This window comes from Carassius carassius, chromosome 18 (assembly GCF_963082965.1).
Source record: "Carassius carassius chromosome 18, fCarCar2.1, whole genome shotgun sequence".
NCBI lineage: Eukaryota > Metazoa > Chordata > Actinopteri > Cypriniformes > Cyprinidae > Carassius > Carassius carassius.
In genome coordinates, this window is record NC_081772.1 from 22,731,478 (window position 1) to 22,803,566 (window position 72,089).

Genomic DNA, 72,089 nt, shown 5'->3' on the forward strand with positions numbered 1-72,089 from the left:
CACAGAAACACAAGATTAAACCCAAGACAAGGAAACATAAAAACCAATAAACTAAGTAAAGCAACAAAATAAGAAACTATTACCAATTTAATCAACTTAGAATAAACAAAACCAAGAATCAGGACTAAAAAAACTAAGTGAAGTATTACAAATAAGAGCAAAAAGCAAGAACAAACAAATTACTAAAACAAGGAGCAAGACAAGAACATGGAACTATGAGGACTGAACAAAACAAGGGCAGGCAGGCATGGACACATTTTCAGCCACAAGACAAAGACCATGACCAAGGGGGTGAAAATGACCGCAAACCAGCAAACACAAACGGGTAAGGGGCACTACAAAAAGGGAGGAACACACATGAGGAACAGGTGAGCACAATTAGACAAACAAGGCTAACAAGAGGATGTGGTAAAGAGGAAACAAGGAGGAGGGGCTAAGGGAGCACATGGCCGAGAAAACAATTAACAAGGCCATGTGCTGGCACATGAAACAAAACAGTGCAAAACCCTGACAGAAATCTAATAAAAAATTTTATTAAAAGAAGTATTCATTTCTAAAAACAGATAAATAAAATAAAAAACCTAACCCCAAACTTTAGTTTTCCTTTTCTTTTGGAAAATGCATAAGCAATTGCAATTTACCAGTTTAATGCATATAGCAAAAAAAAAAAAAGAAAAAGAAAAAAAAAGATACTGTATCAGTATTGGGCATATTATCAAAATCCTTTTTTTTTGGAAGTAATTTTTATTAACAACAAAACAAATGAGAAACTTTTATCCTTCCATTTTAAAATGTTACTGTATTGGTGACCTGTTTATTGGGTCACTTCCTCCAACAACAGCTCTAGAGTCCACATTTGAGGACTCATTATTTATAGCTAAAACTAAAGAAAAAAACTAAAGTTGTATTCTGTTGTTTTCCATTTATTCTGATCAAGGCCCACATCAACATGTGCTTATAGTTGATCCCTATATTACCAATAAAGTCAGGATTTAAAAGCAATGAACAGAATGAGACAGAGCGGAGGGTCAATATCAATTTTAATGAAAAACAGGAGGCTCATAAAAGAGGAACAGCTCTGTTCACACTAAAGCTAAACATGAACAGTCCAGTTCTGATATATATGCACGCATAATGCAGACGTTTCCCTCGGACCACGCGCTTGGTAAAGATCTCACTCTTCAGTTTATTGGCACATTCAAGGGTGAGGTAAGGAGAAATGTTAAGTGCTTTTCTCTTGTCATCGATAAAGGCATGGGGGTGTCATTTGTCAGAATTATTGTAAACTAATCATACAAAATTAATACAGAAAACATGGACGTAACACAAAAACAATGGTTCTTTTAAAATGGCAATGTTTTTGTGACTATATGGCTCATTAGTGCTATAATCCATTAGAAAACAACATGACGAGTAACATGTTTGATATGCCGACTGCAGAGAATGCCACGTGTGAAACATGTTGTGTGTTTCAACTTGGACAGAACTATGAGGAGATCCAGTTGTAGGGAGTTTTTCTAACAGCCTCAGTGGAAAACGTTCATATTTTGTCTTTCATGCATGTTAAAACAAAACCTCTAATTCGGAGTTCAGTGTCTATCATGCGAGTGCAGAGGAGAAACTAATGCCTCAAATGTATCAGAAAGAAAAGAAGAAGAAGAAAAAAAAACTCCTCCCTGATGTTCCAAACCATTAGAACTTTCTCTGTTTCATGGAAGAACTTCTGAAGAATGTTCTAGTCGATCTCTCCAGTTACAATAAATGGAAACTGAGGCTTTCAAGGTGCAAAACAGATCATGAAAGTGGTCCATACAACTATGTAACAAGTCTTCTGAAGCTAGAAAATATTTCCAGGAACAGACTGAAAGGTCAGTGATAACCTTCTCCTAAAACACTGTGATCGGATCAAAGATTCAGAGAGTTGAGCTCAGTATCAGTCTAATGCCTGAACGAATCATTCAGAAAACATCTGACTCGGTTAAAGATTCATTCATGAATCAGGCATTTCTGCTTCTCTCGATGGCAGATGAAAACATTTTTAGAGAATAATGACATAAATTTCAATCTTCTTTACATTAAATTCAGATGACTTGAAATATTGTTGCTTTTATGAAACTTTATGATGTTTTGTGTCATTTATTAAGCTTAAAAGCTTCAGTTTCCAACATGGCTATTATTGTTAATAAAAAAATAATAATAATAAATACAATAAATAAAAATGTTACTTAAAATAATCAATAACTGAAATAAAATATAAAAAGTAAACATTTTATTAGGCAACAATTAACTAAAAAGGAAATAAATAAATTAAATTAATAAAAACTGTATAAACAAAACACACCCACAAACACAATTAAATAAAACTTGAAATAAAATTCAAATGAAAATAATAAAAACATAAAAATGAACTCAAAATATTAATATAAACTATAATAGCATATAAATTAAACTAAAATAATACTGATATTGACATGGAAAAAAAACTAGTACAGTTCTTCAAAATATCTCCTTTTGACGAAAGAAAAATCACAGGAATTTGGAACAACATAAGGTTGTATAAATAATAACAGAATTGATATTTTCGCCTGAATCACATTTACTAATGGTTATTCTCTTCGAATTAACTACTCAATATTTGGCCACTTTCAGAAGTGATACAGATTGTTTTATCATCTAAATAATATAAACCTATAATATTTATGCTACATTTATAAAATTCTTCAAAACTATTATTTTTAGGCAAGAAAACACAGCTAATGTACTTCTCAAAAAAACCCTTCTGAAGACGAACCTCCAATTCAGCAGATCTCTGTCAGTCATACAACCACAACAATGTCAATACACACCAGTCGATATGAAGCGACCGCCGCTTGGGGAATCATCAAAGCTGCAACAAGCAGGATCATAACCATCTATCTCATCGAGGTTAAGAACAGGCTTAATCAGAGGATGAAGTGGAGAGAGTAAGTCTCTTCCATGGATGTGCTTCTAAATGGAGGGAAAACAAGGCAAGGACAGGATCTCTGATGCACAGTGAACAAGGTCTGCTAAACTATATTAAGGGAGAGATCAAAGGTGATGGTGTGTCAGAGTTCACATGTGTTAGTTATGATTCAGGGTTGTCCTCTGGCAGGTCATTGGCTTCGTTTGGCCTGTACATGAATGTTAGCAGAAACAGAGCCACATCGTGGGAGCACCAATAGGCTGTGTGTGACGTCACCGCTGACCAGTAGCGGCTCTCCACCAGACCCTCCCTCAGCTCAAAGTCGATGCGTTTCTCAAGCTCCACTGCAAAACAGTAAAGGGAACAATGTCATTGGCACGGGTTTTGGAGGACTGGAGGTTTGATTTTCACAAATCATTGAAGCCATTTCCCACTCAGAATAAAAATGCATCTCCAAACTGTGTTTCTTGTGTTATCTAACAATTTGACTTCATACCACACAAAGTAACTTTACACATTCCGAATTACATATTCATCACTCCCAATTGTGAATATGTATTTCAATGTGACTTTAATAACTCACAACTGCTTTTCGTAGTTGCGACTTTATGTCCCATACTTTATAGAGACTTTATATTTTCAAATTGTGAATTTATAACTTAAAATGCGTTGTACTTTTATATCTCACACTTGTGACTTTCTTTCTGATAATTGTGATTTATTTTTGACAGAGCAATTTTATATCTGCGACATGAATTCACATCTTGCACTTAAAATTTTGCAACTGTAACTTCGTTTTTCTTTATCTTTAAATAGTGGCCTTCTTTCTTTAAATTGCAAAATTATTTCTGGGAATTGAGATTTTATATGTTCAAATAATTCATTTAAAATGTGACCGTACCCCCAGACTGTGACTTTATATTGTTTCTGATAATTATCAATTTATACCCACAACATAATTTTACATCTCACGATTGAAACTCTTTTTCATAATTGCTAAATTATATCTCAAACTGTTTCTTCATATCTAGAAATTGCAACTTTGTTTTCTCTAATTTATTTAATCTAAATCAATAATTTTCTCAAATAAATTTCTTGGAATTCTGACTTTATATCTTCAAAAATATATCTTAGGACATTTTCATATGTCTAAAATGCGACTTTAAACTTACGATTTTGCATCTTACAATGATATTTTATATCTTGCGATTCAACTTTATGTTATCTTACAATTACCTTTTTATTTTCTACTCAGATGTGAAAACAGGTTTCCATTATAATGAAGGATATAGTTATAAAAAACACCAAATGAAAAAACTGCAAAAACGGACTGTTTCCAAACAGGTTTCCTAAACCAAAATACTGTACTAAGGACTGAGAAAATGACCAGAGTGAACAATGACTTCTGTGTGCAGATGATGCTTACAGGACGAGTTATCCATAATGGTAGAGGCTGATTGTGACATGCTGGTGTCTCCTGTCTTGTCCTCAGTGTTCTCCTCTGTCTTCTCCTCCAGTATATCGTCTAACTCCACAGGCCGACACTCTTCCCCTTTCTCACAAGCCCCGCCTTCAGAGTCTGATGGCTCCTCCTCCACACTACCCACCTGTCCACTAGAGCGGGAAAACCTGGAGAACAGGATACCGCCAATGCCTTTACCTATACTTGCCGCTCCTGTGGAAAAAACAAGTATGTACAGTTACAGTTAGAAACTAGGATTGCTTTTGCATACACATGTATATATTTTGATATTTATATCTGTTTATATCTGATATTTTAGTTTTGGCCTATAATATATATTATTGCTAAGGGCTTTTCCAAATCTCCAGTTGTTTCTGTGACACTTCCTAATTGCTTTCAATTGATCCAATGCTTTGCTAAGCTGTTTCTATTTATCGCTTTGCACACTAAAATCAAGAGCTATAAACTGCAGATACGCAGTAACTGTAGGCAGGCTGCCATTATGTCAGTATTTGGGAAGTGTAATCCTACTCCACCGCTCACTCTACATCCTGCTTGCCCTCCGAGTGTTTTATTATACAGACGGCTTTAATGATCTCTCTCTCCATCTCACCCATAATGCTGGCCTTGCCCAGGCTGGTGAAAGACTCGCCGTAGTGTCTGCGGGGCTGTGGAGGGGAGGTGCAGGGGCTCGGGAGGCTCTCCGTATCGGACACAGAAGCACTTTCCTTTGACGGATTCAGTAGAGTGGGACGGATCTGGTCATACGGTGTGGGGCTGTTGGTGTTGTACCTAAAAAAAAAAAAAAAAAGCAATGGTTAAATGAATGTAAAAAAATATATGCATTGTACGTTATAGAAACAGACATTTATTTGCTTACAATATTTTGCTTTGCATCTAATAATAATAATAATAAAAATCAATTTAACTCTTGGATTTCATTTTTCAATTTATTGAGCGAAGGCATTATTGTACTCACCAGTGAATTTGGACAGGTGATATATTGCTATAATGCTTCAGGATGAGAGGCTCCAACCTGTATGCCTAAAAGGAAGCCATTTGTCTTTATTTAGATTGTTATTTATGTTTCCTGACTGATATTCAGATATTCTATCTTTGATTACAATACTTTGACGAGTGGGGCGGGAGGGTTTTGTGTTTATTTTGATCATTAAAATGTCATTTGATTGTCCGCCGGTTCCCGCCTCCTTCTTTCCGATGATTATGGAGTTTTATCGTTACAGTGGTGCCGAAGCCCGGAAGAAGGAGGGACGCGCTGCTGAAGATCCCTCGCCGCTGTGGTGAATCTGCAGTGCCATCGAGCAGGCGAGGGAGTGTGCCGCCATGGACGCTCGAGGCGGTGGAGGCTGGAGTGAGTTGCCGGGGACGGGCGAGCTCGCTGCCGGCCGCCCGTGATGTGGAGGGGCGGCTGCCGTCCGTGAGGGAGCGAAGGAGTCGGCGCCGTTCACCAGGGGGCCGGAGCCTGCTTCCTCCGTGAAGGAAACCGGAGGAGCAGGGAACGGGGGACTCCTCCGGCTGCCCAAAACCGGAGGAGCCGTCGCCGTCCACCGGGGCGGCGGAGGAGTGTCGTGCCGTCCGCCGAGGGCCATCCAGTGCCACCACCAGGAACCGCGGAGGAGATCACCCAGCTGGTGGAGGGCCGAGCAGCAGTGCGTCTGGGAACCGGAATTTTTTTTTTTTTTTTTTTCTCCCCTCTGTTGCTCCCCCTTCCATCTCCTTTTCTCTCGCCTCGTCTGTCCTACGCCCAGGTTCCCGCAGGTCCCCGTGAGCGGTCCCACCCGGAGGGAGGGGGGGGGGGGGATGAGCGCAGTCTTGAGGGTATCCCCCGGCCTGCGAGGGGCAATGGGGGTATGTGACAAGTGGGGCGGGGCTGAGAGACGTGGAAACAGGAGCAAGGCCGGTGGAGGGATTGGGAATGAGCGACACCTGCTCGACCCACCGGTCTCGAGTCCCACGGAGGAGATGGAGGGATATAAAACCGGAGCGACGACAGTGATGGACGAGAGAGGACCAGGCCTGGGTTTTAGTTTGTGTTTTGATATTTATTTGTGCGCGTCAGTCGTCCGTGAGGGGCTGACGCACTGTTTTGTGTTTATTTTGATCATTAAAATATCATTTGATTGTCCGCCGGTTCCCGCCTCCTTCTTCCCGCCTCCTTCTTCCCGATGATTATGAAGGTTGTTATCGTTACAAATACTAACTATACTGGACTATACTGCAAAAAAAATTTCACAATTAATTGCAAAGAAATAATAAGCAACACATTAAATGTGACATTTTGACGTAGATTGACTGAAATAAGGGTGGGACAATGGAAGAACCTTTTTTTGGGTTCCTTAAAAAACCTTTAAGTAAAGAGTTGTTCAAAGAACAATTTTTTCTTAGCGTGAAGTAAATTGTTATAATCTAAAGTACCTTTTCCCACTATAAAAAAGCTTTTGTGGAATAAATGTGGCAATAATAAAATAATAATAATAATTTTTAAGAGAGCATTTTAATTATTTAGAATTTAGGGACCAACAGATTAGATCAAATTATTAATTTGATTACATATATTTTAATGCTATAATTCATTTATAATACAATTATTTTATTGCAAGATTAGGTTTTGTTTCCCACTTGGCTCATATATGGACCAGTAACAAAAGAAATCAGATCATGGGCTATATTTACATTGCAATCTAAATCACACTCACTACAGGATCCGTGGGATGAAAGATGTTGAAAAGCCTCTGGCAGATGGATTTGGGGAGGAAGTGGTCCTGCGTTCTGTTGCTTCCAGGACGGACCCCTCGCAAAGCCAAAAACACAGCCAGAGGAGATCCCATGCAGAAGAAGTTCTCCACCTACGCATCACACGGTTTATTGAATAAGACTAACACAAACAGGAGGGCAAGTGGAGAGAGGAAGGGTAAAGTTATACTAACGTACCTTGAATTTCAGAGCTGGAAACGGTCTTGAGGATGAGGTTTGTAAATGCCGAAGCGTATCTTCCAAATCCCTCATTCTGCAAACGAAATATTAAATTACATTTTTGGAGAAGAACACCACACAAACCAGATTTACAGAGGGATGGTCTTTGTGGACTAGAGTGCAGACAAAACTAAAAAAATTTTAATAATTAATGACTTTAAATGCACCGGAATCAACAAGAGAGCACTAAAGCAGCTGACAAACTAACAATTGGATTAAATATAAAGAAATCACAGAAAAGGGTTGTAAAAGTTGTTGTTCCTATTTTTAAGAGTATCAGACAACAGAAATCACAGGTTAAATAAAACAACAACTAGTTTTTACATTTTCTTTTGAAAACAAGAGTGGTGCTAGCCACGTAAAACTGATGACCACAATTCTGGGGAATTGGATGCTTGCCTGTGCGTTGTTATTCAGCTGCTCAGATGTTCTGAATGGCTGTTAACAAGTTTCTGTTTGGTTTCTACCGTGCTCTGAGTGGATGTTAGCATGTCGCTGGTGGTGTTAGTGTGTTGTTTGAGTGTTGTTAGCATGCTGTTATGCAGTTTCTAGCGTTCTGAATGTTAATATGTTACTAGAGTGTTCTGGTTATTGTTAGCGTGTCGCTCTGCGATTGCTGGACTGTTGTGAGTGGTTGTTAGTGTCTTGCTAGTGTGTGGATGTTAGCGTGTTGCTACACTGTTCTGAGTGGTTGTTAGTTTCTTGCTAGTGTGTGGATGTTAGCGTGTTGCTACACTGTTGTGAGCGGTTGTTAGTGTCTTGCTAGTGTGTGGATGTTAGCGTGTTGCTACACTGTTCTGAGTGGTTGTTAGTGTCTTGCTAGTGTGTGGATGTTAGCGTGTTGCTACATTGTTCTGAGTGGTTGTTAGTGTCTTGCTAGTGTGTGGATGTTAGCGTGTTGCTACACTGTTCTGAGTGGTTGTTAGTGTCTTGCTAGTGTGTGGATGTTAGCGTGTTGCTACATTGTTCTGAGTGGTTGTTAGTGTCTTGCTAGTGTGTGGATGTTAGCGTGTTGCTACACTGTTCTGAGTGGTTGTTAGTGTCTTGCTAGTCTGTGGATGTTAGCGTGTTGCTACACTGTTCTGAGTGGTTGTTAGTGTCTTGCTAGTCTGTGGATGTTAGCGTGTTGCTACACTGTTCTGAGTGGTTGTTAGTGTCTTGCTAGTGGGTGGATGTTAGCGTGTTGCTACACTGTTCTGAGTGGTTGTTAGTGTCTTGCTAGTGGGTGGATGTTAGCGTGTTGCTACACTGTTCTGAGTGGTTGTTAGTGTCTTGCTAGTGGGTGGATGTTAGCGTGTTGCTACACTGTTCTGAGTGGTTGTTAGTGTCTTGCTAGTGTGTGGATGTTAGCGTGTTGCTACACTGTTCTGAGTGGTTGTTAGTGTCTTGCTAGTGTGTGGATGTTAGCGTGTTGCTACACTGTTCTGAGTGGTTGTTAGTGTCTTGCTAGTGTGTGGATGTTAGCGTGTTGCTACACTGTTCTGAGTGGTTGTTAGTGTCTTGCTAGTGGGTGGATGTTAGCGTGTTGCTACACTGTTCTGAGTGGTTGTTAGTGTCTTGCTAGTGGGTGGATGTTAGCGTGTTGCTACACTGTTCTGAGTGGTTGTTAGTGTCTTGCTAGTGGGTGGATGTTAGCGTGTTGCTACACTGTTCTGAGTGGTTGTTAGTGTCTTGCTAGTGGGTGGATGTTAGCGTGTTGCTACACTGTTCTGAGTGGTTGTTAGTGTCTTGCTAGTGTGTGGATGTTAGCGTGTTGCTACACTGTTCTGAGTGGTTGTTAGTGTCTTGCTAGTGTGTGGATGTCAGCGTGTTGCTACACTGTTCTGAGTGGTTGTTAGTGTCTTGCTAGTGTGTGGATGTCAGCGTGTTGCTACACTGTTCTGAGTGGTTGTTAGTGTCTTGCTAGTGTGTGGATGTTAGCGTGTTGCTACACTGTTCTGAGTGGTTGTTAGTGTCTTGCTAGTGTGTGGATGTTAGCGTGTTGCTACACTGTTCTGAGTGGTTGTTAGTGTCTTGCTAGTGTGTGGATGTTAGCGTGTTGCTACACTGTTCTGAGTGGTTGTTAGTGTCTTGCTAGTGTGTGGATGTTAGCGTGTTGCTACATTGTTCTGAGAGGTTGTTAGTGTCTTGCTAGTGTGTGGATGTATAGTGTTGCTACATTGTTCTGAGTGGTTGTTAGTGTCTTGCTAGTGTGTGGATGTATAGTGTTGCTACATTGTTCTGAGTGGTTGTTAGTGTCTTGCTAGTGTGTGGATGTTAGCGTGTTGCTACATTGTTCTGAGTGGTTGTTAGTGTCTTGCTAGTCTGTGGATGTTAACGTGTTGCTACACTGTTCTGAGTGGTTGTTAGTGTCTTGCTAGTGTGTGGATGTATAGTGTTGCTACATTGTTCTGAGTGGTTGTTAGTGTCTTGCTAGTGTGTGGATGTTAGCGTGTTGCTACATTGTTCTGAGTGGTTATTAGTGTCTTGCTAGTGTGTGGATGTTAGCGTGTTGCTACATTGTTCTGAGTGGTTGTTAGTGTCTTGCTAGTGTGTGGATGTTAGCGTGTTGCTACACTGTTCTGAGTGGTTATTAGTGTCTTGCTAGTGTGTGGATGTTAGCGTGTTGCTACATTGTTCTGAGTGGTTGTTAGTGTCTTGCTAGTGTGTGGATGTTAGCGTGATGCTACATTGTTCTCAGAGGTTGTTAGTGTCTTGCTAGTGTGTGGATGTTAGCCTGTTGCTACATTGTTCTGAGAGGTTGTTAGTGTCTTGCTAGTGTGTGGATGTTAGCGTGTTGCTACATTGTTCTGAGAGGTTGTTAGTGTCTTGCTAGTGTGTGGATGTTAGCGTGATGCTACATTGTTCTCAGAGGTTGTTAGTGTCTTGCTAGTGTGTGGATGTTAGCGTGTTGCTACACTGTTCTGAGTGGTTATTAGTGTCTTGCTAGTGTGTGGATGTTAGCGTGTTGCTACATTGTTCTGAGTGGTTGTTAGTGTCTTGCTAGTGTGTGGATGTTAGCGTGATGCTACATTGTTCTCAGAGGTTGTTAGTGTCTTGCTAGTGTGTGGATGTTAGCCTGTTGCTACATTGTTCTGAGAGGTTGTTAGTGTCTTGCTAGTGTGTGGATGTTAGCGTGTTGCTACATTGTTCTGAGAGGTTGTTAGTGTCTTGCTAGTGTGTGGATGTTAGCGTGATGCTACATTGTTCTCAGAGGTTGTTAGTGTCTTGCTAGTGTGTGGATGTTAGCGTGATGCTACATTGTTCTCAGCGGTTGTTAGTGTCTTGCTAGTGTGTGGATGTTAGCGTGATGCTACATTGTTCTCAGAGGTTGTTAGTGTCTTGCTAGTGTGTGGATGTTAGCCTGTTGCTACATTGTTCTGAGAGGTTGTTAGTGTCTTGCTAGTGTGTGGATGTTAGCGTGTTGCTACATTGTTCTGAGAGGTTGTTAGTGTCTTGCTAGTGTGTGGATGTTAGCGTGATGCTACATTGTTCTCAGAGGTTGTTAGTGTCTTGCTAGTGTGTGGATGTTAACGTGTTGCTAAATTGTTCCGAGTGGTTGTTAGTGTCTTGCTAGTGTGTGGATGTTAACGTGTTGCTACATTGTTCTGAGAGGTTGTTAGTATCTTGCTAGTGTGTGGATGTTAGCGTGTTGCTACATTGTTCTGAGTGGTTGTTAGTGTCTTGCTAGCGTGTTCTAGGTGATTGTTAACATGTTGCTAGTATGTTTTGAGTGGTTATTGTTAGCATGTTGTTCTGCAATTTCTGGACTGTTCTGAGAAGTTGTGTCTTATGGATGTTAGCGTATTGCTTTGCGATTACTAGATGAATCTGATTGGTTGTTAGTATGTTGCTATGCAGTTGCTACAGTTAAGGTGGCCATCTGTAAAGTGACTATGGCATCCTATGGTGGTTCGGTTTCAGAATTATATCCTTTTATAGCACTATATTGAGTGTTTTATATTTAATACATTATTTATGCAACTGTAACTGCAGTGTCGATGCATTCATGGCATCTCTGAGCTGCATAAAACAGTCTAGAGAAAAATATCTAAATGCCACTTGAAATGCAGCTTCTGTGACACTTCTCCAGTGCATTTTGTCTGATATTGATTTAATTTGATTTGTAATAGCATTTATTGAATAAAGATACAAATTTGCATCAAATAAATATGATGCTTAAATTTAATAAGTTTAAGAATGCCCTTATAAAAGAGTAAAAAATGTCCCTGGAAATCGATTTAATAAAAAAAAATAATAATTTAATTAAAATTTCTTCTTTATCACTGGCGTAGGAATATTTTTCAGTTTTTATCCTGGAATCCAGCAAAGTCTCCTCCTTTATGGTTGAAATGGCCTCCCTAAAACTCTTGATTTAAAAAAAAAAAAAAGAGTGTGTTCTATGTAACTGCTTATCATTATTACATTCACTTAATATAATGGGAGTGTAGAGTGTAACTATAATTAGTTGTAAACCTTAAGCAAGTGTTTCGAAGATCTTCCAGTAGCTGACGCTCTTGTCTGCTAACATCAGCCTCCATGGCATCTGGCACATCTTCGTGAACAAAGCGCACAGGGTCCCACCCGGTCATGATGTCAAAGGTGATGACACAGCCGAGCGAGTGGGAGACGATGGACACCTTTCCATTCTCTGCAAATTCTGGGTTGCGCTCACAAAAGAGCGTGTAGAGTCGGTTCAACTCTTTGGTCAGTCCCCGGGTGATCTGAGGATGCAAGTGCAGTGAGCATGAAATGAACAATTGTGACACTTTATTTGTGTACAAGGAAAGAGTAGGACAGAGTGAGCGTCAGTGTTCGAGTGGGGCATTCAGTCAAACTTTACATGAGAGAGACTGAGAACAGCTCTGCTCCAAAACCTATTCAGCTGCCATGATGTCTACGGCCTACATAGACAGCTGCCTTCTAAATTAGCATGCATTCTGAATGGAACCTAGTAAGTGACAGATTTGGAACAATGAACATAGCTAGTGATGTAGTGAATAAACATGTGAAATGCATGGAGAATTCAGTAACTGATTTCAACTGAATGCTGCTAAGCTAAAAATAGTCTTCTAAGCTAAAATACATAGCACAAACAAGTATGGGTTGAAATAATCTAAATCTAAAAACCCAATTAATTGTACTCAAACAGAAAACATTTTCAAGATCATATTTCTCAACACACTTAAGAACACTATTAAAAAGTGCATTTTGTAATAATGTCAAATTAAAACTTTAAAGTACATTTTAAATCATTTTAATCCTTTGTTGTGCTTTAAATAATTTAAACTGTTTTGATATGGTGACTAAGTTGACCAATATATATGTAAAGCATTGGAATTTAATTTCACTCTGTTATTCAGTATTACATTGAAAATTTATATATTTAACATGTAGTAAATCATTAAAGTCATCATTTAAATGTGATAATACACGTAAATTTAATTACATGACATACAAGATTCAGAAATTATATTTAAGTACATTTGGCTGTATACTTTAACCATATTTGAAAGACATTTAATTTTAATATTACAAATAAAGATGTTAAAAAAGTGCTCTATGGTTCATCTAATTGCTTTTAATTTTTACATTTAAACTATATTAGTTTTTCAATTAATTGCAATGCACATGCAATTAAGTGTCTGGAAAAAAATACATTCAGTTCACATTTAAATATATTTGTTTATAGTATTCTATATTCATAATAACTTTTTATAAGCAGTTAGCCTGGGAAAACCCAGACTACTTCCGGCGAATTTCAATTCTCTCTACAGAATAGTCTGGCAAAGAGGACTATCTAGCTCGTTTCTGTGCCGCCGAAATCGCGGCACCAATCAGAAACGTTGAGGCGGGGTTTACACGATGACGACAGCGCAGCGACGCTAAAGCAGATTTTGTACATTACAAAGATGGATGCTGCAGAGGAACATTCGTTCGAAACTGCTATCGCGTCTGTTTTAAGTGATTTAAACTTTAACTTTGCGTTAAAACCCGAGCAAAGAACAACACTTGAAGCCTTCAAGTCTGCATACGTCATCTCCTTCATCGCTCTGATTGGTTTTAGGTCTATCCAATTGCGCCCAGAGGCATTTGAACGAGGTCCGTCGGTGACGCCCCTTTAGAAACGAGACGTCTAATAGGCTTTGCCAGACCCTAACTCAGTTTCAACTGAAAAGGGTCTGGTTTTAACCAGGCTAATAAGCAGTAGATTTTGGTCAAAATATGGCATTTTAATTTAATTTAAGTACAGCCATTGCATAGGAAGCATAACCATCTTTGATGCTTTCAAAATGTTGTTTATGTACTAGATTTTGAAACATGTCTGGTTTATAAAGGGGTAGAAAGTTGAAAAATGAAAAATAATGAGAAAATGAAAGAAAAAAGTATGTCACCTCATCCCTGTACAAAGGGCTCGTGTAGTACATGATGTCCATCGCACTGCTGTTCAGCATGTCTCTCAGACCTCGCACTTTGTCTGGAGTAATGGAGTCCACGGTGTCTGAAAAAGTAATCATCATCATAAATTAAATATATCACTGCTAATAGTTTTCAACCATTATGCAAATTTTATTAATAGGATAAACCCCTTGAGATGTAACATCTCGTTTTCGAGGGGGTCCTATTATGTGCTTTGTCTTGTTTTTTATTAGTTTCCATAGGCATTACCTCCATCCAGGGCGAGTTTAGATCGCCATTCCACTGGAAGGAACTCAACGTGTTCATTTGTTCGGTCAGAAAAGTGCTTCTCCTCCATCTTGCGGGCAGCATCACGCATCCTAACCATCCGTGAAATGCATTAGTTAGCTTCAGCTCTAGGTGAGTGGCTTTGTGCAGATTCAGCTGTATGATTGGTAGACTTACATGCTGGTATTTCTAATAATGCGCCCCTGATCCATCTTCTGGCCAATCCCATGTACCACAAAGACTATGTGCGTTGTTTCAGGAGGCGTGTCCTCTAGAGCCGCCTCCTCCACGTAACCTCGATGGAGGCGGGTCCCGCTGCTGGACGCTAACCAGTCATGAAGGAAGAAACTTTGCTTTATTTTATCTTTGGGTTTAACAGGGACTCTGCTAGTGAAAAAGCTTAAAGGTATTGACTGAGGTTTCAATAAAAATGACATTTAAGTATAATTTAGTCAGTGCATGTCAGTGTATTCAGCAATACCCTTGAACCATATTTCAAAGACAATAGTAAGTAGTAAAAGTAATTATGAATTTACATATAAATATGTACTTAGTTCCCCGGTCAAAAAAATCTATCCATGTCGTCAATAAATAATATACTATCAATGGTGCCAAAGCTATAACATGACCCGGTGAAATTAATAAACTGAAAAATCATTTTCATTTTAGTCCATGTCTATTTGCTTTGAAATCATCTGTAGGCTAGTGTACTCCAATAATGAACAGTACTTTGAAAAGTTCATAATAGTTCGTTGAAAAGTTACTTCTCTTTTTCTTGTGGGAAACCAAACTAAAAAAAAATTATGACTCCTCACAAATTTTTTGTTCCGAGTGGCAAATCATGCACTGAATTTGGAATAACATACTAGCACACTACACTTTTGTATTCCAGAAATAGTAAGAGTAGTATGCCATCATGTTATTTCGAGTTCAGCCATGGATTGGCCATTTATAAAAAATAAAAATAAAATGGTGATTGTGTCCTGCCCAAACTTCCAGTTTCAACGGAAAATACAAAGCTTAAGATAAAGCACTACACTCATGTTATGTGGTCTTTAAATGAGCAACACCATTGAGAATGTACTTATTAATCAAGATTGTTACAGACCTTTGGAGAATCCCAGTTTCTGAGTAACAGTCCGTGCGATCTTTGATGTGGTAGCATCGCTGTAAAGGTACACTTCATCCACGCTGTGCCAGTCCACGTGGCTCCGGCTCAGTTTCAGACTGTGAATGGCTGAGTGAATTAAGAGCAGAAGTCAAACAGGTCTGTTTCAAATTACCTGACTGGTAAGTAATGCCTAACCAGCTCAGTTCATTTCAATTAAGGGTCTTTTTGACTATTAGCAAACACAAGTGACAGTCAATAGCCCTTCTGCTGTATACATGTCAGCAGTGTTTATTCTAGTTCAGTTGTGTGTCATATGAGACAAACAGGATGTCTGGGTTGAGTTGTGGTTCATTCATGACCGTGCCTCTTGAACAGATGAATTAAGTGTCAATGTTAAGTCGGCCTTTTTTTGTGTGTGCTTGACCTCTTTAACAAAGCTGCCTAACTCTGAGTCCTATTCGTAGCATGGTTTTTTACCATCTTTGGTGTCCACCGTAATGGGCACCACTTCCGTGTCAAAGGTGTCTTTCATCTGCTGGCCTCGGAAACGGGCGAGATGCTCCAGTTCAATGAGGTCACTGTCCTCTTCCTCCAGGGGCAGCCAGGTCCCATCCGTGAACCACTGGCCTCTCATGACCGGGATGTGGTCCTGTTCTGTAAATGCAAGCAGTATGAGGATTTTGTCATCATTTGCTCACCCTCCTGTTGTTCCAAACCTGCATGAGTTTCTTTCTTCTGATGAACACAAAATGTTTCGAAAAACACTGGCAACCAAACAGTTGCTGGTGGCCATTTTTTCATATTATGGAAGTCCCTGACTACAAAGCTGTTTGGTTACCAACATTCTTCAAAATATCTTCTTTTGTGTTCAACATGATGACAAAAAGGGGGAGTCGTGGCCTAGTGGTTAGAGAGTTTGACTCCTAACCCTAAGGCTGTGGGTTCGAGTCTCGGGCCGGCAATACCACGACTTAGGTGCCCTTGAGCAAGGCACCGAACCCCAAACTGCTCCCCGGGCGCCGCAGCATAAATGATGCCCACTGCTCCGGGTGTGTGTTCACAGTGTGTGTGTGTGTGTTCACTGCTCTGTGTGTGTGCACTTTGGATGGGTTAAATGCAGAGCACCAATTCTGAGTATGGGTCATCATACTTGGCTGTATGTCACTTCACTTCAAAATGTTTAATTTTGGGTGAACTCTCCCTTTAAGGTGCGGCCAAATTAGCAAAATATTGCGGAACAAAAAATGGCCCATTGTCTGTTATCAATAACGATTTCACAACTCAGAAATTTAAATTTTAAATTTAAAATCTGGCAGCTTTCTGTGGGTCAACTGTTAGTGTGACCAACTTAAACGTCCTTTGCCTTTCGCCTTGATGCGAAATATCTGATTGTGAAAATCTAAATTAAAAAAAAGAAATATGCCCTAATTACTCATCATTATGAACACCAAAGGAGAAGTTGCAATATAATGCTTGATTAGTAAAGTAGCCGAAAGGACTAGTGCTATATATTTAAGGAACAGAACAGACCATAACGTAGCCTGTTATTATTCGTTCAAAGCCACATTCAAACTTGCCATCAAATCAGGAGCAATGACTTTCAGGACTTTCCAGGTCAAGTTTGTATAATGAGCTCACTGAGATTTAAAGGGATACTCCACCGCAAAATGAAAATGTTGTCATTAATCACTTACCCCCATGTTGTTCCAAACCCATAAAAGCTTTGTTCATCTTCGGAACACAATTTAAGATATTTTGGATGAAAACCGGGAGGTTTGTGTGACTGTCCCATAGACTGCCAATTAAATAACAGTGTCAAGGTCCGGGAAAGTATGAAAAGCATCGTCAGAATAGTCCATCTGCCATCAGTGCTTCAACTGTTAACATTATGAAGCGACGACAATACTTGCTTTTTTTTCTGTGTCAGCCGCGCCACAAGGACATGTTTTTTACGTGTATTTACGCTTCGGTTTGAAAGAAAACAGTGCATCTGATACAGAAGAACGTACAGCTCAGATTTGTCAAAATGGCACTACGCTCATTAAGAGAGAAAGAGGAGAGGATTTTTTGAATAAACTCATTTTTTTGTTTTCTTCATGTACAATAGTATTGTTGTCGCTTCATAACATTATGGTTGAACCACTGATGGGAGATCAACCATTATGACGATGCTTTTCATACTTTCCTGGACCTTGACAGTGTTCTGTGGGACAGTCACAAGCCTCCCAGTTTCCATCCAAAATATCTTTTTTATACAGGTTTGGAAGGTCATGGGGGTAGGTGATTAATGACAAAATTGTCATTTTGCGGTGGAATATCCCTTTAAGAGTTATGGCTGTGATGTTTAGACTACTTTTAGTATACCTTCTGGTGCTTTTGGAGCTTGACAGCCCCAGGTAACCGTATAATATCGTTGTACGTGTAAGAGCAGTATGAGCATTCTGCAAAACATCTACTTTTGTTTTCCAGATAATATTTGATTGTACAGATACTCACGGTTCCAGTATACAGGATAACAGTCCTTCTTTTTGATGTCCACCTCGTAGAGACCTCCACGGACGCACACTGCGTCCACATTGATGCTCTCTGAATCCAGCTCCGTCTCTTCCGTGGAGCCTCCAGCCTCCGCGCTCTCGGGTACCGACTGTCTCCGGACCTCTGGTGCTTCGCATCCTGACGGTGACTCGAATAAATCCTCCGCCTCTTCACCCGCATCCCTCCGTCTGACCTCGGCCGGATTAAGTTCGCAGAATTTGCGATACGCCAACTCGATTTTCAGAGAATCGTGTCCAACAAACGGTTTCCAGGTCCTCTTGTCCTCTTTGTAGAACCAGCGCACCTCCTCGGGTCCGAGCTCCGTGACAACTTCCCCGCGGTGCCGCGAGCTGTTGGAGCGGCTGCGCTTTTTCGTGACGACGTTCCCGTCACTTTCGGTGTAGTTCGGGTCTACGGGGATGTCGAGATAATTTGAGTCCGGATCAGAACCTAGACGGCCGTGATAGGCGGCGAAGCCCTCGTCCACCAGGCCGAGCATCAGTCCTCGTGGGCCTCGGGGCAGCGGCAGATGTGCGTCTATGCCCGGCTGCACCGCGTCCATCCCGGCGAGTATCGCGTCGCCCGTGGGTTCGACAAAGCAGGACGCGCACGCATCCTCCATCCTCCCCCATTCATCGACATTTCCCCTGCTTTGTGAACAACTCAACGACGTTTTGTCCTGACAAGCGCTCATAGCCGCTTTCTAGAAAACAGCGAACGGAGCGATTTCAGCCCCGGTCAGCTGATTATAATAACAACAAATCTAACGATGTTAAAACCTCTCCTTCCCCGGCGCGACCGGAGCCGCCAGCATCTGTACGGACGCGTCAGTCACACACCCTGGACTTTAACTCCATTAAATAATGTCGAATTCAATCGGACGATCCTCTACTTACAGGGCGAACACGCCAACCTGTTCACTTTTCCATTATATGCCGACTATTTCGCCCCGTGAAGCCCCTCTTGCTCTGGAACGGCGTCTGACTCGTGAACGAATCTTTCTGTTCGGATTTTTTCAAAGGATTGGTTCAACCGGTTCACAAAATAAGTCCGAACGAGTCGCTCACGATTGAATCGGTTGGAGCGGTTCTCGAATCCACATCCCATCTCATGAAATATGTTGTTTTCGAAATATCACGTGTTATTTCTGCCATATAGCTGACTGATTATATGGCTGACATAATATGAGTAGCATTAGGATGCCATGCAAATTCTATTCTAAATAACGTTTAATGATTTTTTTTGTAAGCTTAATGAAAAATGACAGTAAACAACCAACTAATCGCCGTGTACATCGTAAAACGTATGCTTTTAAAAGCATAAATATAAACTACTTTCTGTAACTATACGAAGCCACGTTTGCATCTATTTTAGAATTGAGAGATACAGAAATAGAGAAAGTTACCAATGAAGATATTCACTGTTCACCTTTATGGGACAATGTTCTTTTTGGCTTGAATATGTATAAGAGGGTGCAAGGTGCATTTATTGATTTTCTTATATCCGTGACCAAATTTTCATAAATGAAAGTTTGCTTATTAAAAAGGAATGAAACCCCTTTATGGTGTTGTTTTCTTAGGCTGTACATAGACATAGACTCGTTTTGTGACATTTATAAAGTATTTATTAGATTTCTTTTACACCCTATTGTACAGTTATTCTATTTTTTAAAGCATTATATACAATAATATAATAACATTTTGCTCCGCTTTAGTGTATTGTCCAGTATCTTCGTTTGAACGAAGGTGCATTTTTAATTGTAAAAAATGACGCTGCAATTACGTGATTACGTAAACAAAACAGAATCATTTTTCATCGGTTCACTGAAGCGATTTGTTTGAAAGAGCCGAATCTTGGAATGACTCGGACTTCTCTTCACTAGCTTGCTGTAACGCTCCTCCCTATGCGTGACTGTATAGGAGTCATGTGCGGATTTGGTCCTCTGGGCCACCGTAGCGTCTGTCACAACAGGAAGTTTACGTTAGTGAGTCTTGAAGGTACCTACTTGGCCCAACGCTAGACTGCACAGGATACAAGATACCGCACTTAAAAATATATATATATTACACGTACTGGCATTTATGCGCACTGTATTAATGTAACATTATAAGCATGACTGCGGAGTTTTTAGTGCTGCTGTATGAGTATTCTCCTCTCTTTTACATTACTGTCATAGCAGTATGTTTCAGTATCACTGTGGCTGTTGTGTTGGGCTGGTGAGTTCATGTGTTTATGAGGATAAACTGGCATTTTAGTCCAGCGTTAGACGGTTTGGGTTAAGTATGGACTTTTGTAAGGTGCATATTAACTTAGCTAGTTCCCTCTTAAAAACAAGAGGTTGATGTTTACATCCTCAATCTGTGTCTAACTAACTTTGGTGTGGTCTGTCAAGGTTTGGATTTGAAGTCCCGGTCATTTTACGCAGTCCAGATGAGACTGGATCTCTCATACCTGTCAATGAGAGGAAGATGGTGCAGGTGACCAACCCCTTCGCTCTGGAGATGGGCTCTGCGGCTGCTGGGACAGTCACTGGCGAGGATCTAACAGTAACAGTGTTGAATCCGGTTCAGATGAGTCAAATGTAGTCAGTAAGTGCATGTGATTTCTGGTTTGGTCAGAGGGTGTGAGTTTGTGGCCGTATTGTCTTGAAGACAGCGTCCTGAGCTGTTTTTGGGGCAGTGGGGTCCAGGCTCTCCAGGCGGCCCTTCAGAGTCACCAGTGTGGGCTCCGGCTCCCCACACCAGAGCGGTTTCAAGAGGCTCTGGAATTAAACTACTACCACCATCAAAGCTTCAAGTATCCTTCTCAGGACTGTGAAAATTTGACTTCTTAAAATAGTGGTTCAGAGATACAGCTGGCTTTACATTAGAAGTAAACTATAGAAAGTCATCATGACAAATGTATATAACTGTATACAATACATATAAATCCGTATTTATCATGTTGATTGCATTTCAAAATAATTTGTATACAATATACTGTATACATAATTGAGTAAAAAAGCTCATTTTTATGTCATGATGATGATTTATTTTTCAAATAAAAATGTGTACTTATATTTGGGGTCGGTTAGATTTTTTTAGTGTCTCACCAAGGCTGCATTAATTTGATCAAAAATATAGTAAAAACAGTAATATTGTGCAATATTATTACTTTTTTCTATTTTAATATATTTTAAAACAATTCATACTTGTGATGGCAAAGACTGAATAAAGATCAGAATATATTAGAAAAATAAATATTTTCTAACATTATAAATTTTTACTGTCACATTTGACCAATTTAATACATCCTTTCTGAATAAAGCTATTAATTTCCTTAAGACGGCATATTTTAGCTGTAGTGTGTGTGTGAGTGTGCGTAGCTATATATATATATACATACACATTTTTTTAAACTAACTAGAAAATGTGAATGTAGTGAAACAGTTCTCAACTTTTGTAGTAGAATTTGTTGTAATATTGCATATCTGTATATAGTTTTCGAAATATATGATCACGAGACAAAACACATCTTATTTCTCTTGCACTCTCCTTAATTTGACTAAAAAAGCATTTTAAATGAATGTGATGGAACACATGGAATGTGTACTGTTGTCCTTCACATAGTTTTACTATACATAAAGAAGAAAAAGAAGAATACTTCACTCAGATGCCGCCAGATCTCAGAATGACCCATTTTGGGCTGCTTCCCCGGGATCGATACCCCTTGGTGGCTGTGCTCACACTTGCCAATCCAGAAACCAGGGACAACTACAATATTGTAAGCAGCACATTTTTTTTTCTTTATCAGATTTGATTGAAACCGATCAAGTCTGTTATTCTGTTGTCTTTCTAGGTGGCCAGTGTGACAGTGTTCCACGTTCCTGATGACAAATACAGACTCTCTGCGAGGATCCTGTTTTAATATCTTCTCACGGCACATGGGAATTTGTACGACCTGAAGGTATGAAAACATATTCTCAACGTTGTCATTTTCTTCTGTTCTGGGATCAGTTTTTGTACGCTCATTTTGATCACATTTAACCTTCAAAACCTAGTGTCCCTGAAGCAAAATAGGACAGTGTTTAATTATACACCATTCATTGTCTAGAGCGGGATTGTGGGCTTAAAACTATTCTTTTTCCACAGCCTCTCTTCATGTCAGCAGACAACAGCAACTTGTCTGGAACCACAGAGCCTTCAACTAGCACTCAAGAGGCGGAGCCACAGCCCGAAAGGCCAGGTGAGAAGTGGGAGGAGTCTGATGCAGAAGGGGAGTGGCCTGATGCTCAAGGCAGAGATTGTGTGGTGTGTCAAAATGCACCAATAAACAGAGTGCTGTTGCCATGCAGACATGCATGCGTATGCGACGGCTGTGTGTACCACTTCCAGCACTGTCCGATCTGCCGGGCATTTGTCCTCGAATCTTTTGCTCTGGCTAACCGACCAGCTCGTGATGACGAAGAGGAGGAGGACTTAACAGAAGACTAAGCCTGTGTAAACTCAGTATTAAAAGCAAGCCTTTGCTGCCAAAGCTAAACTAGAAAAGGAAACATAGCATCTTCAAGATTAAGAGATGCACGCAGCTGACCTTTAACCCCCAGTATGGACACTTCTAGAATGATGTCAGTTTTAGGCTTTTGAAGTTGAGTGTACTTGTATATAGAGATTTTAAGTTGAATAGAATATTTATTTATTTTCGTCAATGTATTGGTTAAACTAGCAAATATACATTTCAGAAGGAATCATTGTGGAGTTAAGGAAAGATATTGTGGAAACAACATGGGAGTTTATCTTATTTCTTTAATCATTGACTTTAATGATGTGGAAAAGCAGGCCAGGCACACACAGTTTATATAAAGTCTACACTTGGCCAACAGGTAAATATCTTTTATATTCAAACTGGGGCTAAACAATGCATTAACTGAACAGCTGAAGTCACCTGATGGTAGTAGTAATTGCAATGGATCCTCAGAATGCTTTAAAATATTGAAAAAGAAAAAAAAACTATTGCATTAACAAAAAAACAAAAAAAAAAAGAAGTGTTGTGTCCATGGACAGTACTGTTTACGGACCGAAAATCCCTCAAATTTATACTTTGCACAAAAAATGTTGTTTTATACAGGCTTGTAGTCAAGTTTGGACTCCAGCTTCTTGGAGTCTGCCACCTTCCTCACAGCTTTCATGAAATCCTCCTGAGTCACGTACTCATGATCGGCACGGATGGCAAACATACCTGTTGGATAATAAAGAGGAGAGCTCATAAAATACTGTAGGAACTCTAGAGGCTCAAAGCTTCAAGGTTTGGCTAGTCTGCATAATGCTATTAGACCCTCATATAACTCATTAAAAAACAATAGCAGTAACTGCAAAGGGACTATTGCAATGAGCTAGGAATGTAATAGAATTACTATGTTCAGATGAGAGACTGTTTAGTCTGTGCTTTTGTTGTTCTTTATTACAGTGGGCAAGTTTTTGAATGTTCATGTTTTAATTATTTTGCACATGAAGTTTATTCTACATAAATACATATACTATAGTTGTTTTCATAGCCTTCAACTGACACACTGTATGGAGGGCAACACTGGACATGAAAGTAGAAGAACTTTTAAAAATAATATACTCAATGTACCATTTTATCTGATTATAAAAGGAAATTAAGTGATTATCAAAAGTCGCAGCCATAATTATATTAGCATGGTGCACATTTATCGTTTTTAAATCAACAGCAGATTACATTTTTTATGCAAACTATTCTTTTAATGCTTCTTGATTTGCACATTGCAATGCATGTAACATTTCCTACCAGCTTCAGTGCACACATTCCTCAAATCAGCTCCATTGAAACCGTCTGAAAGCTTGACGATGGCTTCATAATCTGGAGAAGAAAGGAAATGATGATGAGAGGAAAAATAAGGATTTCCAAAAAAATAAAAATAGATAACTAAAACTAAACCTATATCTCCATGCTTGGTGATGGGCCCCGAGTGGATTTTCATGATGTCCAGTCGAGCCTGTTCATTGGGCAACTCAATGTCTATACATTTGGGAAAAAAACAATTAAATTTGAGATGTCTTACCACAGTCACTGAATATTGTGAAGATGGAGGATAGTAAAAGTCAAACTCACGGATCTTTCTGTCCAGTCGGCCCGGACGCAGCAGTGCGGGGTCTAAAGTGTCCGGCCGGTTGGTGGCCATGATCATCTTGACTCTATGCAGTGTGTCAAATCCATCCATCTGATTCAACAGCTGACAGACACAAACATATCCAATTAATTATACATTAATATATAGCAAGATTTAAATTAAAGCGATAAATTAAGCATTAATTGTGAAGTAAAAAAAGTATTAATTTAGCAAAAAAAAATTGCAGTTGACAAATTTTAAAAAGTGTTTAAAAATAATAATAAAAAATAAAAAAGAATAAGCTTTTTAGTATTTCAAAAGCTTAGTTACAAACCCCCTTCATACCTCCATCAGAGTCCTCTGGATCTCTCGGTCTGCAGAGGTTCCTTCAGAAAACCGACGTCCACCTTCAGGGTCAAAGTATGTGTTGAATCAGTTAAAAACAACTGCATTTCCATTCAGCCTTATAAGAATGGCTTGGACTGCAGTGTGCAGAGGAGCATTACCAATAGCATCGATCTCATCCATGAAGATGATGCAGGGCTGATGGTCTCTGGCGTAGTTGAACATCTCTCGGATGAGTCTGGCACTCTCACCGATGTACTTGTCAACAATGGAGCTGGACACAACCTGATGAAGAACAAGTTTTATTCAACACTATGACCTTATAGCATAACAGTTGTCTTGTCTCTTACAACATCTAAATCAACGTACCTTCAGGAAATTGCAGTCCAGCTGACTGGCCACAGCTCGGGCAAGAAGAGTCTTTCCAGTGCCTTTAAAAGTACAACACTTTGTGTGAAAACATACATCTCTGTATTTAATTGAAGTAACAAAGCATAATAGGGTGCCTGACCTGGAGGTCCATACAGCAGACAGCCTTTAGGAGGAATAATGCCTACCCTCTGGAACAGCTCAGGATTGGTCAGAGGCAGCTCAATTACCTGCAAAAGAGAATCAATCATTCATAATCATTAAGACAAGTCAATGACTTCAGTCAGGGCGATTGCTCTGGTTAAACTAGGCGGTTGCCTAGGGTGACATGTTGGGGGCACCCTCTAGGGTCGCCGTTATGTTACATTAGGCAAGTGCGCAGTTGATGAAGAAAATGAAGCGGTCTAATAAACCCAGGGCTTAATTTGTGCCAGAACAAGCCGGATCCGGATCCCCCTCCTCCAGGGGCAGCGTTTCAGTATGGCAGACAGAGATATGTGCCGTGAAAAACTATCCAAAATTCATATCTCTATTATAATTTTTTTATTATTGTTTTAAATCACAGGGTTTTAGAAATATTTAACCAATGATAAGTATTTAAAGGAGCTTGTAAAACTTGGTAACGCCACTGTATCCTCAAGCTCTCGCGAAACCTCGTCACTTCACGCGCCTCCAATCAGATTGACACGCACACAGCCTGGAGGACACAGATCTCCGCTTATCCACAAAACAAGGGTAAACAAATAACTTTGAATAGTACAGCATTTCTTTACTCAAACACTATGTCTGTAAAGGCTAATGTCTTTGTGTGTTTGAAGACTGGAGAAGTAGTTTTTTTTGCCATCTAGCCAATATACTTTTGTACGTTTAAAATATCCTGTGCATAAGTGCTTAATCGTTTATATCATGAGATTTTGACCAAGTTTACTAAACAAGATTAAAAAAAAAAAAAAAATAGCCGTTACATCCTAACTTGTAAAATGTGATAATGGCATATAATGCGCTGCACTTTCCTCAGATGTGGACAAAACACAGATCTCCTCATTCGCCGGCCAAAGACTTTGTTAACTCCATTTGAGCTTGGTTTTCATATAGCCTAATGTTAATTGCAAGTGTCTCATACAACACCAACAGTGACGACGCAGTGTTGTTTATTTATTGATTTGTTCCCCCATTCTTTCTTTTCCCCCCAGTATTTTATTAGAGTGTGCCATGAAACGGTTTTATTTGTCAACACCCATCAGACATCATATTGTTTGTATTTGGTTGCTCAAACTCAACAAACTATGGAAAATAACTTGTATAATACTCGCGAGTCAGCTTTATACGCATGAGCTTTGGATGTGACTGCGAGGGCACATAATACAGCCTTTGGAGCGCGTGAGTACCAAATGGCTTAAAATACTTAAAAAGGTGTGCAAATTATTATACATTTTTGTGACAATGCAACAATGAGCCGATTAGTCAAGTGACAGTTCTGTCAGCTGTCCTGAAATGCGAGTGAGTCTTGTATCGCAGCGTGCAGGTCACTGATGCGCTGATGAGAAGCGCGCTGTGAGAGAGTTCATGGATTCAAATTACTGTTTTAATCTTAGACTTTGTGTGGATTTATTTTATTATTCAAACCTACAAGCTATGTTGAATAAATGCAGGAATTTCCCTCATTCTAAACTTGAAAGCTGTGAGATTAAAACCATGAAAAAAGTTTTTAGGCCTGGAAATTGTTGTTTTAAAATCGCATGGCATTTCCATGTTATTCATGACCTTACAGACCCTATAAAAGCAACTTATGCATGCTCTTAATCACTTAAACTGGTCCACCAATCTCTCCCTTCTGTAATTGCGTGCCGGATCCGTTGCCCCGCTTTGTTCCGGTACCTCGCAATTTACAAATTAAGCACTGTGCGTATGACTAGCAAACGTAACTTCACTGATAATCTACTTGGTTACAATTTAATTTAACACCACTGATCTAGCTGTTGCAGGTGAAGGGCCACATCTAGCATTCCAGGTCCCAGTGAAACACAGACCACCGAGACCAGGGATACTCAGCCTGGGGGGCGCAAATCTCAATCTCGCCTAAGGGCTAGAGCTGGGGCAAGCAAGGTGCCATGCACAGATCCAGTCTTTAAACACACACTCTGTCTGTTTACATTCAGACATGGATGACTGTTTAAAATATTGACATAATCAAGCCTAGCAGTTAGAACTTCAGTCGTGATCTTCATGAACACCACCAAACATATTATAAAGATATTTTACAGTACTTACACGCACAAACATTTCTAGTTGGAGTGGATATTAATTTGATTTCTTACCACTTATGAAAGTGGTCTAAATCAGAGGAAGAAAAACTGATTCGATGGCGTCTTGATGCAGTTCTGTCAGATTCACACACAATGTTGTCAATTCATATATGTGTGTGTTTTTGGATTAAATAAGTGCAGCCTTAGTGAGAATAAGAGATGCCTTCCAAACGTTTGAGCGCTAGTGTATTTGTTCAGCTGACAGCGATGTCATGTTAGTGTATCCCTGACCTCTCTCAGCTCACGGATCTGCTCGGACAATCCACCGATCTCAGAGTAAGAAACGCTGCCAGGATCTTCATGAGACATGTTGTACACTAGAGGATCCACTTCACGAGGCAAATACCTTAATAAAACAAAGAAGAAAAGAGGTTCTCTTAAAACAAGCCAGTTTAATATTAAAGGCCCTTTCAGACACACAAACATACCTTGACCGGCAGGTAAGAGCACAAGCAAAGCTATATTTATATTTAATGAGACTGAACTTAGTTCTCACCTCATGATCGTGAGAGTCGTCATGTCCAGAGCCACTCGAGTGCCTGGTTTAAGCTTGGTTTTATCCAGCTGAAAAATAAAACATTACACGGCCAGATCAGACAAAGGATCTGTTAATCACACAAAATGATTAATTGTAAAGTACAAGCGATGTGCTCACCTGTCTGCGACATCCGACCACATAACGTGGGCCATTAGTTGCTTTGACAATAACTACAAAGGAAGAAATAATTTAACAACCGAAAAGCAGACCAGACTATAAACTAGAATAAAAGTGATCTGGACTTACATTTCTCCTCTGTCAGTTGTTTCAGCACCTCCCCGACGATCTAAAGAGACGATGAAACCGTGAGAAACGCAGACATCCGCTCGTTCATTGCGGAGATGATAAAACACAGGTGTATATTTGTCTGAGGTCTTACCTGTCCCACACTCTGTAGAGCTTTCAGATCATTCTCAGACTTCTCGTACTGTTTAGTGAGCTCCCTCAGCTGCTCTCTCACTGAAACAGAGGTTTCAGGTCATCATGAAGCGGAATAATTTACGTTAGTGTTTATTTACACGTAACGTTACTAACGTCTCAAGAAAGTTTCATTGTGTTCATTGAGTGTTTGCTCATGGATTACTGTGCGAGAAACGAAGGTGTTTAATTGTACATGACATTAATATGGCTCTAACAGTGGAAAAAAACATGCTGTGCGTAGCTTTATTCGGTAATTTTTCTGGTATCTGTCGGTAATCTTAGCTGTTATCATTAGCCGCTAATTGATTTCAGCACTGCATGACGAAGCGACTTACAGCACAGACCGCCGAAGTAAAGCAAATAACAGTCGGAGAGGATGACAAACTGATCAATAACAGCCTGACGTGCATAGAAAGACATCACACTCACACTCTTTGAGGCGTCCGTCAATCTCTTTATGCTCTAGTAATTTCTTTCTGTAATCTTGTAAACCTCTATCCCTGTTGTCCGCCATGTTCATGCCGCTGCGCTGCGTTCTCTCGCTTCTTCGTGCTGTTTAATGATCAGTGGGCAAAACCATCTGACGCCCGTTACCGCCTCCTACTGGACGAACGAGTCGAGACGCCGAGGCCTTGGGCTGGATGGAAAGAAAGAAGCAAACATCGTATTTCTTAAATTATATATATATATATATATATATATATATATATATATATATATATATATATATATATATATATATATATATATATATATATATATATATATAATAAACATAACAGAATTCAGACTTGACCCAGACTTCAAATGAAAGATTTCTGAATATTTCTATGCAGTGTCTCCAAGTATCCTGTATAACATTGTTTGTGTGCTGTCATCTTCAAGCAGTTTCATATTTTTTGACAATTAAATACAATCAAAATTATTTTTTTACGTCTTTAGGTTCGTATACTCCTTTTGGCTTTTATAAAGAGGTGATCCCATTTGATCCGTTTCCTTGTTAAGTGTTCAGCAGGCACACAATGTTCTGAAGACCAATAATTTAACGATTCAGAAACAATGAATCACTGTCTGGCAGATTAACATTTTGGTACGGATATAAAGGTTAGGATCATGATTTTTCTGTAGTGTTTCAACACACCTTGTGTGTATATTAGAGTGTATATTAACTCACAACTAATATAGACTAAATAAATGAATATTATAGCCTACATATAAACAAGTTCATTCTTTAAAAAAAGTAAAACAGTGTTTGGTGGTGTTTGTCCAAAAACGGAAATGAAATTAGTTTTTAAGGCTGCAATTCTTGAAATGAAATCAAAGTAAAAGTAAAGTTAATAATTTGAAGCTGGTTCCACGTTTACTCAAGGCACCAGGTGATGAATATTTATACAACAACTCTATGAAACTCAAAAAATAAAACCCAAAAAGAGGCCTCGTGCACCTGAGGGAGCTCGACCACACAGTGGCAGTACAACCATGCATTTCATAAGAAATGAAAGATAACAATATTATCATAACAATAATAATAATAAAGTTGGGGAAAAGACTGTGTGTAAAAGTAAATAATAATATCTTATAATGAATTCAAGTTACTTTGAGAGAGTCCATCATCTGGATATATTGAACTTTAACTATATAAAGGAAATGAAAGTAAAGAAACATCCACATGAGGGTAAAAGACTTCATGGATACAGTTCCCCAAACATGTACATTTTTCTAAAAGGAAACAATGTGGTAAACAGTGTAACGAATGACTGAAAGTTGATGTCAAAGACAAATGTTCACAATGTGGGCTTGAAACCCAGATTCTGCATTTTTGTCACTTCCTCTTGGTGGACATTTGGCCGACCAGACATCTTTCCCTCAGAGGACAAACTGTTTACAGAAAGAAGAATTGTCTTCTTATTTACTCATCCTCATGCCATTCCAATCCAGTCTTTCTATTAAAAACTGTTTAAATCTTCACAACAGTTCAATCACAATGATAAAGAAATATTTGAGAACCAATGACATGAAGCCGACGTGAAGATTACAGTCGAATTATAGCTTTTTAAAGAAAAACGAATAGAAAAGAGTAAATAATGACAGTTTTGTCATTGGTGTAAAACTATACCTCTAAAAAGCAGCGCACACACACGCACACACACAAAAAACCCAAATACAAACTGAGACAATGACACTTCACCTTGAAAAAATGATCAGTAAATCTCCACGAGTCAAATCTTTGCTCTCTCGGCTGCTTGACTTACTGCGTAATCATACCGCACTTCCTATTTGATTTATTGTAGTTTATAAGAGCTCGTAGCTAAGAGATGTATGACGCCACTGTCATTGTCTTGCTCATGCCTGGGAACATTATACAACCGACAAAGAGACAAGACATCTGGCCTTCTTATAGATAAGAGTCGCATTAGAGAGAATGGTTAATGAAACTCATGTTATTTTTTTTTAACATTATCAGATCCGAAACCTCTTTGTGGGTTCAAGTCTGCTGAGAAGGACCGTGCTGTTTGTGATGGCAGCTCTAGGACAGACACAGATACACGGAAGTGACACACAGGCCTCAGAGAGGATTACGATAAATGGGTGAGAAACGCATGACCTGTGTTGGGAATCCACGCTTGAGATCCGTATGTTATTCACTTTGTTATGTTATCATTATGTTATGTTTACGTTATCAATCTTGATATTATCAAGCCACACAGTGCCTGTGATAGAAGGCTCGGTTTTATCTTGACAGTCTGCAATAATGCCTGAGCTGATCACAGTTTGTGGCTTTGCTGATGAAGCTATAAAGGAAAATGCATGAGGCAGCATTCTGAGCACAAACCGACCTCGTGTCCATTGACATCTTCCAGATCTCACACTTCAGTTCCAATGAACCGTGTGATTCATAAAGTTCTGTTTATTATTTGGGTTGGCTTATCTCATGAGAACGATTAACTGCTAAAATACAGGCTTCTGTTTTATTTATTTAAAACGAGAGACTGGATTGTTGTCTGGCAAGCAGTTTGTACGGATGCTGTGTACTGTTTACATCAGGTTTAATGAGAGCAGGGGTGAGCCAGCAAACACAAACCATAATCTGTGTCCTCTTTGAAAAGAAGCTTCAGAGATTTGTTTCTCACTTTTCACTAAACTAAGGGATACAGTTTACCAGCGCTCAAATCATCTGTCTAAATGTATCTACTTCTCATATAAATTTTTCAAAGAAAGAAGAAATAAAGGATTCATGTTTCAAATTAAATTCATGACCGTGATGTGCATCCAGTTAAACTGAGGTTATTTGGAACATCAAAGCTTTGAGCTGTGAGAAAATTCTTGGTAACTGTGTTTCATGACTGCACAATCATCATCAAGATGATTAATATGTAATGGAAGAAGAGGACAACAGTGTGTTTTGTTATTATTATGAAGCAATTTTTATTGTTTTATGTTGTTTCCTCAAACTATAATACATCAAAGATATATCACAAGATTTTTTTTTTTAAATACATTAACATTTTCATTTTTTAACATAACATTTCATTGTTTATATGACACTTTTTAATTTTTAAACATTCGTGCTTGTCTCGCAAAAGCAATTTTTATAGATAGAATTTGATTAATGCTAAATACTTACTGTATTGATGGTCGATCATTTTCTTCAAACATAACTAGTTATGCACGGCTGCAAACATTATGCAATGCCCACTTTACATAAAGCATTTGTGTGTTGTGAAGTCCAGACGGCCGCTCTAGAGACAGTGGACGTTGTTGATGCTAAAAGACAATACAGTTCCAGAGTTTTCAACTCTGTAATTAAACACAGCTGCTTCACTTATGTGATATGTCAAACCCTTGGTCTCTGTGGGAACCAAGACATTTCAGTGTGGCCTTCTAGTAGATGAGGGCATAATAAATAACGAAGGAAGAATGCGTAAAACACTAGCAGGCCTGGAATTTTATTTTTTTATTTTTCCACTGATTTTAGGAGGAAATCTTGGACTGGTTGCACCAACTGTGCGTAAGCTACAAACATAGCCTAGTGTAAAGAGGCACAAAACTCATGCACCCCACATTTAAACAAAATTAACAAAAGCTTTCGACTGTGAGTAATATTTGGAATAAAATAAAATATTACAGATTTACTGAATTGCATTAACCTTTTTTTTTTTTTTTAGCTCACATACTCAAATCCGTTAGACACAAACTACTGGTCAAATGTTTGGAAAAAACAATATATATATGTGTGTAAGGTGATGGTGAATAACGTAGAATGTCAACTGTTAGTTTGAACATAATTTATCTAATTAATTATAAATAATATATATATATTACATTTATATATATATACATTTATAAAATTAATAATATGACTATTTTAAATATATTGTTTTAAATAAAGATTATAATATAGTTTTTGAAATATTTATATGATAGATGATATGGATAGTTAAGATACTTTTAACATAAAATATATAAAATAGAATTACAGCCGTTAGATGTATAGGCAGTCATTTTTGCATTTTAAAAATAAACTTTTTGCTTTTAAATAAAGGCATTTTTTGAACAGCTAAACAGAGGCCCTGCAAAATGTCTTTTCCGCTTTGTGTCTGAAAATAGCAGAGGTATGTGTAAGGTTTACGACTACAGCAAAAAGTCAAATAATTACGATTTCATGGCTAGATTTGCTCCATGTGTGAAAACACCATGTGTGTCTCACACTTTTTCAAATGAAGCATAACATAGCCTAATGGCAGTGAAGGGCTCAGTTCTCGAGTTACACACAAGCGTGTGAATCATCTCTAGGATGTACAGGTCCACAAAGGCATAGACCTATGTGCCCGAACCATCTTTAATGACTTAATACAGTCGAGGGTTTTTCTCTGAAAATATTTTTCTAAAAGATAAATTAACTTCAAGCACCTTCACATCCCTAGCAAAATAAATATGTTTAGTTTTATTTTTAAACATACAGAAAGACTTACCCCTATTGCCCCCCTAAGGTTGGGGTGAAAGCTGTCTCAAAGAACAGCACTCGATGAATAGGTTCCACTTCAAGGTGTAAGCGTGTCACATAGATGTTGCTCCCGCCGAAGTGATGGTGTCAACCTCTTGGGGTAGGTCAGCAGGAACCTCTGCGTCCCGTCCATTGACCAGACATGAAATTTCCAGAGGTCTGGACGTGGGTGCCACAGGGTGTCCCTTCTCTGAGTCAGTAGATCCTTCCTCAGAAGAATCTGCCAGGGAGGGGCTGTCACGAGGAGCATTAGTACGGGGAACCAGGTCAGAGTGGGCCAATATGCCGCCACAACCAGGACCTGCTGCTCGTCCTTCCTCACTGGGGGAAACACATTCTTGCGCAAGCCCCACGTGCCAGAGCATCCGTGCCGAGTGTTCCCTAGAACCTGAGCGGATCAGAAACGTCTCCAAATCAGCTGGACCATCTGTTGAGTGTGATAATCTTTATTTGAAGCAAATTTAAAGGGAAAACTGAAATGAATTATCATCTAAAGTAAGTAAATTAAGTAGCCTAAAGGGCGCCACTCATCTATAGGGGCGCCAGAATGAGTGAACGAGTGAATTTTTTTTAACATATTTTTTTTTTTATAATAGGCTACTATTTAAAAACCATTAATTCGAAATACTACCAAATAGTAGTGCTAGTTCGAGTGCTTGAAGTGCGTCAGAAACAGAGCGCGCGCACGATCAGTTGTCGGTAATTTGTTGTGTAGCGTGCCCGACGCCGCATCCAATGTAGACAGCACTGCTTTTGTTAACACACAGCTCGTGGAAACGGGCCTGGCAGCTCGAGCCAGTTCTAGACACGGTGAAAGTTTCCTGATTGTGACGAAAGGCCGAATTTACTTGAACATAATTTTCTGTAAAGTTGCTTTGTAACGATTTGTATTGTAAAAAGCGCTATACAAATAAACTTGAATTGAATTGAATTGAATTGACACATTATAAATGAGCATAGTCTGCGATAGATAGAGTGCCAAAAAGAAGAGAAGAGGATAAAGACAGAGGTAAAGAGATGTAGTGAAAGAACAATTTATTGCATAGGAGTAAGATACTATATGAATTTTCATCATCATTACTCCATTCTTCAGTGTCACATGTGACATCCGGTCTATCACATGATCCTTTAGAAATCATTCTAATATGATGATTTATTATGAGTGTTGGAAACAGTTCTGCTGTAATGTGTGTGTGTTTGTGTTTATATATATATATATATATATATATATATATATATATATATATATGCTAAATCATGAACACAATGACAGGGTGAAATGGGCTGTGATGCATGGGGCGCCAGGTAAAATCTTGACTAGGGCAGCAAATTGGTCAGGGCCGGCCCTGCCTGCAGGATTTCATATAGTCTACGCACAGAGATGCACAATTGTATTTATTCATTTATTATTATTTTTTATTTATTTATTTGCGTAACACGTAAAAATGCTTTAAAACTGCAAAAAAAAAACAACAACAACAAAAAAAAACTACGGAATGGTCACAGACATCCAACGCATGTTCACATAGGAAAATAATTGAACGTAGATGGAGATACATAACCACATATTCACACTCAAAGGGCTCAGGACAGCAGTAGCTGACTTTTTTAAAAGTTAACTTTCAAAATGAAGTCTTTTGTTTTATTTGTATGTAGTTGACTGTTCGCTTCTTCCAACACAGTTTGATTCACCCTCCACCTTTGCTGAAGCCGTGTCTCATGTTCAACCAACTCAGAAGTAACCTAATATTAGTGTAATCACGTATTTTTAGACAAGTATGGTAGGCTGAGTACATTTGGGACATGTGTAGAGTTGAAATACCTTAAGTAACTTGCGTATACAAGAACCCCAAGCCATGAATTTTGCACCACACATGCATATTAGTTTTCCCTTTTAGTCGGTCGATCTCGATGTCACATCGGTGACCAATGAATTGGGATTTCGCTTAGAGAGGCCAATCTACTTAGAGTGTAAACTAAACGAGCCAATGCACATTGCCATGCAATTATTGCATCCAGCTGCTGCTGATCAACTTCGTTCTGCTCCTACCAAATTGCTTTGTGTGTGTCGAATCCAGTGCGCTCTAGGGAGCTCTTGTGTTGGCGGATGGCGCTTCAGCTGTAGTCATTGCGGTGTCAAGTGGGTTGCGCACTATAGGCTGCACTACCCCCTGTTGTGCTGCAAATGGCCTGATCTCCAGACATGCTGTGGTTTACATGGATGCCTTGAGGGCCATGTACAACAGGCACGCAGTGTCGGGGTTTGGATGGGCCCCCATCTGTACTGGCATATCAATCACTTAGAGTTGTTAGCAGTGTGACTTGACTTGAACTGTCTCAAAGGGCGCTTACGAAGCAAGCATGTGCAAGTCCGAATAGACAACACAGCGATTGTTGCGTACATCAACCAACAAGGTGGTCTGCGCTCCCGTTGCATGTCACAACTCGTCCACCACCTCCTTCTTTGGAGTCGGAAGTTTCTGAGGTCACTTCATGCCATTCACATTCTGGGCCTGCTGAACCATGTGGCCGATGAGTTGTGTTAGCTATGCTCCCGGGAGGGTGGCGACTCTATCCCCAGATGGTCCAGCTGATTTGGAGACGTTTTTCAGCAGGTCCTGCTTGCGGCGGCATATTGGCCCACTCTGACCTGGTTCCCCGTACTAATGCTCCTCGTGACAGCCCCTCCCTGGCAGATTCCTCTGAGGAAGGATCTACTGACTCAGAGACGGGACACCCTGTGGCACCCACGTCCAGACCTCTGGAAATTTCATGTCTGGTCAATGGACGGGACGCAGAGGTTCTTGCTGACCTACCCCAAGAGGTAGTTGACACCATCACTTCGGCGGGAGCAACATCTATGAGACACGCTTACACCTTGAAGTGGAACCTGTTCATCGGGTGCTGTTCTTCTATTCTAGAAGACCCCTGAAGATGCAGATCAGGGGCATGCTTTCCTTTTTGCAGCAAGGATTGGGGTGAAGGCTGTCTCCCTTCTCTCATAAATTTTATGTCGCTGCGATTGTCGCTAACCATGACCCCGTGGAAGGGAAGTCGGTAGGTAAGCATGACCTGTTCATCAGGTTCCTTGGGTAAGTCTTTCTGTATGTTTAAAAATAAAACTAAACATATTTATTTTGCTATAAAGGGATGCGAAAGGAGCTTGAAGTTAATGTATCTTTTGGAAAAATATTTTCAAAGAAAAACCCTCGACTGTATTAAGTCATTAAAGATGGTTAGGGCACATAGGTCTATGCCTTTGTGGACCTGTACATCCTAGAGATGATTCACACGCTTGTGTGTAACTCGAGAACTGAGCCCTTCACTGCCATTAGGCTATGTTATGCTTCATTTGAGTGTAAACACACATGGTATTTTAACATATGGAGCAAATATAGCCATGAAATCGTACTTATTTGACTTTTGCTGTAGTTGTAAACCTTACACATACCTCTGCTATTTTCAGCCACAAAGCAAACTACATAAGCATTGCATTTTAATGATTTAATGCTTTAAATATTTATACCATATAAACTGATTGTCATAGATATTAATGGCCATTAAATATATTATCTTTATGGATAACTTAAGCTCATTCATGATTTGATCTAAGAAATATATTTAAATTTAACAATTTAAAATGGTTTAGAATTAAATTTTAAAACTATTCAGTATTTTGACCTTTGATTTATTTTTCTGTAATGACATTGGTGGAAATCTGTGGGATCACTGCAAAAACTGGCAAAATGCCAATAGCTGATTAAGCTGCTGTTTGGTACTGTATACTAGGCTTTCCGCAATAGAGGGTGTTGACAGTGATATCGATGTTAAGCCGAAACACCGGTTACATCACTTGTTCACCGCGTCACCGACCCCCATGTCGCTTAGAATTATCATTTTTTTATTTTTTTTTATTAGAACTATTAAAATTACAATAGAAAAAAAACATAATAAATATACAGATGACTACCAAAACCACCAAAAAATAAAATTGTTTTTTTCTTCTTTCCCTTCCTTCATCACATACACTCAACCTGTTTGAAATAAAAGGTAGGTAGAAGCCCTAAGTTTATTAAATCCTAGCCTCAGTAATTACCAATACCAAATCACAATCAGCCATAATAAATCAGACATACAATTTTGAATAATACAGAAATACTACTCCAAAGTACATCCTACTTTATTACATTTACATTTACATTTAATCATTTAGCAGATGCTTTTATCCAAAGTGACTTACAAATGAGAACAATAGAAGCAGTCAGGTCAACAAGAGAACAACAACAGTATACAAGTGCCATGACAAGTCTCAGTTAGTCTAGTACAGAACGCATAGTTTTTTTTTTAAATAAATGAAAAAAACCAGAAAAGAAGGAAAAGCGCTAGTAGTTGGTTAAGTGCTGGCGAAAAAGATGATTCTTTAGATGTTTCTTGAAAATGAGTAAAGACTCAGCTGTATGAATTGAGATTGGAAGGTCATTCCACCAGCTTGGCACAGTCCAGGAAAAGGTCCGTGAGAGTGATTTTGAACTTCTTTGGGATGGCACCACAAGGCGTGGTTCACTTGCAGAGCACAAACTTCTGGAGGGGACATACGATTTAACCAGTGAGTTTAGGTATGTTGGTGCCGTGCCAGTGGTCGTCTTGTAGGCAAGCATCAGTACCTTGAATTTGATGCGAGCGGCTACTGGTAGCCAGTGTAACCTGATGAGAAGAGGAGTAACGTGAGCTTTTTTTGGCTCATTGAAAACAACCCTGGCTGCTTCATTCTGGATCAATTGCAGAGGCTTGACAGTACATGCAGGAAGGCCCACCAGGAGATCATTACAATAGTCCAGTCTGGAGAGAACAAGAGCTTGGACAATAAGTTGGGTGGCTTGCTCTGACAGGAAGGGTCTAATCTTCCTAATGTTGTATAAGGCAAATCTGAGGGACCGGGTTGTTGTAGCAATGTGGTCTGTGAAGCTTAACTTTTGATCCATCACAACTCCTAGGTTTCTGGCTGTCCTCGAAGGTGTAATGGTTGACGAACCCAGCTGTATAGAGAAGTTGTGATGAAGCAACGGGTTAGCTGGAATCACCAGAGTTCTGTCTTCGTAAGGTTAAGCTGAAGGTGATGGTCATTCATCCAGCTAGGACTGTCACTTAGACAGGCTGAAATGCGAGCAGCTACCGTCAGGTCATCTGGTTGGAATGAGAAGTAGAGTTGGGTGTCATCAGCGTAGCAGTGATAAGAAAAGCCATGCTTCTGAATGACAGATCCTAATGACGTCATGTAGATTGAGAAGAGAAGTGGTCCAAGTACTGAGCCTTGAGGAACCCCAGTAGCAAGGTGTTGTGACTTAGAAACAGCACCCCTCCAAGACACACTGAAGGATCTGTCAGAGAGGTAGGACTTATTCCACAGGAGTGCGGTTCCAGGGATGCCCATCTTTCTGAGGGTGGAAAGGAGAATCTGGTGATTAACTGTGTCAAAAGCAGCAGACAGGCCAGTAAGATGAGTACTGAGGATTTTGAAGCTGCTCTTGCTAGTCTCAGGGCTTCAGTAACCGAGAGCAGAGCAGTCTCAGTTGAGTGGCCACTTTTGAAGCCAGATTGGTTGCTGTGCGGGAGGTTGTTCTGTACAAGGAACATAGAAAGCTGGTTGAACACAGCTCGCTCAAGTGTCTTTGCAATGAATGGAAGAAGGGATACTGGTCTGTAGTTTTCAAGAAGCGCTGGATTTAGAGATGGTTTCTAGAGGAGTGGGCTTACCCGAGCCTGCTTAAATGCTGAGGGAAATGTTCCAGAGTTAAGAGAGGAGTTGATAATGTGAGTAAGCGAAGGTATGACTGAAGAAGAAATTGCTTGAAGGAGGTGAGTGGGGATCAGATCAAGTGGACAAGTAGTAGGATGATTGGACAGGAGAAGTTTGGAAACGCCCATCTCTGAGAGTGGGGAGAAGGAGGAGAAAGAGTGTTTGTCTGTCATTGTGAAGTTGTCCTCAGTCTGCGGTGTGGCGAATTGGTCACTGATGGTTCTTGTCTTATTTGTGAAGAAAACTGCAAAGTTGTCTGCTGTAAGAGTCGATGGAGGAGGTGGTGGAGACGGATTAAGAAGAGAAGAGAAAGTGTTGAAGAGTGTCCGAGCGTCACAACAGTTGTTAATTTTGTTGTGGTAGTAGGATGTTTTAGCCGTGAAGACATTTGCAGAGAAGGAAGAGAGGAGAGACTGATACGCACTGTGGTTGGTAGAGTTTAGAGCGATGTTCACAGAGAACCTCGGACAGCCAGGGGGCAGATGGGGCGGTGCGTGCTGGTCTAGACGACAGTGGGCAAAAGTTGTCCAAGCAAGATGCTAAAGTGGAGCAAATAGTGTCCGTAGCGCTGTTCGTGTCCAGAGCTGAAAACTGAGAGACTGCAGGAAGCGAGGATGAAACCACAGAAGATAGGCAAGATGAAGAGAGTGAACGTAGGTACCATTGAAAGGTGACTTGCGTTGGAGTGTGTGCCGCTTCAGGAGTAAGTACTAGGTTAGCAGTCATGAGGAAGTGGTCTGAGGTGTGCAGTGGAGCAACTGAAGAGTTGTCCACAGAGCAACAGCGCGTGTAGATGAGGTCCAGTTGGTTGCCTGATTTGTGAGTCACTGTAGTAGACACTCGTCAGCAGCCTGGGGTTTATCTAGGTGGATGTTGAAGTCACCAAGCAGTACCAGAGGAGTACCATCTTCAGGAAAGTTTGATAGCAGCACATCCAACTCCTTTATCTATTATGATAAAGACAAACAGAAACAAAATCAAGCAGCATTAACAACATTGTTGAAATTCTCTCTCACCCCCCAATTCTATATTTAGCAAAAATAAATATTTTTTACCTTCTTTTAAATTGCAACATATTAACACTTTCTTTGATATATCCATTTAATCTATTCCACAATATCACCCCACAAATCAAAATACACATACTTTTAAGTTTTATCTGTGCATTTAGCTGTGTCTTATTTAAAGCCTCTCAAATTATAACACCCCTGTCTATCTGTGAATAATTGTTGTTTATTTCTGTTTATTTTTTGTATTATTTGTGCAATTTGTGCTACCAGATCATTTAATTTTAAAGTATTAGATTTTAAAAACAATAAATTAGTAAGCTCATAATATCCTACTTTATTTACTATCCTGATTCCTCTTTTTTGTATTGTACTTAGTTTTTGTAGGGTGGTTTTATAGGTGTTGCCCCATACTTCAACACAATAATTTAGATATTCCAATACAAGTGAACTATAAAGTGCTTTCTCATTCAATACATGCCTTGATTATGCAATTACTACAATACTCTGTGCTACTTTTGCTCTAACATGTTTAATGTGGGGTTTCCAAAAGATTTTGTAATCAAGAATCATATAATCTTTCTATTTCAACATTATTAATCATTACTTTTACTTGTGTAACAGTTTTGCAGTTTCCAAACTTCATAAATTTAGTTTTATTTAAATTTATCGATAATTTATTCATCAAACCACATTTTTATCTTATTCATTTCTGCTGTGACAACCTCCAAAAACTGCTGCAAATTTTCCCCAGCACAGATAATATTAGCAAATTCGCTCATCAGCAAAAATCACCCTACATGTCACTTATATACAATATAAATAATTTTGGACCCAAAATCGACCCCTGTGGGACTCCAAATGTGATATCTAAACACTCAGATCTATGTTCCCCAATTTGTACGAATTGAAGTCTGTTACTTATGTAACTTTTAATCCAATCAAGTACAACCCCTCTGATACCATACGTTTCCAATTTATTGATTAATAATCAGTGATCAATTGTATCAAAAGCTTTTTTCAAATCTATAAATACTCCCACTGCATAGTTCTTATATATAGTACTAGTAATATTTTCAATTAACTCCATTAATGCCATGGATGTGGATCTGTTCGACCTAAATCCATACTTACTGTCAACTAACAATTCATGCTTTTCCATAAAGTTTTCCAGTCTATTAACAGACAATTTTTCCAGTATTTTAAAGAACTGAGAGAGTAGAGAAAATGGCCTATAATTAGTAAACTGATTTCTTTCTCCAGCTTTATATAATGGAATGACTTTGGCAGTTTTAATTTTACTTTGAATTTTACTTGTTTTAAAAGACAAATTACAAATATAAGTTACCAGTTTTACAATTGCCCCAATGATTTCCTTGATTAAAGCCATATCAATGTCATTCTAGTCTGTGGACTTTTTATTCTTCCATTTGATAAAAATTTCAATAATCTTATTTTCGTCAGTTGATTTCAAATACATAGAATTTGGTTTTGTTGTCTAAAAACTCCATAGCATTCACCTTTCCTATTACTGTCTGTTGGGTTTCAGTTCCCTCTGCTAGTCTTGGTCCGACACTTACGTAAAAGTTATTAAACCCAGTAACCACATCATTCATGTTGCTTACAGTCCCCTCATTATCTATAAAATACTGAGGATATTCTATGCTCCTTGATCCATTCCTGATAATATTATTAAATGCATTCCATATTCCCTTCATATCATATTCCCTTCATATCATGACAGTCGCTTCACAGATCATATGTCATTTATCCAGTGAGGAGAGTGAGTCCAGCTGACTGACAAGAGTGAGGTGAGCAAGACTAGACGATGACGGATGAGTTTCGGGATGAAATGCTAAAGCGCGTGTTTGGCAATATTTTAGATTTGGAAAAGTCTGTTAACTTTTGCTGTTTATCTAAGCTAATTAAAAGTGAAGGAAAGAAAGGAAAAGAGGGAAAATTCAAATGAACTATTGCTTTATGATGAGTTTCCGCTATTTGAAAAGTGAGGTAAGCAAGGAAAAGAGGGAACGCCCCGCCCCCACGGTGATACTGGTATTACCGGTCTTGTCACATGTCAATTGAATGACATGTCAATCGGTGGAAAAATTTCCTCACCATCACAAACCTCCTGTAGGCCATACTTAATAGCAGAATAAAAGCCAAAATATTTCAGAAACAAACAAGTTTAGGGTGGTTCTTAATAATGCATTTTTAAATTCAGTGGAAAGCTTTGATTCTGGAGTTCTAGGAGCACAGAATGCAGTATTTCCTCAATAAAACTTAGTATGGTACTAAATGGATTCTAAGTTAGGTGATTTTCGGTACTACCAGCCGCTGATATCAAATAGTATTATCAAAACCTGTGAGCATGTGTATTAGCATATTGTGGAGATTGCTTCATCAGGTATTGAGGATTCTCAAACATTTCTTTGAAATGTTTCTCAAGAAGAAACTCCTGCTATTGTTGAGTCATTTCAGGATCTGACTGCTGTTATGTAATCTGTCAGTGCTGTTTTGCAATTTAAGGTGTTGATGTGAGTCCAAGCATTGCAGGCAATGTTTCATCCGTTCATGTGACTAATAGTCTAAAGTCAACACACACTTGGGAGTGAATATCTTACTATAACTCTCTGTTGTCTAAAGTGATAAAATATAAATTTAATTCCCACCATATATTTGATATTACCTATCAATCTAATCTGACTAATCTGACTGTCGATTTAAATTTTTAAATTGCAAGTGCAGTGTGCGCATTAGCATTTGTTAGCTGGTTAGCTTGACATTCACATTTCCATCCACATTTCTATTTGCGTCTATTATAATTTTCTTTTCTTTTTCTTTTGCCTCATTTCTTTTCTCTCTTGTGCCGTTTTTCAAGATTTTATCAAACAACAGTGGTCAGAAGTCAGAATCATTCTCATGCTGTTGTTGTTTGCACCACTTGCCAAATGTACAGTTTAGTTCTCTCTGTCAACAACGAGGGATTCCCATGTGATAAATGTAGGGAAATAGTTAGGCTGACAGAGAAGGTTTCAGAATTAGAGACATGCATCCAAACTTTCATTAAGGACAGTAAGAATATGAGGGCTTTGGATGTAACTAGCTCAGGGAGTCCAGTACATTGTTCTGTTCAGCTAAAGCACCTCTGCAGCAGGGCAACTAGGTGACTGTGAGGCAGCATAGTGGTGGGTCAAAACACCACTCTTCCGTTCCAATCAAAACATTAAACCAGTTCTTCCCACACAGTGACGCACCCACTGAGAAACCTGATGAAAGTGCTCTAGTTATTGGCGATTCTATTGTATGTGAAAATAAAGACACCAGCCACCATAGACCAATGTTTCCCGGGAGCCAGAGTGCCTGACATTTTGGCAAATTTAAAAGTGCTGGCTAATGCTAAACATAAATGCAGTAAGATTGTAATTCACACAGGCGCTAATGATGTTCGACTTCACCAGTTGGAGATCACTAAAAATAACATTAAAGAGGTGTGTGAACTTGCAAGTACGATGTCAGACACTGTAATATGCTCTGGTCCCCTCTCTGCTTACTGTGGTGATGTTATACATAGCAGATTATCATCACTCAATGGCTGGTTGTCTAAGTGGTGCCCGCAGAATAACATAGGTTTCATAGACAATTTGCTATCAAAGACAATTTGACAAGAGATGCAATTTGAATTTCCTTTTTTCTTTTTTTTTTTACCTCTCTCTTTGAGTTGCTTTACACAGAGTGACCAGGTGTTTCTAATTTGATTAATTAGCTGTTGTTAAATGAACTGAGACATTGTTTGTAATACACACCCTGATGAAGGCATGTAGCCGCAACGCGTAGGTGTACCTCTCACCATTTTTTAAAAAAAGCAAGCCAAGAATGTAATAAAGGCTTTTTAATTTTTTCACTGAGATATTCGAGTGCCTTGGAGTTCTTGTCTTCAGAGATTTACTATCCCACAACCAAAGAGCACCGAGACTTTATACCCCATGCAGCACTTTTGTTTTTGCATTACTTTGAAGAATTAAGGGCGTTGAGGGATCGTCTTGTGCAGAAGTTGCTCCGTCAAGTAGACGTTATTGGGGATCTACAATTGTTCCATCACAAGATGACGACTAATTATTTTTCCTATTCTAAAGAAGAAGGTGAGAAGATCATTGTCACAGATACACTGTTGGGTCAAGAAGATAGACCGCAGCATGTAGATTGTAAAAAACTGTGTTATGAATTAAAGAGACATTCTGAAAAAGAATTAAGATTACATCTTCACATGGTTACATTATCAGATTATTGGAGAGAAAATATGATTCCCAGAGGACTCAGAATCAAAAAATTTCCTTCGTTTGGTCATGGAGATACAGAGTTTAGACAAAAATGGGAAGCAATATTAAATAAATGCTCCCAAGATCTGATGCTGCTATTAATTGAAGAAGCAAGGAAACAGAAGTCTGAAATGCAAAAGCAGATTGTTAAAATCAAACAAGAGATTACATCAGAAGGGCATGAATCGCTTTCTCAATTTGAAGAGATACTTAAAGAAGAATTAGAACAACTATCTAAAAAACTCAAGCAAGACAAGCTGGCCAAATTTGGAAGAGATGAAAATGATTACAAAGAGCAGAAGGTTTACACATGGTCACAATGGAATGTGAAGACTCCCAGAAAGAGGTCAGTGTCCTTTAATTTACCTAGCAGTGATGAGGACCGTCCAGTATCAGAGACATCACCCAGAAGAGATTTTTTAGAGAACAAGTCCAGGACACATCAGAGATTCAGAAGACAAGAAAGCGGAAGACGAGACGAGGAAGAAAGAGATCGACCAAGAGCTCCAGTACAAGGCAGATACACCAGGAGCCGAACAAAGGAGATGAGGTGATCAACATTTCAAATGTCACGCTGCCAGCAAGTTGCATGTCTGTTTTGTCAAAAGGCCTCACTTATGCCCCAATTAATACTGCAAAAGATTTCCAGACTAAAGTGGACTTATTCAAGTTTCATCGGAGTCTGCAACTTAAAGCTTGGTACTATACATCTGAAGCAGCTACTCGTACCTACGACAAGAAGACAATCTTCAAACTTAAGTCAACATTTATGCCATGTGTATCTAATCCAACGTTGAATTCCTTTTACAAAAAAGTAACATATGACATTGACAAGATCTTTGTTTCAAATAAACGAAAACAACATAACCTTTCAAAAGAAGAAGGAGAAGCTTTGAACTGGATTTCTAACAACGAGGATCTTGTTATAAAAAGAGCGGACAAGGGAGGTGCTGTTGTAGTATGGGGTAGACAACAATATATTGAAGAAGCCTTGCGACAACTACAGAACTGTGAGTATTACCAGCGCTTAAAATCCAACCCAATAGAAGGAATTAAAAAAGAACTGACTGATATTTTATTACATGCAGAAGAAGAGGGATGGATTTAAAAAAATGAGTGTGAATTTCTCTCTTGTAAAAATCCTAGGATTCCTACTTTTTATATGCTTCCAAAAATTCATAAAAATCTAGAAAATCCACCAGGGAGGCCTATTATTAGCGGTAATGAATTTATTACAGAGCCAGCTTCAAAATTTGTTGATAGCTTTATTAAACCAATTGTTTGTAAACTACCTTCATTTATTCAGGATACTACCCAGGTATTGAATAACGTTAAAAAATTGAAAACAACAGAATCATCTATATTGGTCACTATGGATGTAGAGTCACTTTATACAAACATAGACCATTTAGATGGATTGGAAGCACTAACATACTATCTAGATGCGAGATCAACTACTGAGAGGACACCTGCTTGTTTTATTGTACAGTTAGCAGAATGGACATTGAATAACAACATCTTTTTGTTTCAAAATGAATTCTATAAACAAATTAAAGGTACAGCTATGGGTGCCTGTTTTGCCCCAAACTATGCGAATTTGTATTTGGGACTTTGGGAAAAGAGATTTGTATTCTCTGACTTAAATCCTTATTTGAAGTATGTTGAGTGGTGGGGAAGATATATAGATGACATTATATTGATATGGAATGGTTCAGAGGCTGATTTGCTGTCTTTTCATACATATCTAAATAACACCAACGCTAATTTGAAGTTGAGTCTAGAGTATTCTAACACTGAGATTCATTTTTTAGATATCAACATTTTTAAAGAAAGTGATGGGATGTTACATACTACTATTTTCAGAAAAGAAACTGATAGAAATACTATATTAAGAGCAGACAGTTTCCATCCCTTATGGATGACTGAGAATATTCCAGTGGGACAGTTCCAGAGGTTAAAAAGAATATGTGATAAGGAAGATGATTTTAACATTAGGGCACAAGATATGACTCAAAGATTTAAGGAACGAGGGTATAAAGATAGGGTGATTAATAAAGCATATACCAAAGTAAAAAATATGAGTAGAGATGAGCTATTACAAAAAAAAACAAGAATCACAAGAGTCAGACAATTCAGTTTATTTTGTGACACAATATAGCACAGAGGCTAACAGAATTAAGAAAATTATAAAAAGTAATTGGGAAATAGTTATGAGTGATCCTTTTCTAAGAGAAGTCATGCCTGAATCTCCTTCCATTGCGTTTCGAAAAGCACCTACAATCAAAGATAAACTTGTGAGAAGTCATCTTCCAGCTAGGAAATCAAATACCTGGTTAGGCTTAAGTGTAGGAAATTACAGATGTGGTAATTGCAATCATTGTGATAATATGGTTAAGACTGGTGTGTTTAGAGATGTAACCTCTGGTTCTGAATTTAAAATAAGATCATTTATTAATTGTAATACCTCGTTCGTGGTCTATAAGTTGGAGTGTCCATGTGGTTGTTTCTATATAGGGACGACTACAAGAAAATTAAAGACCAGATTAGCAGAGCATAAAAATGCGATTAGAGTTTGCAACCCATTATACCCTATGGCCCTACACTATAGAGATGCGAATCATGGTAATCCAAGTACATTAAAAATTACTGGCATTGAACATATCCCGAAATCAATCAGGGGAGGAGATAGGACTATTAGGCTGTTACAGAGAGAGTCTTTCTGGATTTATACATTGAAAGCAACTACATGTCCAGGCTTAAACGGAGAGTTAGACTTTGTACCATTTCTTAAATGAAATGGTTTTTTTTTTTCTTTCTTTTGTCTCTCATTCATTATATTTATGATGATAATTCCATGATTTATTATTTTTGTGTGAGATGGCTTGATTTTTTTTTTTTTTTTTTGTCTCATGCATTATATTAATGCTGATATTATTATATTTATAATGATAGTTTCACACTTTATGACTTTTGTGTAAGAGATGCAATTTGAATTTCCTTTTTTCTTTTTTTTTTTACCTCTCTCTTTGAGTTGCTTTACACAGAGTGACCAGGTGTTTCTAATTTGATTAATTAGCTGTTGTTAAATGAACTGAGACATTGTTTGTAATACACACCCTGATGAAGGCATGTAGCCGCAACGCGTAGGTGTACCTCTCACCATTTTTTAAAAAAAGCAAGCCAAGAATGTAATAAAGGCTTTTTAATTTTTTCACTGAGATATTCGAGTGCCTTGGAGTTCTTGTCTTCAGAGGTTTCATAGACAATTGGATGAGTTTTTGGGGCAAGATATCACACTAGAGAGACTGTGTCTATTCCCCGAACTAGAAAAAAATATTCTCAAACCAATATAAGAATAACAATTTAATTGATGTTCAAGAAAAATAAATAAACAAATGATGAAGCTTGGCTTATTTAATATCACGTATCTTTCTACGAAAGCACTTTTTGTAAATTATATGATCACTGATCATAACCTAGATGTGCTCTGTTTGACAGAAACCTGGCTAAAATCTGATGATTACATTATTTTAAATTATTCTACCCCCGAATATTACATTTATAAACATGAGCTGCATCCAAAAGGAAAAGGGGGAGGTATTGCTACAATTTATAAAAATACTTTCAGTATTTCTCAAAGGGTTGGCTTCAGGTATAACTCATTTGAAGTAATGGTGCTTCATATAACATTATCCAGAGAAACAAGTGTTAATGATAAATCTCCTGTGATGCTTGTATCTGTACTGGGCACCATACAGGGCACCATACAGAATTTATTAAAGAATTTGCTGATTTTTTATCTCAGTTAGTGCTGGCCGCAGAAAAAGTTTGAATTCTTGGTGATTTTAATATGTTGATAATGAAAAATATTGGGATCAGCATTCATAGACATTTTAAACTCTGTTGAGATTAGACAACACGTGTCAGGTCCTACTCATTGTTGAAATCATACTCAAGATTTAAAACTGCCACATGGAATTGATTTTGATAGTGTTGAAAGTATCAGATCATACTTATCTGTGTCTACTCTTATCTGAATGAAGAGGTATCATATTGATCACAAGTGCAGTATGGAGTACCTCAAGGCTCAGTATTAGGGCCGTTACTTTTCATGCTTTATATGTAACCCTTGGAGAGATATCATCAGGAAGCATGGTGTTGGCTTTCACTGTTATGCTGATGATACGCAGCTCTATATTTCCTAGGGCCCGGAGAAACATACCAGTTTGAAAAATTAACGAAATGCATAGTTGATATAAAAACCTAGTATTTTCTCACTGCTAAATTCTGTAAAAACAGAGATGTTAATTATAAGACCTTAAAACTCTGCATGTAAAAACTTAGAATGCTGTCTAAGATGGCTGCTCTGGCAATGCTCATCAGTTAGGAACCTAGGTGTGCTATTTAATAGCAATCTTTTCTTTGAAAGCCACATTTCTAGCATTTGTAAAACTTCATATTTCCATCTCAAAAAAATATCTAAATTACAACCTATGCTCTCAATGTCAAATGCAGAAACGTTAAATAATGCATTCATGACCTCAAGGTTATATTATTGTAATGCTTTATTGGGTGGTTGTTCTGCACGCTTAATAAACAAACTCAAGCTAATACAAAATGCAGCAGCTGGAGTTCTTACTAGAACCAGGAAGTATGACAACATTAGCCCGGTTCTGTCATCACTGCACTGGCTCTCTATCAAACATTGTATAGATTTTAAAATCTTGCTTATTATTTTTAAAACCCTCAGTGGTTTAGCACCTTAGTACTAGAACAAGCTCTTATTGCACTGTAGTCCTCCACGTCCGCTGCATTTCAAAACTCTTGCAATTTGATCAGAGGTGGGTAGAGTACCCAAAAACTGCACTCAAGTAAAAGTACTTTGAGAAATATTTACTCAAGTAAAACTAAAAGTAATAGTCTGAAAAGTTACTTGAGTAAGAGTAAAAAAGTACTGGATAAAAAAACTACTCAAGTAGTTAGTTACTTGTTACTTTGGATCATATACTGTATATCTATAGTCTATTTATGTCACGTTCGGTGATACAAGGAAGCACGGAGAGATCCAAGTGCGGGTATGATATTTATTAAAGGGGCAATCCAAAGAATAAACAGTCCAGGCAGGGGTCGATATCCAACAAATCCAAACATAAACAAAACACGAAGACAAGGCAAGGCAAGGCAAGGCAAGATGACGGACATGAATTAATATCAACATTAAACAAGGACTCCGTAACACAGACTTAGACAGATCGGGTATAAATACACAGAAGGATAATGAGGGAACAGGAGACAGGTGGGGAAATATCAATTACTCAACAAGAGGAAGGTGACCAAATAAGGGAACAGGAAGTGATAAGGAGACAGACACCGTGAAAAAGGAGGACACCTAGTGGAAACCCAGGGAACACAACCCAGACACTGTGACAGTACCCCCCCTCTACGGAGCGGCTCCCCAGGGTGGAGCAGAAGACCACCACGTCCTCGTGGTCAATGCCAGAGTCCTCCAGGGCGGAGCAGAAGGCCACCCAGTGACTTGACCTGACTCTGAAAGGTCCACGATGACTAGCCTTGTCTCTGGAAAGTCCATGGTACCTAGTCCTGGCTCTGGAAGGTCATCAGTGACTAGTCCTGACTCTGGAGGGTCATCGGTGACCAGCCCTAACTCTGGAAGGTCAATGGTGACTAACCCTGAATCTGGAGGGTCCACAAGCACCTGACTAGCCTCGGCATCAGCACCGCATCGGCCTCCGGAACAGCATCGGGCACCGCCTCGGCCTCCGGAACAGCATCGGAACAGCATCGGGTACCGCCTCGGCCTCCGGAACAGCATCGGGCACCGCCTCGGCCTCCGGAACAGCATCGGGCACCACCTCGGCCTCCGGAACGGCATCGGGTACTGCCTCGGCCTCCGGAACAGCCTCGGGCACCGCTTCGGCCTCCAGAACGGCAACGGACACTGCCTCGGCATCGGACACCACCTCGGCCTCCGGAACAGCATCGGGCACCGCCTCGGGAACAGCATCGGGCACCGCCTCGGCCTCCGGAACAGCATCGGGCACCGCCTCGGCATCAGCACCGCATCGGCCTCCGGAACAGCGTCGGGCTATATATAAATATATATATATATATATATAACTATATATATATATATAACTATATAAATATAGTTATATATATATAACTATATATATATAACTATATATATATATAACTATATATATATATAACTATATAATATATATATATATATATATATATATATATATATATATATATATATATAACTATATATATATATAACTATATAAATATATATATATATATATAACTATATAAATATATATATATATATATATATATATATATAACTATATATATATATATAACTATATAACTATATAAATATATATATAACTATATATATATATATATATATATATATAAATATATATATAACTATATATATATATATATATATATATAACTATATATATATATAACTATATAAATATATATATATATATATATATATATATATATAACTATATATATATAACTATATAAATATATATATATATATATATATATATATATATATAACTATATATATATATATAACTATATAAATATATATATATATATATATATATATATATATATATATATATAACTATATAAATATATATATATATATATATATATATATATATATATATATATATATATATATATATATATATATATATAACTATATAAATATATATATATATAACTATATAAATATATATATATATATATATATATATATATAACTATATATATATATATATAACTATATAAATATATATATATATAACTATATATATATATATAACTATATAAATATATATATATATATATATATATATATATATATATATATATATATATATATATATAAATATATAAATATATATATATAAATAAATATATATAACTATATATATATATATAAATAAATATATATAACTATATATATATATATATATATATATATATATATATATATATATATATATATAAATATATAAATATATATATATATATAAAATGTACGTTATGTATATACACTCACCTAAAGGATTATTAGGAACACCTGTTCAATTTCTCATTAAGGCAATTATCTAATCAACCAATCACATGGCAGTTGCTTCAATGCATTTAGGGGTGTGGTCCTGGTCAAGACAATCTCCTGAACTCCAAACTAAATGACAGAATGGGAAAGAAAGGTGATTTAATCAATTTTGAGCGTGGCATAGTTGTTGGTGCCAGACGGGCCATTCAGAGTATTTCACAATCTGCTCAGTTACTGGGATTTTCACGCGCAACCATTTCTAGGGTTTACAATGAATGGTGGGAAAAGGGAAAACCACTATGTACCCATCCTCTGATGGCTACTTCCAGCAGGATAATGCACCATGTCACAAAGCTCGAATCATTTCAAATTGATTTCTTGAACATGACAATGAGTTCACTGTACTAAAATGGTCCCACAGTCACCAGATCTCAACCCAATAGAGCATCTTTGGGATGTGGTGGAACGGGAGCTTCGTGCCATGGATTTGCATCCCACAAATCTCCATCAACTGCAAGATGCTATACTATCAATATGGGCCAACATTTCTAAAGAATGCTTTCAGCACCTTGAATCAATGCCACGTAGAATTAAGGTAGTTCTGAAGGTGAAAGGGGGTCAAACACAGTATTGGTATGGTGTTCCTAATAATCCTTTAGGTGAGTGTATATATAATTAATTATATAAGTTTTTTTTCAGCCCTTTACTCCAGTCTTCAGTGTGACATAATCCTTCAGAAATCATTCCAATATGTTGATTTACTACCAATGATGTTCTTTTTAGCTTTCTGTTCATCAAAGAATCCGGCTACCAGTCTCTAGCACTGGTAATAAATCAGTATATTAGAATGATTTCTGAAGGATCATGACTCTGAAAACGGCTGATGAAAATTCAGATTTGCATCACTGAATTAAATTATTAATTAAATTATATTTTAAAGTATATTAATGATGTATTATATATGTATAAATAACCTCTGACATGGAGAAGAGTGAAAACTCCTGTAATTGTAAGGAGGTTAAGGAAGCAATTGCAAATAGATGATAGTTTTAATGAAAAGTCCACAAGAGAACAGTTGTAATCAGCAGTAACAACGGGATGAAGAGAGATGATGTCACAGGTGTCCAGGAAGTAGTGGTGAGATGAGGAACCAGAGGAGCATGACGCAGGAACTGAGATGAGCGATCCGGTTGTTGAGTGGATGAGGAACCAGGCATAAAACAGGGAGCTTCACACAACGATCTGACAAACACAAGACGAAAGACAGGGCAATAAATAGGGAGCAGGTGATGAGTGGCAGCTGTAGCTGATGAACAATTGACTTAACAATTAATTGGCCTTAGCCTTAGTGCGCGCCCTCACCTGGAGCAGAGTCTCATGAGTTCTGGTCCATGTGCGGTGGCACCTCTGGAGAAAAGGCGTGAGCGGAGGGGATCGCGACTTCAGATTCCAGACTAGGAAAAACTGGTGGCTGGTAACCTATACTGCACTCAAACGAGGAGAGGGCCCGTGGATGACACTGTTAACGAGTTATGTGTGTACTCAACCATAGAGAGTTGTTGGCTCCAGGGTGAAGGATTCTTGGAGACCAAACGTCGCAACGTTCTCTCTAAATCTTGGTTGGCACACTCGGACTGACCGTTGCTCTGGGGATGATAACCGGGAGGCAGGGTTATCAGGGCAGGAGGGTGGTAACAAAATCGAGTGCGATGTGGGACCAGGGTCTCGAAGGGACAGACAGTGGTTGGAGTAATTCATCTGGAGGTCGGTTAAACGTCTTACCACTGGCACAAACAGAGCAGGCCAAAACAAAATCGTGAATGTTGCGAGCCATAAGTGGCCACCAAAATCATTGCTTTACTAAGCATCTAGTACGGCTTACTCCTGGATGGCAAGCAACATTGGAGCAATCACCCCATTGAATAACGTCGGACTGCAACCCCTCCGGAACGAACAACTGATTCGGTGGACACCCGGGCGGAGGTGTTACCCCTTCTAAGGCCATCTTGACCTCCGACTCGACATATATGAACTGATCTACCATGTCTCTCAACACATCATTAACGAGGGCTTGAAAAACTGCTGGAGAGTTGGAAAGCCAGAACGGCATAGCCAAATATTCAAAGTGCCCTCTGGGGGTGTTAAAAGTGGTTTTCCATTCATCCCCCTTCCTGATGTGGACCAAATGTTGAGCGTTTCGTAAATCCAATTTTGTGAAGATGGATGCTCCCTGTAACCTTTCGAAGGCTGAAGACATTAACAGCAATGGATAAGTATTCTTCACCGTGATGTTGTTCAGCTTTCGTTAATCAATACAAGGTTGCAGAGAACCATCCTTCTTACCAACAAAAAAGAATCCCATCCCCGCTGGAGAAGAGAAAGGGAGGATGAAACCCGTTGCTAGAGAATTAGAAATATATTTCTCCATGGCTTCCCTCTCAGGAATTGAAAGAGAGTAAAATTTGCCTTCAGACGGGGTCTTACCTGGTACTAACTCTATGGCACAGTCATAAGGAAGATGCAGAGGAAGAGAAGCAGCGCGGGACTTACTGAACACCTCCTTCAGGTCCAGATACTCTGCGGGCACATTTGACAAAACCGCTGCCTTCTACTGAAAAACAGAACCAGACACAGAAGAACAAGCAGACACCAGACAGGACTCATGACAACGTTCGCTCCATGTGGTGAAGGAGCTGGAACACTCATGGACTGTGCATATCCAGCAAAGGGTGACCAAGGACAATGGGTGCCACGGGTGAGTCCAGGAGGAGGAAGGGAATGGTTTCAGTGTGATTTCCAGAGGTGAGGAGAGTTATGGGTCCAGTGGTAAGAGGTGATGTTGGGGAGTTATTGGCCGTTGAGTGCCCTGACGGAGATCTGGTGTAAGAAAGAAGTGATGGGAAGTTTCAACTGTCGTGCAAGATTGGTGTCAATGAAATTTCCCTCAGCTCCATAATCCAGAAGGACTTGACAGGAGTGTATGTTGTTGGCCCATCTCAGTCTCACCGGAAAGAGAGTGGATGATGAGGATGTAGCAATGTTCTTTCGTGGGAAGAAGAAGGCGGGAACCATCAGACAATCAAATAAGACTGTAATAATAACATAAAAACAAAAGCCAAACACAACTAAAATCAAGGCCTGGTCCTCCCTTGTCCTTCAATATTGTCGCTCCCCTTATGTATCCTTCCAATCTCCTCCATGGGACGCGAGACCGGTGAGTGTTGCAGGTGTCATTAATTTCCAATCACTCCACCTACCTCGCTCTATTCCCATGGCTCTCGGCCCCGCCCCACTCGTTACAGAGGATTTCCCGGTGGAGATCCCACCCGATAGTAGCACCAAGTTTACTACCGGGCTAGCTTCTTTAACTGGGCAAGAGAATAGAAAATGTCCAGAGCCACCGATATATAAGCAGAGTCCCTGGGACCTCCACCTTTCTCTCTCCTCCTGGGACAGCTGAGCTCTGCCCACCTGCATGGGCTCGTGATCGAGGACGGGACCGGCTGGGTTCTCTCTGCTAGGGTTGCCAGTTTCAGTGTTGCTGGGGAAACGTGTAGAATTCGTGTGCTGCTCCAGTCGTTCAATGCGGGCATCCACCCGAAAAGTCGATTAACCCGTTGAGACTCGATGGCAACTCAAGTAAGTAGATCTTCTTTTGAACACGGCCTGCCAACCCATGCAGGAACATATACCACTGCACCTCCTCGTTCCACTTGCATTCGGCCGCCAAGGTATGAAACTCAATGGAGTAGTCAGCAATGGAGCAGTCCCTCTGTTTGAGATCCGCGAGTCTTCTGGCAGCCTCTTTGCTGGCTACTGCTTGATCAAATACCCTTCTCATCTCGGCCACGAGAGTGTGGAACGAGGCGCAGCATGGGTCTCGGTTCTCCCACACCGCCGTTCCCCACAATGCTGCCTTACCGGAGAGCAAGGTGACCGGGTGTTAAAAGTGGTCTTCCATTCATCCCCCTCCCTGATACGGACCAAATGATAAGCATTACATAAGTCCAATTTCGTGAAGATCGACGGTCCCTGCAACCACTCGAAGGCTGAAGACATCAACGGCAAAGGGTAAGTATTCTTTACCGTGATGTTGTTCAGTCCCCGGTAATCAATACAAGGTTGCAGCGATCCATCTTTCTTCCCCACAAAAAAGAACCCCGCCCCCGCTGGAGAAGAGGAAGGGCGGATGAACTTCGAAGCTAGAGAATCAGAAATATATTTCTCCATAGCCTCTCTTTCTGGGACAGAAAGTGAATATAATTTGCCTTTAGGCGGAGACTTACCTGATAGTAAATCTATGGCACAGGCATAGGGACGATGCGGAGGGAGAGAAGCAGCACGAGACTTACTGAACACTTCCTTCAGGTGGAGGTACTCCGCGGGCACGTTAGACAAATCCACTGCTTCCTCCTGAAACACAGACATAGAAACAGACGGACAAGCAGACACTAGACAAGACTCATGTCACTTGTTACTCCAGGCCAGGATGGAATGCAATTGCCAGTCTATTTTGGGGCTGTGACGGAGGAGCCAGGGATGGCCAAGTACTATGGGTGCAAGGGGAGAGTCAAGGATGTAGAATGAGATGATTTCTGAGTGGTTGCCTGATGTGATGAGGGTAATGTTTTCAGTAATGTATGAGATGACCGGCAGTCTCTGTCCATTGAGGGCGTGAACCGTGATCTGGTGAGTAAGGGGTCTGAGGGGAATTTAAAGTCTGCGTGCGCGTGCATAGTCCATGAAATTACCTTCAGCCCCGGAGTCCAGAAGTGCTTGACAGTCGTGAAGTTGTGCTGACCATCTTAGTCTTACCGGGAGGAGCGTAGATGATGATGAGGTCTTCTTGGCGGAGATCCCACCCGATAGTAGCCTCATACTTACTACCGGGCTTGGCCTTTTACCGGTCAGATGTAGGCGTGATGACCGGTCCCCCCGTAGTAGAGGCACAGACCCAGGGACATCCGCCTCTCCTTCTCCTCCCGGGAAAGCCGAGCCTCGCCCTACCTGCATGGGCTCGTGATCATAGGAGGGGCTGGCCGCATCCCCACCGCTGACTCGAACATCCGTATGGGCTCTCGATGTGGGATTGGCTAGGTTACGTCGTTCTACTCGTGTTAGTCGTGCATCTACCCTCAGTTCCAGCCCATTGAGTGAGGTCGGAAGGTCCAGAGCGTAGATCTCCCTCTGGACGTGGTCAGCCAGCCCATGCAAGAACATGTCCCAGTGTGCCTCCTCATTCCACTGACACTCCACCGCCAGAATGCGCCACTCGATAGAAAAGTCTGAAACTGATCTCTCTCCTTGACGTAATTCGTGCCAGCTTCCTAGCCGCCTCTCTCCCGGTGACGGCTCGATCAAAGACCCACTTCATCTCAGCGGAGTGTCTGGAACGAGGCACAGCATGGATCTTGATTCTCCCACACCGCCGTTCCCCATAATGTCGCCCTCCCAGTGAGCAGTGTCAACACGAACGCCACTTTGGCTTGTTCGTTGGAGAAGGTCCTGGGTTGAAGAGAGAAGTGCATATCGCATCGTGTTAAGAAAGCTCTACAGAAATTCGGCTCACCCGAGTAGGTTTCCAGAATAGGAAGGCGTGGTTCCGTGGTCCGTGGTCACCAAAACCTGAACAGCGCGACCAGTGTCGTTAAGATTCCGTTCCTGGGAGTCCATCCTTCGAGCACTGGCGCTGAGGAACTCTTCCAACGCCGGTGACGGGTTACTCGCTGCTTCCATGGGTGGTCAGATCGTTCTGTCACGTTCGAATTAAGGACAGGAAGCAGTTGCAAGTAAATTATGTTTATTAGAGAAGTATTGCCAAGCTGGGTTGATGGTGGGTGATGCAGGGACCTCGATGGCAGCACAGACTGGTGAGGAGGTGATTGAGTGGGTAGGTGGGTGATGGTGAGGGATCCGTATGATGACTGGTATTTCCAATAGCGACCAATCAGGAACAAGACACAAACGTAGCTGAGCAGATGGAACACAGACAAGAATCATGGAGGACCTCAAACAATGATCTGATAAACAAGAGACGAAAAACAGGGCATTATGTAGGCTGGTGGAATGAGCAGGTAACACCCACATGAAACAATCAACATGACGTAACATGAGACGAGCAGGAAACGGTGCATTCATGAACCGTGACAGGTTGTTGAGTGGAGTGGATGGGGTTCCAGAGGTGTGAGGATCCAGCTAGGAGAAAACAGGAAGAAACCGGGACGAGGAACCAGGCATACAACAGGGAGCTTCAAAAAAACTATCTGACAAACACAAGATGAAAGACAAGGCAATAAATAGGGAGCAGGTGATGAGTGAATGAATTAACTAATGTTAACTAATGAAGCCCTAATGTAAAGTGTGAATTAACAATAAAGAATCAAAACACTTTCAAACAATATCTAGGGAATGTTGTATTCCAGATTAAAATGAAAAGTAAAAAAAAAATGTTTGAAAATAAATAGCCTATTAGGTCTAAATACTTAAGTACAGCATTTAGCACTGTGATGAACACACAATTTGTGTTGAATATACAAATCTGAATTGCTATTTCAAATTATTTAAATATGTTTTAGAAAGTTGTGCAGCTGCTTTATTTATGGGGCTTCCAGGGTAAGGGCTGCATTTTCTACAGTTTGGAATTGAACTGCTGGTTTCGTCTGGTCAGAGGAGAACTGGCCTCCTGACTGAGCCTGGTTTCTCCAAAGGTCTTGGTTCCTTGCTGCTGTCGCCTCTGGCTTGCGTAGTTGGGGACACTTATTATCTGTGCAATCAAATCAATGAAACCGCTGGAAGTTATTTAAAATGAATTGAGCTGGATGATGACATCATTGAATTCAATGATGAACTGCCTTTTTGCTTTATTGACATGCTAATATTTAATGCTGTTCAGTTGCTTTGTTACAATCTGGATTGTTTAAATCACTATATACAGTAAATAAAGGTGACTTGACTTGGATATGCTCTTCAGGATATTATACCTCAGATATCAGTATGATCGCAGTGCATTGAAGGATGTTTATGATTTTTGGAGCCACACAGAGAGACAGGGTTAAAAAAGAAACAGGGTTAAAAAAGAAAACAAAAACTACTGCTATTAATAGAAAAAAATTAACTATTATTTCACTATGTTATAAGAGTACTTATACGTTTTCTCTGGATATCCTCAATAGCAGGAAGTGGTGTCCCTGTGAGGCTTTAGGTGGTTTTTACCATCCTCTGCAGTGCCTTGCGGTCAGCCACTTACCAGTTCCCATACCAGAATGTGATACAACTGGTCAGGATGTTCTCGATCGCACACCAGTAGAAGATCACCAGGATGACTGAAGACAACTGGTTCTTCTTTAGTGTCCTAAGGAAGAAGAGATGCTGGTGAGCCTTCTTGACCAAGCTGGAGGTTATTGTGGTCCAGGACAGGTCCTCTGAGATGTGGGTTCCCAGAAACTTGAAGCTGGAGACATGTTCAACAACCATCCTGTTAATGTGGATGGGGTCATGCGTGCTTCCTTTCTTCTTCCTGAAGTCCACAATTGTCACAGTCTTCTGTCTTTCTGTCACTGTCTTCTGTGAGTGTTGTGTTTGTTTGATGCCATGTGCTCTCTCCTGTCCTTTTCTGACCCCGCCCACCTTGTCACCTCATTAATGTTTAGTTGCTTCACCTGTGTTTCTCCCTTGCTCCCGGACCCATTACCTTCACTCTGCACACCTGTTCACATACTCAGACAGCTGTTCCCCATTTGTTCACTAGTATATAGTTTTGCCTCACACACCACTCTGCCTGCCTGGATTATTTTAATATTAATTGTGAACCGTGTCTCTAGTGCTTGTGTTGTTTTGGCTTGTTCCCTGTCATTTGTTTCGGTTTTGTTTTTGCTGTGTTGGCCTTTTTGTTCTATTAAAGTTAATCTTCCTGCATTTGGACCCTGACCTTGTTCTGGGTCCAATGGGACAACAATGAGCTCCTTTTTCTTACTGGTGTTAAGGAGCAGGTTATTGTCAGCACACCTTGTGGCCAGGTGCTGAACCTCCTCCATGTCTTATTGTTGTCTCTGATGAGGCCAATCACTGTTGTGTCAAACTTGATGATGGAGTTGAATCCATGCACAGGCCTGTAATTGTGGGTATAGAGGGAGTAGAGGAATGGGCTCAGCACACAGCCCTGTGGTACGGCAGTGTTGAGTGTGATGGTGGTGGAGCAGATGTGACGTGACCTAACATGCTGAGGTCTGTTGGTCAGAAAGTCCATTATCCATAATAAAGAATTGAATTGAAAGTGTGTGAGAACCGAGTGCAGCACTGTGCATACTGCATCCTCTGTGCTCCCATTGTTACGTTTGTGTGTGTGTGTGTGGCTCCCATTGGTGTGGGTCCAGTGTGGGAGGCAGTTCTTGAGGTGTGCTAGGACCAGTCATTCAAAACACTTCATAACAATAGGTGAGTGCTACAGGGCAGGAGTCATTCAGGCACATCAGGGAGGAGTGTTATGGGCACTGGCACAATGGATGTGGAAGTTGGCACAGTTACGTGGGTGATGCACAGGTCAAAAATGTCTTTGAAGACCCCTGCAAGCTGCTCTGCACATGCCCTTAGCACGCGTCCAGGAATGCCATCAGTGCCAGCAGCCTTTTGTGTGTTAATCTGGCTCAATGCAGTGTAGACATCTGTGGAGGTGAGTTTGAGGGAGTGTGATCTTGGTGGCCAAGATCAGTAAACTGAACTTTTACAGTGCTAATATTCCAGAAACTGTGTTGGGCAATACATTTTCATTAAATCATACATTGTGAAAGAAATAACTAATAGAGAGAGAGAGAGAGAGGCAAATAGATAGATTGATTGATAATAATAATAATAATAATAATAAAGTTTTGTTGTTGTTGTTTTCTGGCTTTAAGACTACTGGGGCCTGTTGCACAAAACAAGGATAAGGGATTAAGCCAGGATATCTTGGTAAAGCTGGATAGGTGGGAGGAGGATATGTTATGGTATAAATTACCATGGAGATTTATTCTGTGGAGCTAGCCTGCTCCAGACCAGGCTAAATTCCAGGATCTATTTAATCTCATCCCTAATGTCAGTCAGCAGTCACCACAAATGGAAACCAATAGTTATTTCACTGCTCACTATACATTGTTATCACATATAACTAGACCTGTCATTATTTAAACGTTTGTGATCATTAATTTCAATCATTTTGGATAAATAATGATTTTTAGATGATGTTGCTATCATTAGATAATTTACAGTTTCCCATAGACTATAAGGCTATATATAAAATGATAGAATATTAGGGCCACAGAGGGAAAAAAAAGTCATAATATTGTAACCAGTTGTTTTAAAGGAGGACAGTTGTTAAAATGACAGATGTGGGGCATTTCGTGAAATTGTACTTCAGTATGGTTTCATAAACAAAGACATGTTGATGTGCCAGAATATTAAGTATCACAAGTATCAAAACTGTAAAAAGAATATGTAGCTTTTCTGCAGACAGAACCAGCCTCATAAATTTATGACTATCCTTTTTCCTCAGTGTGGCCCTAGTACTCTGTCATATAACCAAATACACATTCCATATGAATATAAAAACACAATGTGTAACATTATGTTCCTTTATTGAATAAGGACAAAACAAAGCAGGTAAACCATCAGCTCCTTTCGAAACTGAAGTCACAGTGACTCTACAAGATGGAAAGCACAGAATCAGAGCATATTATACAAAATGATACATACACATTCAAAGGTCTGTATATAACACACTCTGCATGTCTGCACACTAAAATAAATGCAGGACAAATCCATAAACATCAACTGAACAGACAAATGAATGGATTCAGTAGCCTCCCTGCAGCCTTGTATTACACACAGTATACCGCACAAACATCATAAGAGGCCAAATTCGTAAAAAAACGAACCCAAAAAAAACAAAATTCCTCTGCCACCGCAGGACATATTTAACCAAAATTGAAAGCACACATACTAACTAAAATAATTCAACACATATTGGTCCCTCAGCAGCAGACCACTGTCGTCATCAGGGAAGATTGCCGGATTGTCCCAGTCCATGGCTGGTGGCACTCTGGGGGCCCTCTCCTTCCTCAGGCAGGCCACATTGTGGAGGACAGCACAAGCCACAGTAATATCACATGCCCTAACAGGGCTGACCCTTAATTTGTAGGAGGCCAAAGGTCATTTCAACTCTGGCCCTGGTCCTGGCATGGGCATGGTTGTAGGCCTGCTGTGCTTCCTGGGGGTCTGTGAAAGGTGTCAGGAGAAAAGGCTGGCAGCCATACCCCCTGTCTCCCAGCAACACACCAGAGAATTCACCTGTCAACACAAAATCTCATCATTACTACCTCATAAACACAGTGATATTCTTGACACAGCCATGATGGTTATAAATAGGGGTTGTGTGGCTTACCTTGTGATAGGCACTGATAGATTTCAGAGGCCCGAAAGATTCTGGAGTCATGGACTGAGCCAGGCCATTTTGCCACAACATTGCTGATCACACAGCATTGCAGACCATCTGAAATCATAAGATGAGGAATATTACACCAATCAATGCACATCACTGGCAATGCAGAGTGTTCGTCAATGGACAATATCAAAAAGTTATGTTCACCTGAACATTAATGCTGTGAAAGGATTTCCTATTCACAAAATCGGCACTCATGGGCACCTGAGGGGGCTTTTAATCTTATGTGTGTGCAGTCCACTGCACCAATGACATTGGGGAAACCTGTCACACAAAGTAATGAGTATCCTACTATGTGTTAACAGTTGTCCTGTAATTTGTACAGTAGATCCTCTTACCTGCAATCCTATAGAGCTCCTCTTCGATGTCACAGAGTCTTCTGTGGCCAGGGAAGGAGATGAAGACATCTGCTAATGCTTTGATAGCCAGACACACACTCCTTATTGTGCGGCTAATTGTGGCCTTGTTCAGCTGTTCTGCATCCCCCACTGAGTACAGGAAGGCTCCACTAGCAAAAAAGCGCAAGGCCACACAAACCATTTGCTCCACACTCAGTGCATGGCTCCGTGCAGTGCGGTGCTTAATCCTGGGACCCAGTAGTCTGCATAGATACCTGATGCCATCTGCAGAAAACCTGTATCTTTCATATAGATGGTCATCAGGGAAGGCCAGTGGGTCCAACCGGTCCCTGAAGACCCTTTCTCGCCTGAAGGCTCTCCTCAGCACAAGTGCTTCTTCATCCACCACATCTCGCAAGAATGGGCATGCCATTGTCAGAGCAGAAAGGAACACACAATTTTGGGCCTTCATATAGGCTAGTGGCCACACCTGGTGCTGGGGGGGTGGGCAAAAGAGGCCGGTGCCTTATAACGATGACTTGGTTGTACTGATTTCTGGGAAAATAAAACAAACCTTAGAAAGATCCCACCGTCCTGTGTGCTCACAATAAGAGCTCATATGTCATGGCTCACTTGACTTTACGAGAATATACCTAATTTTTATTTTGAGCTGTGTCATCTTCTTGGAGCTGGGGGAGGAAAGAAAAATAATGATTAATACATTTGTGTTACAGTTAGCATACAGTGTACATTGAAGGAATATCTCACCTCCCTCTCAAGTTTTTTTATTTCAAGGTCCAGTTTCCTAATTGTCCTCTTTTTTATTTCGGACTCCAGTGCAAGATTTTCCATCTTTTTCTTCTTGTACTGAATGTCTATGTCTGCCAGTTCTATTTGGCACCGGAGGTGGTTGCCATACAACTTTCTGATAGCTTGTGAGCTCTGTGAACACAATACAATTAGCGCAGCTGGAATTTGGCAGGATGTGGTGTCCTTTTATTAAAACGCACTATGTTGCCAGGCTGGTTTTCCCACTGTATAGCATCTGGGTCCTGTAAAAGAAATTAGATTTTTTGATTTTGATGAGGACTCCTCACCATTGTAGAGTAAATCGTACTTTCACAGTCTTAACATGATACCTCATGCCTTCTGGAATCCAGAGAGATGGTCTCCTCCTCATCATCGTCTCCATCATGTGCTCTTGCTGCTGCACTGGGGCTTTCACCCTATCACATTTAATCGGATTCATATTGAAGCTAGTAGACAAGACATGCCAGGCCTACAGTATGCCTTTGATGGAGTACTCACTGGATCAGCATCGTCTGGTGCTTGTGCTGGTGGCTCTAACAGGAACACAGTGCTGCCAGACACTGCAAGGCAATAGGTAAACCAAAGTCAGACAGTCCAAATTGATTCAATATGAATGTGGTTGTATCCCATGTAGAGATGGAAGGACATACCTTGAATGAACCGGGTGGCATCTTGGGAGGAACCTATGCTCGTCTCTTTCCCCCCAGGGATCCCCTCTAAGACGGGCCTGCCTTTATTTAGCTCCAAGGCCATGTCCTCTGCTGGGGTAAGGTCAGCCTAATGCTAATCTATACTGGGTTTTAGAAGTTGTTTCTTATCGTAAGACTCTATGATTTCCGCGATGCAGAAAATGCGGACGGAATCGCGGAATCCAGTCATAAAAACGGAATTTACAGTTTGACGCGGAATGTCAGATAATTTGCCAACTTTTGAATGAATTAATCAGAGATTGGTCATTGCACTTGCTTCAAATAGCGATATGGACTAGTATCTGTAAATATTAAGCTGGAAAAGTGTATTTAAATATGAATCCTGCATGTTCTGCGTGTCTGTGTTAATGAATGGCGCAGAAGCGCGTCGTCATTCATCACACACACGGAAGCGCGCGTGACGCTCGTGGTGATTTCATAGTCTGTCGTCTCTCTAAATAAGTAAAAAAAAAAAAAAAAGTTAAAAGTTCATAGGATTAAAATTGATGAAAAAGGTCAGACTATTTCCTTCAGAAAGACCGTTGGTTAGCTAGATCATTTAAACAATTTTTGACCCTGCCTCTTAAAAGAATCGGAATCGAGAATCGTTAGGAACTGGAATCGAATCAAGGAATCGAAATCAGAATCCGAATCGGTCAAATTCAAACGATACCCAACCCTACTTGTCTGTGGGTATTCTTTTTCACCGTTTAAAACAGTACAGACAATGTCTGAGCAGGCACCTTCTGGGTACAATATATGCTTGTGATGAATTCTCAGATGACACACTGCAGACACTGTTTTTTTCATGCACCATTTAAGGTCTAACTGGTCAATGGGTTTAGTCACCAGCTTTTTAAAATACTTTTAATATATTAAATATTTGCCATAGACAGATATAAAGGGTAACCAACAAAAAAAAAAATTAAAAAGTGATTAAATACGGAGATACAGGGTTTTAATGAGAGATACTAAGCACGTGCCTGTGCAGACACTCAGGCCTGACTATACATACCATATTTCAGACCATCAGTGAGACTATATCTGAAAGTAAAACATGCAGTCTGTTGCATGCTTAGTTAGATTTATAATCTGGTGTTTAATTAAAGTTATGTGTTTGTTACATTGATAAGATATAAAGAGAGCTGGTCACTTTAAGAGTTAGGAATGGACAGTGACGTTGACGCTAGAATGTTTTCACGCAGTTCAGTGATGTGTGTGCTGAGTAGATGGAGTTCAGTAAGGTTGATGAGAGCAATAAAAAGTCAAATAAGTTTAAGTACGAGTCCTCTTTACAGACATAACACAGTCCAATTATTGTTAGTTAAGTGAATTTCATTATACAGGCGTAATAACCAGTGCTTTATATATATATATATATATATATATATATATATATATTTTTTTTTTTTTTTTTTTTTTTTTTAACTAAATCTCATCCATGATTTGATCTAAGAATTATATTTCAATTTAACAATTAAAAATTGTTTAGAATTTAATTTAAAAATCAATCTTTTGACTCATTTTTTTCTGTATTAGATTTGGTGGAAATCTGTGGGATTAATGCAAAAAAAAAAAAAAAAAAAAAAAAAAATGGGCAAAATGCCAATAGCTGATGAAGCTGTTGTTTGGCACTGTATACTTGATAGCAGAATAAAAGGCAAAATATTTCAGAAACAAACAAGCTTAGGGCGGTTCCTGATAATGCGTGTTTAAATTCAGTGGAAATCTTTGAAGCTTTCCGTAGAGTTCTGGGAGCGCAGATTCCGGTATTTCCTCAATAAACTTAAGATGGTTACTAAATGGATTCTGAGTTAGGTGTGTTTTGATAATACCAGCCAGGGTATTAAATAGTATTATCAACACATGTGAGCATGTGTATTAGCATATTGTGGAGATTGCTTTAACAGGTATTGAGGATTCTCAAACATTTCTTTGAAATGTTTCTCAAGAAGAAACTCCTGCTATTGTTGAGTCATTTCATGATCTGACTGCTGTTATGTAATCTGTTAGTGCTGTTTTGCAAATTAAGGTGTTGATGTGAGTCCAAGCATTGCAGGCAATGTTTCCTCCGTTCATGTGACAGATGATGTTAATGATTTTTGGAGCCACATAGAGAGACAGACAGGGTCAAACAAGATAACAAAAACTACTGATATTAATAGAAAAAAATATTCACTATTATCACTATTTTACCATGTTATAAGACTACTTGTATGGCTTCTACAATGATTGTACCATTTATGTTTAAAACAACAACAACAACAAATTTATCATCAATATAGACGATCCATTGCATATGGCATTTTCTTACTGATACTCCATCGGAAACTTTATAAAGTGCATGACAAAAGTCATAAAAACGACATTGTGGGGGCACTGATGTACATTTAAGTCTTATATGATTTTTCTAACATGACCCTGAAACATATTTCCTACTTAATTTTTTTATTTATTTATTTTTCTCTGTAAAGGACTGGTTATTATTGTTATAAAAAATAATGATGTATTAAAATGTGTCTTAAATTTGTTTCTCATTTTAAAATGTCTTAAATTAATTTTTTTGTAAGAACTTTTTGTCTGCAAAAAGTTTCTCCGTGAATAAATAAAGAAATACTTTTTTTTGTTTTCACCTTTTTGGTTTCCGTTTCAGCACTGTGGGAATATTTTGAAAAGGTTTAGAAATAATTCACCAAAGTTGTTTACTTGAAATGACAGCATATATGTTTTGTATTTGTAATATGTATTTTAAAAGCTAGGAAATTACGCGAGCCAGTTTCAAACCTGCATTACCAAATCAGCATCATAGCTCAGCTGTGCCACAGCACCAATATTTATTTTTCTTTATAACTTGATGTAAATTATATATAAACTATAATACCTGCAGCGGTGTGCAATCATAAGCGCTCTGACTAACCTGAAACATTTTCCTTGCGAATATTTCAGAAGTTATTATTTGTCTCGAATGAACCAGTGATGTCATTCATTTGTGATTAAATTGTTCTTTTAAATCGGTTCTTTCTTTTAAGTGAATTGGCCGCACGCGTTTGGACTGCTCTCTCTCTCTTGAATCATGCAGCCCTCCCCGGCCACGTGTCTGAAATTAATGGGAGCTTGAGGCAAAAATGAGCCCCTGCTCAGTTCAGCTAAATCTATTAGCCTATGGCTGTCACACATAAAGTGAAAAGAAAATGAAAAGTGTTGAATGTGGCACAATAGTAAGTAAGTAAATTTAATTTATATAGCACGTTTAAACACAGCTGACCAAAGTGCTGATTAGAGTATTAAAACAATAATAATAAATAAATAAAATAAGAATAAAACAACATGGAAAGCAATATACTAAAAAAAAACACTACTAAGATTAGATTAAAATGCCTGGGAGAAAAAATTAGTTTTCAGCCTCTTTTAAAAATGATAATAGAAGGTGCAAGGTGAATATCCAGTGGCAACTGATTCCATAAGCGAGGGGCAGCAACTGAAAAATCTCTGTCGTCCTTGGTTTTTAAACGTGATCGGGGGACATATAAAAGATACAGATCAGCAGACCTTAAGGATCCTGAAATGGACTGTGGAGATGTAAGATCGGAGCGATGTTAAGATCGGGGTGACATGGTCAAATTTCTTGTTAACATCCTTGCAGCTGAATTTTGAACCATCTGGAGACGAGAAATGGTTGACTGAGAAAGGCCCAAATACAAGGAGTTGCAATAATCTAAACGTGATTTGATAAAAGCATGAATGACCTTCTCCAAATCTTGAAACATCAAGATTGATTTAAGTTTAGAAATAACCTGTAGTTGATTAAAACAGTTTTTAACAACCAAATTTATTTGCTTGGTTAAGCATAATTCAGAGTCTAAGATGACACCCAGGTTCCTGACCTGAGAAGACACTGGGGGGAATTATTGCCAAGCACAAAGCCTCATACTTACACCATTTCATTTCAAATGTAAAAACGTCATCCATGAATGTATAAAAGTGAAAATCAATGACTATTCTAGATTTTACTGTGGCTAAAAACAATGAGTATTAATATCTTGATCTGTTTTTTCTACTCATATAGATTGCTAATTTTGCTTGACCTATAATAAAATGTAAACACTGAAAAATAAACGTCTTTCTTCTAACTTATTTAAAACCAACAATAAACATGTCTATGTCATCATCACACAGTTTTAAAACATAACACCATGGTGTTTTAACTCTTTTATGAAGGTTTTTTGTTGTTGTTGTTGTTGTTAAAAACAAGAACACAAGCTTTATAAAAAGATTTGCTAGTACTTGAAAAAAATTAAGACATATGGATTTTCCAGAACTTAGAAACATTCCTGAAACATCTTCTAAAACAGGTTGAAGAAAAAACCTGATAAAAATTTTCAAATTCATAGCAATTCTTTCCATATTCTCAAAAACTGGTCCAGTCAAATTAACTAGACTCCCCATTGTACATATTTTGGAAGCCACAAGTGTTTCAGTGAGTCCAGGAATTGTAATCATTGTGTGTTAAATCAAAGCGTGCTCCATATATTAGTGGTTTTTCAAGGAGCCAGTGAAAAGATTAAAAATATCCTTCTCTGTGTACTTTGAACATGTTCTACACTTTAATTTCAGATTTAAAAAAAATGTCATTCTGTTGTTCAATTTTGACAAGTCCATAAAAAAAAAGATTTATGACCAATTTCAAATTTCCAAGATATTGTAATATTTTACATGCACCTACTTTCCAGCATTAAGTTACTGAACCACTAAGAAGTCTTTGCAAAAATGATAACCGGAGAGCTGCTGTTCTACTTTGAAGATGTACCGATCCTTGTCCTCCTTCTTCTTTGGGTTAAAACAATATACTCTGAGGAACCCAATGTAACTTGTCCCAGAATAAATCTACCAAAATAGTTTGAAACTCTGCAAACAAATGCAATGGAGGATCTATGCAGGTTAATTGATGCCATAAAGAGGAAGCTATTAAATTATTTATTACTAAATTTCGACCTCTATATGACATATTTGGGATTAACCACTTATTTTCTCAAGTCAACCTTTAACTTTTTCAATAATTCCTTCCCAGTATTTTTGTACAGTTACTACATCTCCTACAAAAACTCCCAGATATTTAAAGCCTCATTTTTTCCATACTAAACCAGGAGGAAGGGAAAAACACTCTATTTTCCAATTTCCTATTAGCGCTTTTTTGCCTGTTCATTTTAGCAGAATATATCATCAAGTCATTTAAACCTTTACATCACTCTGTTGGCTATAGCAAACACTAAAACATCATCAGCATGCAGATAGATTATACTTTTCCAAACACTGGCACATTAAAACCTTGCACATTTTTTCTTAATTATTCTAAGGTTCAATTGCTAACAAATATAACATTCCAAAGAGCAGGCATGGAGTGTATGCTCTCAACATCACTGTACAAAACTTTAAATTTATTCTATAAAACTTTTATTAAAACCAAAATATTTTAATGTTTCCCATAGGTAAATACGTTCAACCCTGTTGAATGCTTTTTCTTGGTCTAGTGAAATCAATCCAATGTCACTATTTAATAACTTTGAGGCATCATAGATATCCCTAATAAGGACAATTTTATCAAAAATTGACCTTTTGGGGACACAGTAGGTTTGGTCTGGATGGATCACCCTATAACTTTTGATAGACTGTTTGTTAAAATCTTGGAAATAAATTTATAATCACTGCACAGAAATGAAACAGGTCTCCAGTTTTAGTTCTCTGTGAGGTCTCCTTTATTAGGAAGGAGGGTTAGGACTGCTCTCCAGCAGTAACTGAGTATGTTCCCTTACGATACTACACATGTACTGCATCTGCTAGATGCTTATGGCAACAGTACAATTACGCCGTGCTAATCTAATAATAATAATAATACATTTATTTTATATAGCACCTTTAAAAGTTACTTTCTCAAAGCGCTTTACAGGCAAAGCAATCCTAAAATAGAATGTAGTGGAACAACTAAAAGTATGAACTTCCGTAAGCATCCAGTGCCCATAAGAAGTTAATAATCAATCCAAGGCTAAGATGGGCTAAGCTTCCTGAGGTCGCACCCGGCCTGATTAATAGTTCCGGAGTACTCCTGTAACATCAACACTCAGGGGTCGAAAGGTAACAGGTGAACTGATGCTAGAGAGCTTGAGCGTGATATGGCCAAGGCTTCTCTGTCAGATCTGTTAACTCACTGTGTGTCTCTTCAAACAGAAAGGTCCTGGCCTGGAAGGCAGAGACTTCCAAGTTATAAAACCTTGCAAATGTGGACAGCGAGGCCCAGCCGGATGCCTCACAAATATCCGCAATGGACATACCACTGCACCATGCCCAGGATTAGGCGATGCCTCTAGTCGAGTGGGCCCATACTCCAATGGGACATTAAAGGCCCAAAGAAGAGTATGCTAGCAGATTCTACTATCCATCTAGAGAGTCTTTGCTTCATGACCAGAAGCCCTTTGGTGCCATTACCAATGTTACCAGTGATCCCCTGTAAGGGGCGGAACACTCAATATATATTTTCACATATAGAGGTGTCTTGTAGCCCGGGCTCTAGCCTCTGAAATTGTGTTTAAGACTCACTCTGGGAGGCTTGAAGGCTCCTGTTGACTGCCAAGAGGTGCAAGGCCCATAAGTCGGGCTGAGGATGCCATATTGTCTCATTCGCTTGAGAAAGGAGATCACGTCTCAGTGGAATGGGCCAAGGGGCCATAATCAACAGCTGAGTTAGCTCTGATAGCCATGGCTGGTTGTCCAAAGGGGGGCCACCAGGAGAACCTAGTAATTTTGTTCCCCAACTCGCCAGATCACCCGTGGGATCAGGGCGATCGGGGGAAAAGCATAGAGAAGGAGGTTGGGAAAATAGTGGAGAGTTGCCTTCTGAGGCGAAGAGGTCTACCTCGGTATTGCCGAAGATCTTCCAGATCCTCTGAATGTCTGTGGATGGAGCGTCCACTCCCCCAAGGGGATATATGGTTAAGTTTGCCCGGTATGTGCTCTGCTTTCAGCAAGCGCAGGTTGAGATGAGCCCATTCCAAGAGGCTCTCTACCAGTGTGAAGTGACGCTTTGAAGAGAGGGCTCTTTATGTGGGTTTATGTGGGATATGTTGTCTGATCGGATCAGCACATGGTGTCCTTTTAGGACTGGCAGGAAGAACTGACAGGCCCAACATACTGCTAAAATTTCCAAGCAGTTGATGTGGAAGCCTTCTTCCGGAGGCATCTGTCGTGACAACTGTTCATCTGCAAACCATCCCCATGTCCACACCTTGAGGTGTAAGCTTGTCCAGTGATGGGTGAGCAGCCTTTGCTCTCCAACCGATAGCCATGAGCAAGCAGAGCTTTTCGTTGCCCTTCTCTTCAGGGCCATCAATGGAAGTGAGGGTGTATGAAGTAGAGGCATGAAGGCGGGTGGAGTAGGGAGCACACCACGATCTGGTGAGCTTGTTGTGGACCTCTGGGAAGAATGGAGAGGGATGATGATGAGGAGATTTGTGGCTCAGCTCTTCAACCACTTTTGAGAGGACACGGATAAGAGTCCATCCTGTATTTGGCGGCGCTGTGGATGCTGATCAGAATGAGAGAAGAGGACAGGAGAGCACTCTCTCTGTGGTGAGGGTGAGGCACGCGGGATCTGGGCTGACCTGAGCTCACTCGCAGCCAGTCACTCAAGTCCTCTGCCCAGCTGTTTTTTCCTCACATGTCATTGGGAGGAAGAAAATGGGAGGGTGCAAGGGGCGGAACCGCTCTCTGAAAAGAAAGCTAGTGGAGAGAGGAAAGACTGAAGTTATTGCAGTGAGAACAGTTAGTTCCAGTGAGTGCAGTCAGTTTCCCCAAGCAGCAAATGCACCCCAAGTGGCCGTCATCGGTGTGCAGGGGGGACCCACACAAGCCGCAGTAATGGCGTGGCATTTGCAACAATGCCAAGCTCTTTTAGTAAGATCTTTTAGCTGCGAAGGCATAATTCAACAGGGAGTGACTTCAGATCAGCATGGGGGGATGGGGGGATATTCAATATTGTGACTTTCTTTGATGGTACCATCAGAGGAAAATCAGGTGTAAGTATTTAATCAATGATTATTCCTCTGCCAACCACTTTGTTTGCTCTTTCCACCATATTCAAGAATATTATGGTCGTGTTATTCATTCTGGATGCAGAGAGAATATTTTCATGGCCAACAACTTCTCCTGCACCAAGACAGCAAGCCTCCACATTCGCCATGGATACTACGCATACGCAGAGAGACAGGGGGGGGGGGGGATAAAGAAGAGCAAATAAATTAACAGATTGATTGATTAAAAAAAAGATTTTGTTGTTGTCGATGTTGTTGTTTTCTGGCATTAAGACTACTGTGATGCCAAAATAAATAGCATTAAGATCTAAAACTAGTGGCCTTGAGGGCAATGTTCATGATTTTGAGGTTTGGTGGACTCAGTACAGAGATTTTAACATAAATAAAATATATATGTTCATGTTTCGCATGAAAAAAACCCCAGTATTTTTCACACAATTAACTTATCTGTATACCGCTGTTTTTACGGTCATAAAAACGGGCTGATGACTTCCTTGTTCTATAAAGTCATTCCTTTAGAATTACGTAACTAATTCTGATTGTGCCAGCGGTTCCTATGTTGTGATTCGACACCAGCTTAGCGCACGCTGCCCTCCTGGAAATGCAATTGGGCTAGTTTTGGAGTAGATTTGAGAAGCAAGTGGGCAGGATTTGTT

General features: G+C 39.5%; 3 protein-coding genes and 1 long non-coding RNA gene across 4 annotated transcripts; 1 reads left to right on the forward strand and 3 right to left on the reverse strand.

Annotated features, from left to right (window-relative positions):
• Nucleotides 1-2,025: 2,025 nt before the first annotated feature.
• Nucleotides 2,026-18,686, reverse strand: LOC132092677 (phospholipase DDHD1-like). Its single transcript, XM_059499011.1, has 13 exons — nucleotides 17,674-18,686; nucleotides 15,655-15,831; nucleotides 15,175-15,303; nucleotides 14,244-14,391; nucleotides 14,049-14,158; nucleotides 13,775-13,881; nucleotides 11,856-12,103; nucleotides 7,359-7,434; nucleotides 7,124-7,273; nucleotides 5,386-5,450; nucleotides 5,020-5,198; nucleotides 4,371-4,619; nucleotides 2,026-3,288 (listed from the first exon to the last, which is right to left on the reverse strand). The coding sequence occupies exons 1-13, from the start codon at nucleotides 18,404-18,406 to the stop codon at nucleotides 3,107-3,109; spliced, it is 2,553 nt and encodes an 850-aa protein (XP_059354994.1). The 5' UTR covers nucleotides 18,407-18,686; the 3' UTR covers nucleotides 2,026-3,106.
• A 559-nt stretch (nucleotides 18,687-19,245) lies between these two features.
• On the forward strand, nucleotides 19,246-22,438 carry LOC132092679 (cell growth regulator with RING finger domain protein 1-like). The gene is given in 6 exon segments (XM_059499013.1): nucleotides 19,246-19,928; nucleotides 20,105-20,244; nucleotides 20,331-20,513; nucleotides 21,332-21,474; nucleotides 21,550-21,657; nucleotides 21,843-22,438. Coding segments are annotated over 6 exon segments (1,020 nt in total). The 5' UTR covers nucleotides 19,246-19,824; the 3' UTR covers nucleotides 22,185-22,438.
• A 130-nt stretch (nucleotides 22,439-22,568) lies between these two features.
• On the reverse strand, nucleotides 22,569-28,386 carry LOC132092678 (26S proteasome regulatory subunit 10B-like). The gene is made up of 15 exons (XM_059499012.1): nucleotides 28,229-28,386; nucleotides 27,759-27,838; nucleotides 27,626-27,665; nucleotides 27,497-27,549; nucleotides 27,338-27,405; nucleotides 27,073-27,187; nucleotides 24,678-24,765; nucleotides 24,536-24,597; nucleotides 24,328-24,451; nucleotides 24,167-24,228; nucleotides 23,824-23,944; nucleotides 23,650-23,730; nucleotides 23,500-23,571; nucleotides 22,728-22,929; nucleotides 22,569-22,685 (listed from the first exon to the last, which is right to left on the reverse strand). The coding sequence occupies exons 1-14, from the start codon at nucleotides 28,317-28,319 to the stop codon at nucleotides 22,811-22,813; spliced, it is 1,176 nt and encodes a 391-aa protein (XP_059354995.1). The 5' UTR covers nucleotides 28,320-28,386; the 3' UTR covers nucleotides 22,569-22,685; nucleotides 22,728-22,810.
• Nucleotides 28,387-61,897: 33,511 nt separating this feature from the next.
• On the reverse strand, nucleotides 61,898-63,130 carry LOC132091933 (uncharacterized). The gene is made up of 5 exons (XR_009422166.1): nucleotides 62,993-63,130; nucleotides 62,864-62,905; nucleotides 62,622-62,795; nucleotides 62,507-62,542; nucleotides 61,898-62,408 (listed from the first exon to the last, which is right to left on the reverse strand). It is a non-coding gene; the product is annotated as an uncharacterized LOC132091933 (long non-coding RNA).
• Nucleotides 63,131-72,089: the final 8,959 nt, after the last annotated feature.

What these genes read in the sequence shown, in the direction of transcription:
- LOC132092677 (XM_059499011.1), bottom strand. Translation starts at nt 18,406, where the DNA reads ATGAGCGCTTGTCAGGACAAAACGTCGTTGAGTTGTTCACAAAGCAGG. An exon ending in TACGGTGGACACCAAAGATG is followed by an intron (nt 15,304 to 15,654) that starts GTAAAAAACCAT and finishes TAATTCACTCAG; the next exon opens with CCATTCACAGTCTGAAACTG. An exon ending in ATTATTAGAAATACCAGCAT is followed by an intron (nt 14,159 to 14,243) that starts GTAAGTCTACCA and finishes ACGGATGGTTAG; the next exon opens with GATGCGTGATGCTGCCCGCA.
- LOC132092678 (XM_059499012.1), bottom strand. Translation starts at nt 28,319, where the DNA reads ATGAACATGGCGGACAACAGGGATAGAGGTTTACAAGATTACAGAAAG. An exon ending in ACAACTGACAGAGGAGAAAT is followed by an intron (nt 27,550 to 27,625) that starts GTAAGTCCAGAT and finishes CTTCCTTTGTAG; the next exon opens with TTATTGTCAAAGCAACTAAT. An exon ending in AGATCCGTGAGCTGAGAGAG is followed by an intron (nt 24,766 to 27,072) that starts GTCAGGGATACA and finishes TCTCTTTTGCAG; the next exon opens with GTAATTGAGCTGCCTCTGAC.